Source organism: Trematomus bernacchii, unplaced genomic scaffold (assembly GCF_902827165.1).
Source record: "Trematomus bernacchii unplaced genomic scaffold, fTreBer1.1, whole genome shotgun sequence".
Lineage (NCBI taxonomy): Eukaryota > Metazoa > Chordata > Actinopteri > Perciformes > Nototheniidae > Trematomus > Trematomus bernacchii.
The window spans coordinates 79108-151007 of NW_022987888.1; the positions used below are offsets into that span (position 1 = coordinate 79108).

The following is a 71900-nucleotide window of genomic DNA, read 5'->3' on the forward strand; positions in this document are numbered from 1 at the left end:
CTAAAACAACTACGTTTCTCTAATATTTTGTGATTTGCATTTTATTTCGTCCAAGTAGATCCTGCCGGACAATACATGACTGGACGACCACACTGAGGCATCGTCTCAAAAAGCCCCGGCTGCTATAAGCAAGATGCCGACAACGGGGAGTAATTGACGATATACCGTGTATATATGTATATTTACGTTCATTTTGTACATTTCTAAAAATAAAGTTTAATGGAAATACTTAGTAGGCCTATCCTTTCTTCCCTGAATTATTTGCTCCTATAACATATCATTCATATATAGCAAACCATGATTTGATTTCTCATCAAACAGTAGTAGTTTATAACGGGTAAAAATAACTTACTCTTTGTTATGACCGGCTCGTAGGCCACAACGGAAAGACAAGGAGACATACACGAGTTTACAAAACCACGGCACATTTATTGTGGTAAATGCAGAGATACGTGGTCAGGGAAGAGGATCGCTGTGCTGCTTGGAGGGAGAGAGGGGCTGCAGTTTGACTCCGGGCAGCTGGCTAGCACCTCGGCTCCGGCCAGGTGTCCGTGATCGCGCTGATTAGCCTCTTCAGCTCCACCCCATCGTAAGACAAAGGCCCTGGGGCCGTCACACTCTTCTATAACAACAGTTAAAAATATATATGTGTATATAAAATATACGGCTGTACCGACGCCATGATAAGACTGATGTTCGGCTGAGAGCAGCCGTTTAGACATGGGCGCAGCCTCTCTGGTGGTTGACTAATCAGAACAGAGTGGCCGAGCTGACCAATCGGAGCACACTAGGCTCACAGGGAGGGGGGGGCAAGAGCTCCAACGAGTCGTTTAGTGGAGAGAGTGAATACTGCTGAATACACATGCTTGACAGAGATGCTGTATGCGAAACCAATGTGAGTTTGGAAAATTGCACAGTATAAATCTATTTTAGTATACCTCAACAATGTAATTATGATCAGTGGAAATGGCCATGACATGGGCCCTTTAAGTCCAGTTATCCAAGATCCATACATACCTATTCTCTATTAAATTATTACTAATATTAAACTCATCGCAGGTCCTTTAAATACACCCAGAAAGTGTGAACAGTCCTCAAGATTGTTCATGTTTTCTTGCGCAAAGTGTACAATTATTTGTGCACGCTTATTTTCAGAACATTTTAAACAAATTATCCTAATGCAAAGTGGTGGGGACAACATTTGTCCATTTCCAAAAGTTCCAAAAGAGCTGGGGTCCCAAGCGTCCCCAGTATAAATGCCGCAGATGGTTAGAATGTCTTCCCGTAGGAAACGTAGGTTGGAACGTCTTCCCGTAGGAAACGAAGGTTAGAACTTAGGAAACGAAGGCTAGAACTTAGGAAACGAAGGCTAGAACGTCATCCAGTACGAAACGTAGCTGCCTGTTGTTGGAGCAGAACACTTTTCTGGTGGCTAAATAGCCCCCCTCTCCGCGCCGTTCGTTGGATGAGGCTGGATCTCTATTAAATTAAGAAAGGAATTGAAAACACCGGAATCAAAAGTTATAACAATTATCTGAGTTTACTGGTAGGAAATAGAACAAGTATACAAGTTATACAGAGTACTCCGGACTTCAGATTTGTGATGCGATGCGGATAAATGTGTCGGGACCCGCCAACTCATCAAACGAGATGAAAGTGACTTCAGGCTTGTGATGCGATGCGGACACAGTTATCAGGACCTGCCACTCACCAAACCAAAAAAGCATTTTTACCCTCAAAAACATCAGTATTCGTATCTATTTTTGGGGCGGAGATGGGTCATCTCTTCCTTCCCATTTTTCTCCCAAGCGAATTAGAGAACCCCTGGGGAGGAGCTGTTTAAACTGCTCACCTCCCCCAAGTGTCCTGATTGGCTGGATTCCCTTCTGGTCCAGTTCAACCACAGTTCAAACCATAAAGTTCCATAAGGTCAAAAGTCAACCTCTATCTGCGATTAGAATCTTAACTTAATTTCTTCCCATGAGTTCTCCACCTATTTAACGATGTATTTTAACGACTTAAAAACAGCATCTGGCTTTTAGGGATGATAAGAAGCTATGTAATGTTGTCTTTAATGACCTTAATGACGACATCTGCTTTTAGGGGTAAAACAGGCAAGGTTGCTGGGTTGGAACACAGAATCTCTGGATCAGTGAGTTTGAAAGTAAGAATAACATTCCTATTCTATATATAATTACCCAAAACCGTTGTGATTACATAAAACAGTTCAAACAATACATGTTCACTAAAATACAATTCAAAATAATACATGTTTACTTCAATACAGTGTAGAATCATATCTTTTTACTTCACTGTAGAAAGGTTGGAACGTCTTTCCGTAGGTAACGAAGGTTGGAACGTCTTCCCGTACGAAACGTAGCTGCCTGTAGAAAGGTTGGAGCGTCTTTCCGTATAGGTAACGAAGGTTGGAACGTCTTCCCGTAGGTAATGAAGGTTGGAATGTCTTCCCGTAGGAAACGAAGGTTGGAACGTCTTCCCGTAGGAAACAATGTTTTTTTACAGAATAACCGGAATAAAATGTAGTTATAATGCTGGAAGAAACACCAGAGCACCTGGTGTAAACCCGGTTTGAAATGATTGACAGTTTAAGAGACAAAAATATAGTGAAGTTGAGTGCGAGGACTCGGAGTAAACGAAAGATATCAAGAGGTTTTTTGCAGAATAATCAAAGCAAGAGGTTGTAACGCGGGAAGAAAGCAGAGCACCTGGGGTAAACCCGCTTCAAAGATTTCTCTGATCACTCAAGTCCTTGTTCTGTGCATGCACGGCGTTTAATTCGTCCGACAACCTGGTTTCGGTTTCGGTTCTGGTTCTGATTCGATCGTAAATCTCGCCGATCCACTGTCTCAGATAGATGTTTTGCGACTCGATGGACTGGATCTGTTTCTCCACGGGTTGCATTTCGCTGTGAACCTTCTTCAAGCTTGTCAGGTCTCTCTCCATCGATTCAGCCAGGTTGAGCAGAGCTTTCTTTTCTTTCTGTATTGTTTTCACGTCGGCCTTTAAGTCACTCAGGGTTTCGGGTCTGTCTCTGAACGACTGGATTTCCTTTCTGAGTCCGTCGTGATGCAGCTCTATGGCGTCCGTTTGTGTTTTCAGCTGGTCGTGTTTGTCCTTCCACTGTTCCTCTTTCAGAACTCTTTCATGGACTTCTGCGTGTGTCTTAATCAGGACTTTGTATTCGGCACGAAGTTCGTCCTCGAAAGCTTCCAGTTCCGAGTAGCTGTCCTTGAACTCTCTTTGTAGCTCGAGCTCTTTGATACTCTCCTTCACCTTGTCGTTCTCTCTCTTCAGGTCCTGATGTTTCGTCTTCAGACACTCCAGTTTTTCCCGCAGAGCCTCAGTTTCACAGCTCTTGACTTCGACCGCCTGTTTTGTCGCGTTGTACTTTTCACGCAGGGCTTCTTCCTTCTCCAGCTCTGTCTCAATCTCCTGCATCTCGTGTTGCAAAGCTTCGTTTTCCCGACTCACCGTGTCTTCCTTTGCTTTCAGAGCTTCCTTCTCGCGGGTCTTGTCTTGTTGGAACACTTTTAGTGCGGTGTATTTTTCCTTCATGTATGTTTTACTCTTCAGCTCTATGGTTATATTGTCAATCTCACTCTGCAAATCCTTATTCCCTTTGATAAGATCTTCAGTGTCGACTTTTGCGATCTCGTGAGCTTCGTCTGGAATCCCGAGAAGCCGAAGCCTCTCTTTCAGACGATCTAATTCCTCCTTCATGGCCTCGTTATCTTGCATGATCCCTTTTTTCAGCTTTATATTATGTTTGAGCAGATAGTCTTTGTGATGATAGTTATTGTCTTTGAGCTCCGTTACTGATGATGATTCACCAGCAGCAACTTCCTCTGCCCTCAGAGACTCTGCCTCCAAATCTCCCATCTTGTCCCCATTGAGCTTTAGGAATTTCTTTCTTGCACTTTCCAATTGCTTGGTAGCACACACTAAGATTTCGTCCAGTACAGAAATGGGGTTTGATATTTCTTGATGTTTACCGCCTGAACTGAACTCTGACTCTCTCCTCAATCGTCTACTACACCTTAGAAACATTCTAGAGTAATGAAGTGATTGAAATACAGCCGTGGAAATAATGTTTACAGTATGATGTGAGCAGCGCCATATAGAGAGAGAGTTACGACAGCGGAAGTCCAAAATGCTTGATCGTCACGTGGTTCAGGGAGAGTCAATAGTTCCCCGGAAGTTCGTGGCGGGACATATGAATGCATGATTACCAGAGATAGAACTACGATTTTTGGTAATAAGTAGTGAATAAAGGTCTTGATTTGCAATATTTATACAACATACCGATATGTGTATGTATTTACATCAATATGTTTTAAAAATAAAATAGAATCTGCTAATATTTATGGATAATATTAGGAATAGTGTGAACAACTAGTTTACTTGTTAACATATATACATGTTAGGCTGTTGCCTTAGTTAAAGAGCCTGTTGCTGTTGTGTATTGCTTTGAATTATTTAAAACAAATATTATCTTCTTAAACAGGTATGGTAGTCAGGAGCATCACTTCCTAATGTTTATTGATATATTTAGAGGGAGGGGATGGCAAGGAATGCTTCAAAATTTAGATTAGATTAATTTCTACCATTTTTTTAATTCATGGTGGTTTCAGTAATCCCATGGTACTTGAGGACATAAGTAATCTAAATGACTAATGTCATCTTTATGACTTTCAGAAAGGACAGGAGACCAACAGGTGACTATCAATGGACTAGCAGCAACATGATTATGACGTTAAAAGTGTTGTTTTAGGAACATCCATTGTAAATACATGGAATTCAATAAACATTGAATAGCATGTCATGCAGTTTGTCTGTGCCTTTTCCTCCGTGTTGTCCTGGCATATCGTCTCCACCATGGATTGCTGTGCTGCCTGGGGATGCTCCAATCGCTCAGAGAAAGGAGTAAGAATCACAATGTACGGCTTCTCCACTGACACAGAGAGGAGGGGAAAATGGCTAGCTCAAGTCAGCAGGAGCAATTTAACAATCAAAACAGACAGCCGCAACAAAATATGTGAGGTAATCATATTCAAACACTGCATTTGCACTTTTTCCACAAAACGAAGACCACACCATTGGGAAGCTTAATGTTTGGTTTAATAGAAATAACAGGGAAAGGCTTGAAGAACTCTGAGAGTTGAGACTCAGGGTGCAGGGTGAGGGTCTCAGTGCAGGTATTCAGGCTCTATTGAATCCCCCTCTGGTTCTTGTGCTGAAAGAGGGAGAAACAGACAGGAGAAAGGGTTATACACACCTATATAGCACACCTATTGGATGGGAAATTGCCTTGGGGAGATAGGTGTGGTCTTTGTTTCCAACTGAAGTTATGGAACTTTATTATTTGTGAGTTTAACAAAGTATGACAAATGGCATCAGTAATGGATGTGATATGAATTTGTATAAAGTTGTCTCACATTCTTGGTCGTATTTTACGTACAGTATGTAATGAGTGTATACATGTCCAGTAAGTCCTCCACCTGTAACATCACTGCCCCTCCACCTGCCATACAGTAGGTTACTAATATACACTAACAAGATTACTTATATAATACAGTGATAGAATACATGTTTAGTATGCTTACTTATATACAACAGTAGTATTAAATGTACCTTGTGTTTTCACTCTCACTTTGCCATCATTTCTAAATCAGCTGAGCTGCAACATAATACAGACAGGTAATAATCAACAGAATACACTAAAAACACTCACCCATAAATTACGTTTTTGTTTACTGTTTGGAAGTCTCAAATATGCACTCTAAATTAATATCAAAAGCGATGTATCACACAAATAGCTCTCTTCCTTATTATTGTGTAACGTTAACTTTATTATACTAGCTTGTAGGTCTACTCCAAAATGGAGATCGTAATTTCTCCACTTCCACTCATTACAATCACACGTGCCCCAATGTTATATTTAACTAATATTATATTCCTCCACCCCACAAAAAAATCACGTTTAGAAGCCCTTTTTCTCTAATTCCACAACGTTGGATGAAATAACATTAGGAGAACGGATTAATAGCTGTTCATGGTTCACGTGTGTTGCTAACTTTATCCGGTATCCTAGCCTAATCTGTTATCTGTAAACGTTCCCTAAATCAGTAGATTATGGGATAATCCACTAACATCCTTTAATACACATGTTCATTTGACTCAGATGTGCTGATAATATCTGCAATATAAATCTTTAAACGTCTTCTTACCTTTAAAAGTCCATCACGAACGCTGCAACTCTACTGCGCTGCCAGCCACAGATCGTGGAGCCTCTCGAGTCAATAGTCCCCCGGAAGTCAGCGGCAAGCTAACTTCCGGGGAACTATTGACGGCTCCACCATCCGCCATTGCTGTAAAAAAAAAACTGGTCCATTGGAGTGAACGGAGATGTCGTAACTCTTCTATTATACGGCTCTGGATGTGAGTAAAGAAGAGGGTCAGGAATGGAGCAGTGAGGTGGCCAGGAGATTGAGAGCAGCTGGTGGAAGTGCGTCTTTGAGCCCTGGAGAGGAGGATATGGAAAGTGCATCTGAAGGAGAAGGAGGATGGAATGAAGTAAGGAAAAAGACTTCAAGAAAGAAGATAGACATGTCAAGTGACAGTCTTAGTGAATCTGATTCGCAGAATGAATTGAAGAAAGTAAAGAAAAGGATTGAGAATGAAGAGTGGAAAGTGATTGTGGAGTTTGGTGAGCAATCCGCAGCTAAGCTACATCCAGTGGCCCTGACTAAAGCCATTCACAAAGAAATTGGATCGATAAAACAAGCAAGATTTCTGAGCAAAGGACGGATGTTGGTTGAAATGAGGAATGCAAAACAACAGGAAAAGTTACTGAAAATGAAGACCCTGAATGAAGTTCGAATTAAATGCCATGTTCCTGGAGCAAATCGGAAAATACTTGCAGTTATCAGTGGAGTTCCGATAGAAATCGGCATAGAAGAACTCAAGAAAGAAATGAAAGGGGGAAAAGTGTCTGTAGTTAAGCGTCTTCCTACTAGGTATCAGGGTAAGATAGTGGATAGTTTGTCTGTTCTTCTTCAGTTTGAAGAAACAATTCAACAGAAGATAATGATCGGTTGCATGAGCTTTCCAGTAAGAGAATTCATCCCTAAACCTCTGCGGTGCTTTAAGTGCCAAAGGTTTGGGCATGTGGCAGACAAGTGCAAAGCAACTAAGCCCAGGTGTCCAACATGTGCGGGGGAACATGAATATGGTAGTTGTGCTGCAGGTGCTAAGGTGAAATGTTGTAACTGTGGTGGGGAACATAGTGCTGCGTATCAGGGCTGCGAAGTGCAGAAAAAGGCCAAGGGGGTGCAGAGATACAAAGTGCAGAGAGAGGCCAAGGAGGTGCAGAGATACAAAGTGCAGAGAAAGGCCAAGGAGGTGCAGAGATACAAAGTACAGAGAAAGGCCAAGGAGGTGCAGAGATACAAAGTGCAGAGAAAGGCCAAGGAGGTGCAGAGATACAAAGTGCAAAATAAAGTCTCATATTCTGAAGCAACAGAAAAGGTATCACTAAACATAGCTAGGAAATCCCAAGGAGCAGCAAGTATATTCTCTTCAAAAGATTTTCCCAAACTCCCACAGGCAAAGGAAAGCTCCACAAAGTGTTCACATAAGTGTGTGATAGGAGAGGATGCATTGATTGTTAATAAGTACACATTTGTGGCCTTTATTGGAAAGTGGTGAATGTTGCTTTGCAACAAACAAAAAAGAGGTCAAGACTGAAAACAATAGTAGAAGCAGCAGGTGAATCTTTGATAAAGGATATAACGGTTGAAATGATACATGATATGCTAGCCCCCAATAATGATGATTCACAGATTAGTGAGTAGATTGATGGTTTTTCTCATTCTGTAGTGGAATGCTAGAAGCCTTATTGCAAATGGACAAGAATTCAAGACCTATATATATCAGTTAAAAGAAAAACCAGACGTTATTTGTATTCAAGAAACATGGCTGAAGAATCATTTGGACTTCATTATTGGGGGATATAGTGCTATAAGACAAGATAGAAATGATGGTCAGGGAGGGGGATGTGCAATCTTTATCAGAGAAGTCATGTCTTATAGTAGGCTAACATTTAAGAGCAGTCATGATTTAGAAATAGTGGGTGTAGAAGTTTGGATTAATAAAAGGAAAATTAGTGTCCTGAATTTTTATAATCCATGTAATAAACTCAAAATAGAGGAATTAGACAGTCTTTGTCAAGGAAATGAAATAATATGGTGTGGTGATTTTAATGCACATAATACAATGTGGGGAGGGAGATCAACAGATTACAACGGACAGGTGGTGGAGGACTTAATGGAGGACAAAGGAATTAGTTTGTTTAAATAATGGGCAAGGTACAAGACTCAATTTTAGAGATGGAACAGAGTCTGCGATCGATCTAACTCTGGTAACAAGTGAATTAGCTTCTGGTAGCAGTTGGGAAGTATTGGCAAATAACAGTATTGGGAGTGATCATCTTCCGATTATAATCAAGTTTGATATAAGTAATGTGGTTGAGCTAGACGGTTTCATGAGATGGACTTTTCTCTAAAGCAAACTGGGAGATGTTTGCTAAATTGTGTGATAATGAATTTGATCAGATTGATATGGCAGGAAGTATTGATGATATAAATGAGCAATTTACTTCAAATATAATTAAAAGCGCTAATCAATCTATTGGGAATACAACTGGTAAACTTAGTAAATGTGTTAAGATGGTACCGTGGTGGAACAAAGAATGTAATGATGCAATCCGAAACAAAAACAGGCTGTTTGGAAAGCTAAGAAAGACACATTCATTACACAATTTATTAGAATATAAGAAGGCACAGGCTCAGGTAAGGAACATTGTTAAAAGAGCAAAAAGGGAGTGTTGGAGAGGATTCTGTTCAAGTATTGGGAGAACTACGCCATTAGATAAAGTATGGGGAATGATTAAGAAGATGAGGGGAATTAGACAGCAGAGTAACCTGCCAGTGTTAGAGACTGGAGGGAAGTTGGTGCTATGGAGAAGGCACACATTCTAGCTAAAAATTTTGTTAAAGTTCATTCTTCGGAACATTTGACAGAAGAAGGTAAGATCAGGAGGCAGGAAGTGTTAGATGAGCATCCTAATGTATATGAAGAAAGACATTCGTCGCAGAGTGTTGTAAATGTACCTTTTTCTATTCAAGAGTTGAGAAGAGCATTAAGTAAGTGTAAAATGACTGCTCCTGGGAAAGATAATGTATGTTATATAATGTTGACCAAATTAAGTGAGTTTGCATTAGGAAAGCTGCTGGAGATGTATAATAAGATTTGGGAGAAAGGGAAGCTGCCAATAATATGGAAAGAGTCTGTCATTATTCCTATTAGAAAACCTGGGAAAGATCCAACTAGTCCAGGCAGTTATAGACCTATAGCTCTGACATCGCACTTGTGTAAAGTTATGGAAAGAATGATAACAGAAAGGCTGACATACTACGTTGAGAAAAATGAACTAATGACTGAGTGGGTTTAGAAGAGGGCGGAGGACTTTAGATCCACTGCTGTGCCTGGAATCTGAAGTTAGGAAAGCCCAAGCGAATAAGGAGTGTGTTGTAGCTGTATTCTTTGATGTGGAAAAAGCTTACGATATGATGTGGAAGGAAGGATTATTAATAAAACTGGACATTATGGGTCTGGGAGGTAATGTATATAATTGGATTATGGATTTTTTGTTTGGCCGTGCCATCAGAGTCCGAGTTGGCAATTCTTATTCTCGAAGGCATGAAGTTGAAAATGGAACCCCACAGGGGAGTGTAATTAGTCCTCTTTTGTTTTCTATCATGATAAATGATATATATACACAAGTAGGATCTGATATCGGTAAGTCACTTTTTGCAGATGATGGAGCTATTTGGAAAAGGGGCAGAAATGTAAATGATATTGTCGGTAAGATTCAGGAAGCCATTACGGAAATTGAAAGCTGGTCTCTGACACGGGGGTTTAGATTGTCGGTGGAAAAAACTGAAACTTTATTTTTTACGAGGAAAAGGATAGGTGAGGAGGTTAGGTTAAAACTTTATGGACAAGAACTAAAGAAAGTGAAGACATTTAAATTTCTGGGAATATGGTTGGACGAGAGAGTCACATGGAGTACTCACATTGATAAAGTAGTAGATAAATGTAAAAGGGTTTTAAATGTTATGAGGTGCTTGGCAGGCACTAAGTGGGGGGCTGATAAAGCTGCTTTGAGGAACGTATACACAGCCTTTATTAGATCAGCCATAGAATACGGACTAATAGTGTATGGTTCAGCTGCATACTCTTCTCTTCAACAATTAGATAGAGTCCAGGCACAAGCACTAAGGATATGCTGTGGGGCAGTCAGATCTACACCAGTGTCGGCACTTCAGGTAGAGGTCGGAGAAATACCAATTTTTTGAGGAGAAAACAGTTAATTGTTAATTACTGGGCAAATCTACAGGGCCATAAAGATACTCACCCTACTAAACAAACTGTAAAAACAAGTTGGGAAAGTAACAAAATGAAAAAAGAAAGTTTTTGTGTTTGTGTTTCGGAATTATGTAAGGAATTCAAAGTTAAAGAATGGAATATTAGTCCGACGGTGTTGTTATCAGCTGTTCCACCATGGTTGCTACCTCAACCTATAGTAGATTTATCTTTATTGAAAAGGTTACATTCAATGAAAAACAAAATTAATGTACAGGCTTATGTGAATACTGTTCAACATGAACAATATGGGCACTTTATACAAATATTTACTGATGGATCCAAAAATCCAGAAAATGGTCAAACTAGTTGTGCATTTGATGTTCCTGAATTAAAAGTAAAAGTGGGAAAGCGGACGAGTGATCACATCGCAGTATATACAGTAGAGATGATGGCTATCTCACTAGCACTTCAGTGGGTAGAGGAAATACAGCCAATGCGAGTGGTCATTTGCTCTGACTCCAGTGCAGCTCTGGAGAGTATAAACAACTTCTCTTCAGAATGTCGACAGGATATTTTACATGACATTTTACACATTATGTTTAGGTTAGTTCATCTGGGAATTGTTGTTCAATTTATGTGGGTTCCAGTGCATGTGGGTATTAGAGGGAATGAGGTAGTGGATCAACTGGCAAAATGTGGTTTGAAAGCAAACCAGATTGATATTATGGTACCCATCAGTAGAGCAGAAGTCAAATCTGTTACAAAAGTTGTTATCAAGCAACAATGGCAAAAGCTATGGGACAGTAACACCAAAGGAAGACATTTATACCAGATACAAAGGGAAGTAGGAATGGGAAGCACTTGGGGAGTAGTAGAAGAGAACAGAGCATTAACAGCAGGATAAAAGTGGGTCACTCTGGATTAAACTCATCACTGCATCTGATTGGAAAACATCCAAATGGCAATTGTGATGGTTGCCAACAACCAGAGACAATACATCATGTATTTTTTAGCTGCCCGGATTATAACAGACAAAGACTCATTCTGAAAACTGCACTGGAACAACTCAACATCAAGGACATGGATTTCAAGTCAATATATGAAAGTAAATCAAGAAATGAAGCAAACAAGCTGACCTTCAAATTCCTCAAAAGCACTGGTCTGAGGACAAGGATTTAATATAAACATTTAATAAATCAACAGTAGGTGGCGATATATGCTCCAAGTGGAAGCGACTCGCCATTAAAGAGAAGAAGAAGAAGAAGAAGAAGGAGATTCGAAGCTGCATAAAAAAACAAAGCGGATATTTTCACACTTTTCTTGCGACTAAAGCTGTTTTCTGATGCACTCAGAGGACACGTTGAACACTTGGAATAACAACTCTTGTAAGTTTTAATCATATTTCTGTCTTAACGTTAATGTAACTGGCTTTTAGTGGAGAAATATTAGCTGCTAACAGCTAGCCACAGAGACGTTTGGTTTGTTATGTTTTACTGATGGTGACCATGCTGTCAGGGAATACTATACTGACAGATCAGAGTAGAAGTACTCAGGTCTGCACTTCAGTACAAGTAGAAGTACTCAGGTCTGCACTTCAGTACAAGTAGAGGAGTAGAAGTACAAAGTAGCATAACATGGAATACTCAAGTAAAGTACAAGTACCTGTAAATGTACTTAGTTAGACTGTTTTATTACTCATATTTGGAGAGAAAATACTTAAATACTGCCGTCTTATTGACACAGTGTTGATGGTGTGTTTCTTTATAAGCTGATTTTTTGGCAGAAGAATCTGTTAACTCTCAAAAGATCTGTGCTATCTTTTAATAGCTAAGGGTTACTTTGTTGACTCCAATCTGGGACTTGTTGTCATCACAGCAGCGTGTCAACAAGGCATTGCACACAATGAAAAAGAGTAGAAAAACAAACATAACATTTAGATATCTCAATTAGAAAATGAAACGAAGCTATAAAGTAAAATATAAATACGTGTTGACAGTGAAGGATTCAAGATGCAAGGCTTTTATTGTCATGTGTACATAGCTACAGTGTAGACATATCAATGAACATCTGAGGAAGCAGGCTCCTCCCACAGAGCAACACAGACACAATAAGAGTCTACATACAAGTAATTGGAATATGATACATTAGATACATTAGATAAACACTGTCTGTGGTGTTGATCTGGTGTTTTTCTTCTTCTGTGGTGGCAGGATGGCGACTCCCAGTAAGACCCCCCCCGGAGTCGACCCGAAGCAGCTGGAGAGAACCGGGATGGTCCGAGAGATCGGATCCCAGGCGGTGTGGTCGCTGTCCTCCTGTAAACCTGGTGAGAGTGTGTGTGTATACAACATGTAGATATGTAGTGTCTCTACTTTAAAGAGTCCTGCTGATGTTCAGCTGTATATCAGTATGTAATGTATCTACTTTAAAGAGTCCTGCTGATGTTCAGGTGTATATCAGTATGTAATGTATCTACTTTAAAGAGTCCTGCTGATGTGCAGCTGTATATCAGTATGTAATGTATCTACTTTAAAGAGTCCTGCTGATGTTCAGGTGTATATCAGTATGTAATGTATCTACTTTAAAGAGTCCTGCTGATGTTCAGGTGTATATCAGTGTGTAGTGTCTCTACTTTAAAGAGTCCTGCTGATGTGCAGCTGTATATCAGTATGTAGTGTCTCTACTTTAAAGAGTCCTCTCCTGCTGATGTGCAGCTGTATATCAGTATGTAGTGTCTCTACTTTAAAGAGTCCTGCTGATGTGCAGCTGTATATCAGTATGTAATGTATCTACTTTAAAGAGTCCTGCTGATGTTCAGGTGTATATCAGTATGTAATGTATCTACTTTAAAGAGTCCTGCTGATGTTCAGGTGTATATCAGTGTGTAGTGTCTCTACTTTAAAGAGTCCTGCTGATGTGCAGCTGTATATCAGTATGTAGTGTCTCTACTTTAAAGAGTCCTCTCCTGCTGATGTGCAGCTGTATATCAGTATGTAGTGTCTCTACTTTAAAGAGTCCTGCTGATGTGCAGCTGTATATCAGTATGTAATGTCTCCACCTTAAAAAGTCCTATCCTGCTGATGTTCAGCTGTATATCAGTATGTAATGTCTCTACTTTAAAGAGTCCTCTCCTGCTGATGTTCAGGTGTATATCAGTATGTAGTGTCTCTTTAAAGAGTCCTCTCCTGCTGATGTTCAGCTGTATATCAGTATGTAATGTCTCTACTTTAAAGAGTCCTCTCCTGCTGATGTTCAGGTGTATATCAGTATGTAGTGTCTCTACTTTAAAGAGTCCTCTCCTGCTGATGTTCAGGTGTACATCAGTATGTAGTGTCTCTACTTTAAAGAGTCCTCTCCTGCTGATGTTCAGGTGTATATCAGTATGTAGTGTCTCTACTTTAAAGAGTCCTCTCCTGCTGATGTTCAGGTGTATATCAGTATGTAGTGTCTCTACTTTAAAGAGTCCTCTCCTGCTGATGTTCAGGTGTATATCAGTATGTAGTGTCTCTACTTTAAAGAGTCCTCTCCTGCTGATGTTCAGGTGTACATCAGTATGTAGTGTCTCTACTTTAAAGAGTCCTCTCCTGCTGATGTTCAGGTGTATATCAGTATGTAGTGTCTCTACTTTAAAGAGTCCTCTCCTGCTGATGTTCAGGTGTATATCAGTATGAGATGTGGTTCTCTGAGTGTTTGTTTACAGATGTTGTTCTCTGAGTGTTTGTTTACAGATGTTGTTTGTTTACTCTCCTCTGCAGGGTTCGGAGTGGATCAGCTGAGAGACGATAACCTGGAGACGTACTGGCAGTCTGACGGCTCTCAGCCTCACCTCGTCAACATCCAGTTCAGGTACTCTTTAAATTGTACTCAAATAAATACAAAAATTTCCTAGAATATTTCTAACTTCATAAATATCTAAAGTATCTTCTGAGACTGGAGTCACACATTTATGAAAATGACTAGAAATAAGCTCCAAAATGGTGTTTCATAACTCCAGACACACTTTATTGATTATTCTTACATTTGTGACTTTAATCCCAGAATGTATTTATTTTTATCCGAAAAGATATCAGATTCTTCCTACAGTATAAATCCCCCCAATTGAGTAGGAGTGTCCTTCTCTGAATATTACCCCCCTCATGTCTCTAATCCTCCGTGTTGTGACCCGCTCAGGAGGAGGACCACGGTGAAGCTGCTGTGCATCTACGCAGATTACAAATCAGACGAGAGCTACACGCCCAGCAAGATCTCAGTCAGAGTCGGGAACAACTTCCACAACCTGCAAGAGATCAGGGTAACAACTCCTCATAACAACATTAGTATCAAATCATCAGTGATTATTTCAATGATTCATATAGTCCCCTCCTCTCTGCAGCAGTTGGAGATGGTGGAGCCCAGCGGCTGGATCCACATCACTCTGATGAACCAGGCGAGGAACTCGTATTATTAATAATAATACTATATGTCAAAATACTCAGTTTATTCAATATTTCTACCCACCGACCGACTGACCTTCTTTCCTACCTACCAACCAACCAAACAACCTTTCTTCCTTCCTTCCTTCCTACCAACTAACCAACCAACCACTAACCAACCACTAACCAACCACCCTAACAACTAACCAACCACCCTACCTACCAACCCTCCTACCTACCTTCCATCTTTCCTACTTACCTTCCTACCAACCAACCAACCACCCTAACAACCAACCAACCAACCTTCCTCCCTTCCATCTTTCCTACTTACCTACCAACCAACTAACCAACCTACTGACCAACTAACCGACCAACCAACCAACCGACCAACTAACCGACCAACTGACCAACTAACCTTCTTACCTACCAACCAACCAACCTTCCTTCCTTCCATCTTTCCTACTTACCTACCAACCTACCAACCAACTAACCAACCTACTGACCAACTAACCAACCAACTGACCGACCAACCAACCAACCTACCAACCGACCAACTAACCGACCAACTGACCGACCAACCAACCTACCAACCTACCAACCGACCAACTAACCAACCAACTGACCAACCAACCGACCAACCAACCAACCTACCAACCGACCAACTGACCAACTAACCGACCAACTGACCAACTAACCGACCAACCTACCAACCGACCAACTAACCAACCTACTGACCAACTAACCGACCAACTGACCAACTAACCAACCAACTGACCAACTAACCGACCAACCAACCAACCGACCAACTAACCGACCAACTGACCAACTAACCGACCAACCAACCAACCGACCAACTAACCGACCAACTGACCAACTAACCGACCAACCAACCAACCGACCAACTGACCAACTAACCAACCAACTGACCAACTAACCTACCAACCGACCAACTGACCACCTAACCGACCAACCGACCAACTGACCGACCAACCAACCAACCTACCAACCGACCAACTGACTAACCGACCAACCAACCGACCAACCGACCAACTAACCAACCAACCAACCAACCAACCTACCAACCTACCAACTGACCAACTAACCGACCAACCAACCTACCAACCAACCAACCAACTAACCTACCAACCATCCTACTTACCTTCCTACCTTCCTTCCTTCCTACCTACCAACCTCCCTCCCCACCTACCAACCTATAGCCAGATGACAGGACGTTGTAACGAACATATTTGTTCTTGTTTTGTCTCAGCGTACGAACGATCCGATCAGCACCTTCATGATCCAGATCGCGGTGCTGGCGAACCATCAGAACGGCCGAGACACACACATGAGACAGATCAAAGTCTACACACCTGTCGAGGAGAGCTCCATCGGGAAATTCCCACGATGCACCACGGTCGACTTCATGATGTACCGCACCATCCGATGACTGAAACACCTGCAGACAAAAGCCTGAAATCTGGAGGTGTTCTTGCACTGTGTCATTAAAGGCTGCTTAAATGTGGATTTGTTTTAAATGCAGAAGGGTATCTCGCAGATTTTCAGAAAAAATGAAATCATTTTATATAATTTTCTGAAGGTTTTGCCACCTTTTCTCCCAGAAAAGACTCAATCTGTCTGCATCAGTTACGCTTTGAGTCCTTTTCATGAAGAAATGTCAGAGAAATGCCGTTTCAGACTCAAAATATTGACTTTTTTCAAATGTTCTCGGTTTTATATTACGTTAAAGTGACATAAGACATTCACACTGCCTGTAGACTTAGTTCATCGTTAAGTCAAGATGTTTTTATTTGACTCAAAACCCAAACGCCCGTGCCTACAAACCGTCTCCTGATTTGTTTTTGTTTGTGAACGTTGAATCAAATGTGTTTTATAGCAACATGACTGCGACAATGTGAATGTGTATAATTAATAAAGAGGGAAAGTTACAAGAATATTAAGAAATCTGTCAAATTCTTACCAAAGGTGGTATGTTAGTATAATGAATTGCTGTAAACTTAAATGATCAAAAAAATCAACTAATTGTTTGAAATAATACATTTAATTTTGACTTAAAGACTCTTTATATAAATGTATTAAAAAAACCTATTTTAAAATATCATTAAAATATATATTATTTAAAAAGAATATTTTACAAACTGCACATTTTTTCTACAAAATCTTTATTTTTAAATCAACTAAAGTTGTCAAATTAAGTGTAGTAGAGGTATAAGGTAGCATAAAAAGACAATGTTCAATTCAGGTACAAGTACCTGAAATGTGTACTTTAGTACTTTCACTGCAATGAGAGAGCAATGCAGTTCTGAAGTTTCACCACTAGAGGGAGTCAGACACACAGACGCAACGTCCTGCATTCAAATGGTTACTTGAGTAAAAGTAGGTTTTATACAAAATGAAAAAGGAAGCTACTTAAAGTGTTAAGCATTAAAGTACCCAATTCAGAAATATCTAAAGAAATTATTAGTTTAAGTCTTAAAATGATTAAAAATAAATACAAAAATGTAGTTAAATTATTTAACAGAAAATAACCCAATGCAGAAGATTCCTTCCTTCCCTCTTTCCTAACTACCAACCTTCCTCCCTCCCTCCCTCCCTCCCTACCTTCCTACCTTCCTACCTACCTTCTTTCCTACCAACCAACCAACCTCCCTCCCTCACTACTTCCCTTCCTACCTTCCTACCCACTAACCAACCAACCTTCCTACCCAGAAAATAACCCAATGCAGAAAATACATTCAAAAAATCTCAAAATAAATAGGACACATTGTTCAATGCTTAATGCTCTTATTTAATATCTTTAATGGATGAAAATTGAAAACAAACAAGTAATCTTTTTTAATAAAATCATCTTTATTGATCCACATTCATCCCGCCTTCCTCTCTCCACAATATGTTCTGTTCTTCTTATAAAAAGCTGGATATTTACATCTTTTATTTACAGTAATGTACAGGATGAGCCTCACTTCTCAAAGAAAATCACCACCTGTTGCCGGGGGGAACAACCACCCGCTCTGCTCTCATTGGCTTAGAGGTGTTGCCTGGCAGATTTAATGTCTGGTTATCAGGGGAGAAATATTTTATTTAATATTTAAATATGTTATAAACCGAGGAAAAGAGAGTGTGAAATAAGCCTTTAAAGATTTGGGTTTAAAAATATATATATTGTATTTAATACTGTGAAATATAACCTTAAAGAAATGCAAAAAAATATACGTTTTTTCCTGCATTTTTAATGGTTGTAGAGTTTCATTTTTAACTGATTATATATATTTGTTCAGAGTTTTTGGGGGGGATTTCGAGCCACTTTTTGACCAAATACGTCCCAAAAAATTGCTTATTTTTTGGGATCCTTTGAGAATTAAGTGGGAAAAATACCCTTAAACAAATCCATCTAAAATCCTATGGGAGCACAGAAAGGACAACGTAATATATATTCAATAAAAACCCCAACTTTCTTTTGTTTTCATTGCTTAATTGGATCACCCAACATTTAAAAATGCATAAATTCAGTGTTTTTTTCTCCAAATAAAGTAAATAATGAAACACATTTGGGATTAAACGGCTTCTCCTTGCCTCCCTTTCACCTCAAAGTGAATCAAATACATTTCATAATGAAGTGAACAGGTAAATCACCTTTCTCTGCTTCCACAGGCTTTCTCTAGATGTATAATTATGGTCAAAATCGGTCAAATATTGTCAAATAAAGCAGTTTTTTAAGATCTGTTTGAACCAATAACGTTCAAATATAGTTCATTTTCTGCATTTCCCTTTTGTTTTTGGCAGGAAACTACAGCGTGAATCTGTGAGGTTTCTCAGCTCCGAGTGTTTCTAAATAATCTCTTTTACTCTGAACTCAGGCGTCTGTCGAGCTTCAATCAAAGGTTTGTTTTGCAGATGTAAGGCTCTGATTATCAATTTAACAAACATATATTACAGGACTCAGGGAACTTCGAGGCAACGGAGACGAGATGAAACTAACGCTGTGTTTCCACTCGGCTTTTCATGTGCATTTTCTTGACATCATGCCTGACAAAAAGGAGAGGAAACGCCTTCAAAAAGAACCTGAAATATGGCAATAAAGTTATTTTAAGCTCGGCTGAAGTGGAGAAGTTGTTTTACGCATTAAAGCAAAATGTGACGGTGCTTCGGAAACAGAAAATCTGATGTAACGTTTCCATCACAGTTTAGAGCGTTTCACTTCAACTCCAGCTCCCCTTGAAGCTGGACTTGCACCCTCTGTTCCCGCATTATTCAAATGGACGTAAACGAGCAATCAGATGTTCCTTGATCTTCAGCGGTTCCCCGTCTGCCTCTGGAAGTTGCTCCGTCTCCAGGATTTGGTTCATGTTGTCTTTCATCTCCGTCGTTGAGTTTGTCGTTGGTTCAGCAGCAAAAACGATAAAAGTCAACGTTCCATCTGTCCGTCGTTTACATTCAGTAAAAATCCATTTCCGTAAAGCGTCAAAAACATTCATCTGTCGCCTCGTTTAGGATACATCCACGGCGTTGAAATCCCTTCCAGGTGACATTCATACCTGTCCGTGGGACTTTTGGTTCACAACAAATATTCCTCCTCACTCCTCTTCCGTCGTGCGGTCGTCCAGATCGAAGTCGAGGACGAGCAGCTTGGTTTCTTCGGTGCCGTTCCGGCTGCCGGCGGCACAAACCAGACGAGTGTCGGATGCTCGGATCCTCCACACCACGCCTCCTGTGGGGGAATAAAAAGAGTTTAGACCCAAAGAGAGGCGGAAATAACACTTGTCTTAAGAAATTACACAAATATATTTTTTAAAGTGGTTGGAAAATGCCCTAAAACTACCAAATGACTACGGGAGATTCTCCTGCACATAAATACTTAAAGTATATTAATACTGCATGTTTTCTGACCTGCTCCTCGGCTCTGCAGCGTCACCACGTCTCGGACCCAGGAGCCCGTCTTCAGGTCCCAAAGTTTCACCGTACCGTCGTCAGAACTGGACAGAACCAGTCCTCTGCAGAACTGGAGACACGTCACCGCCGACTGGTGCTTATTGGGACCTGAACGCAACACCAGAACGTTTAGATCACAGAAGTTAGGAAATGATACTTTAATATAGGTTAAACTCCGTGTGTCTCTACTTTAAAGAGTCCTCTCCTGCTGATGTTCAGGTGTATATCAGTATGTAGTGTCTCTACTTTAAAGAGTTCTCTCCTGCTGATGTTCAGGTGTATATCAGTATGTAGTGTCTCTACTTTAAAGAGTTCTCTCCTGCTGATGTTCAGGTGTATATCAGTATGTAGTGTCTCTACTTTAAAGAGTTCTCTCCTGCTGATGTTCAGGTGTATATCAGTATGTAGTGTCTCTACTTTAAAGAGTTCTCTCCTGCTGATGTTCAGGTGTATATCAGTATGTAGTGTCTCTACTTTAAAGAGTCCTCTCCTGCTGATGTTCAGGTGTATATCAGTATGTAGTGTCTCTACTTTAAAGAGTCCTCTCCTGCTGATGTTCAGGTGTATATCAGTATGTAGTGTCTCTACTTTAAAGAGTCCTCTCCTGCTGATGTTCAGGTGTCAGGTGTATATCAGTATGTCGTGTCTCCTCTTTAAAGAGTCCTCACCTTGCAGGGTGTGCAGACACTTTCCGCTCTGGATGTCCCACACTCGGACCGTGGAGTCGGCGTTCCCAGAAACCAGGATGTTTTCCCGGAGCTCCATCCCACTGGTGAGGGACTGGTGACCAGTGAGGGTGTGCACACAGCCACCTGTAACCATGGAGACGCCGTTATTAATACACTTTAAATATTATGAATACACTTTAAATAATACACTTTAATCATAACAAATACACTTTGATATATTATTAATACACTTGAATTATTATTAAAACACTTAATAATTTAACTTAATAATGATGTATATACTTTAATTATATTATAATAAATACACTTTAATTATAATTATTACATTTTGATTAATTATAATAAATAAACTAATAAATATAATAAATACACTTATATTAATTATAATGATAAATACGATATAATTATAATAAATACAGTTAAATAATAAAAAATACACATTAAATAAATACAGGTAAATTATTGTATTTTCTGTTACGCAAACATTTCCCAAATTGGGATCAATAAAGTACTTCTTATCTTACCGGTCTCTGCGTCCCAGACTCTGATGGAGGTGTCCAACGAGCCGCTGACCACGAACGCACCGTCAAACTGCACAGAGGAGAGTAAATACAATAATCAGCGCGCACACGACACACACACACACACACACACACACACACACACACACACACACACACACACACACACACACACACACACACACACACACACACACACACACACACACACACACACACACACACACACACACACACACACACACACACACACACACACACACACACACACACACACACACACACACACACACACACACACCACACACACACACACACACACACACACACACACACACACACACACACACACACACACACACACACACACACACACACACACACACACACACACACACACACACACACACACAGTGTGTTCTCACAAGCGATTCTCTTTAAATATGTGCCAAAGCAAAACGCTACCAGAGAGAGTGAGGAGGAGGAGGGGACTCTTTAAAGTAGAGACACTACATACTGATATACACCTGAACATCAGCAGGAGAGGACTCTTTAAAGTAGAGACACTACATACTGATATACACCTGAACATCAACAGGAGAGGACTCTTTAAAGTAGAGACACTACATACTGAATACACCTGAACATCAGCAGGAGAGGACTCTTTAAAGTAGAGACACTACATACTGATATACACCTGAACATCAGCAGGAGAGGACTCTTTAAAGTAGAGCCACTACATACTGATATACACCTGAACATCAGCAGGAGAGGACTCTTTAAAGTAGAGACACTACATACTGATATACACCTGAACATCAGCAGGAGAGGACTCTTTAAAGTAGAGACACTACATACTGATATACACCTGAACATCAGCAGGAGAGGACTCTTTAAAGTAGAGACACTACATACTGATATACACCTGAACATCAGCAGGAGAGGACTCTTTAAAGTAGAGACACTACATACTGATATACACCTGAACATCAGCAGGAGAGGACTCTTTAAAGTAGAGACACTACATACTGATATACACCTGAACATCAGCAGGAGAGGACTCTTTAAAGTAGAGACACTACATACTGATATACACCTGAACATCAGCAGGAGAGGACTCTTTAAAGTAGAGACACTACATACTGATATACACCTGAACATCAGCAGGAGAGGACTCTTTAAAGTAGAGACACTACATACTGATATACACCTGAACATCAGCAGGAGAGGACTCTTTAAAGTAGAGACTCTACATACTGATATACACCTGAACATCAGCAGGAGAGGACTCTTTAAAGTAGAGACACTACATACTGATATACACCTGAACATCAGCAGGAGAGGACTCTTTAAAGTAGAGACACTATACACTGATATACACCTGAACATCATCAGGACTCTTTAAAGTACCTTCTTCTCTGCACTTCTCTCTCCACAGCAGATTATCTTCAGCTAGGATCCTCCAGTATCTGCAGGTCTGAGCCGCCTGCAGCAGGTCTTTAGGAGCCAGGAAGGTGAGCACGTACAGCGCCAACTGCAACACACACACACACACACACACACACACACACATTTAATACAGCAATAAATACATATCATACCTTTTTTCACTTATTTTTGGGGGAATTTTCACATAAATTCAGGCATTTTTATTTAATTATTCCAATTATTTTACATTTGTTTTTAATGAATTTTTCAGATATATTTCCACATATTTTCAGCAATATTCGGGATAGATTTTCAAATTTTCCAGACTGTATTCCCATATTTAACACCATACCTGCATATTCTACACATTATGTAGAAATGCAAGAAGTGGTATTTAAATTGACCCAATTTTTGTATTGATTTTACACTAAAACTCACTTTTGTTGCAGAAAAATCACTCATCAAAAAGCAAAGAAACTATTGACTCCTAACAGATAGTAGCAGAAACAAATGTGTATACTCTACTTCAGTCTATGGGTCTATTTAAATACCTTTCTACATATTTGCTGGTATGAAAAACATTGTGAAAAATATTCTTAAATATGTGAATAAATTCTGGAAAATATGGAAAAATATCCCGAAATTTGTGGAAAAATATCTGAAGAAAATAATTAAAAACTAAATGGAAAATTATCAAATAAAATGTCAGAAAAAAACATTTGTTTGTGAATAAAATATCCCAAAAATCTCAGAAGATATGTGGAGAGTATCTGAAAAAAAAATCAGTATTTGTGTTTTCACCTCTTTGGGCAGAAGGGAGATGAAGTCTCTCTGGAACTGAGGCTCGATCACCTGCATCATGTGCTTCACCTGGCCTGTTTCACACCTGTCAATCAACTCATCCAGAGCCAAGAGACGCTCAGGACCACTCCACGCCTGAGGAAGAGGAGGAGGAGGAAGAGGAGGAGGAGGAAGAGGTTGGACGTCTGTATTTCAAAGTGTGTGAATGAATGTTTTTTTCATCAGTTACATAAGAAGAGCTCGGGGGCAGCTCTACTCTAATCTGTGTTTACGTGCAGCCAGCGGAAGATATTCACACACACACACACACACACAGCTAATGAACATAGTGTGTGTGTGTGTGTGTGTGTGTGTGTGTGTGTGTGTGTGTGTGTGTGTGTGTGTGTGTGTGTGTGTGTAGCTTCTTCCCACACAACTACACTAGTAGAACAAGTATGTGGTGTTTCCCGCCACAGTTAAAAATGTATTATTTATTCATATTTTTGCATGTGATTTATTTTCAGGGCTTAATAACTACGTCCAAAATGTAAATCACGATCACAACGTCTTTTTATTCAGAATTGTATGTATTAATTCGTTTTAGTCAAGAAATCCTACAATCCTGCTAATGTTAAAAAATAATGGCTGCACAATGTTGGAAAACATTTGATGTAAAGTAGAGACACTACATACTGATATGAATGTATCGCCTATTCTTAGCCGGTTTGACAAAAGTTAGGAAGCTAGTTAGCATGTTGGGAAGTAACAGCACTACTGGTTGGATTAACTGGTTTCGTAGGATGGGTTTAGCTATCTTAATATACCAAATAAAATGAGCACTAACCTGGAAGATGTGGAGCCAGTCCTGCAGGCCGGAGGGTGGAGGTCCCGAGGTGACGCGCCGCCGCTGAGCTGAAAGCCCATTGGCCAGCCTCAGGTCCCCAAATGTGGTGGGAGTGGTGGCCTGGACCAGAGAGGCCGGACTGGGAAGAGAGGGGCGAAGACGTTAGCATCAGTTAGCATCAGTTAAGCATCAGTTAAGCATCAGTTAAGCATCAGTTAAGAGAGGGACGAAGAGGTTAGCATCAGTCAGCATCAGTCAGCATCAGTTAAGATTAGTTAGCATCAGTTAAGCATCAGTTAGCGTCAGCTAGAAGCAGTTAGCGTCAGTTAGAAGCAGTTAGCATCAGTTAGAAGCAGTTAGAAGCAGTTAGAAGAAGTTAGCATCAGTTAGAAGCAGTTAGAAGCAGTTAGAAGCAGTTAGCATCAGTTAGCATCAGTTAGAAGCAGTTAGCATCAGTTAGCATCAGTTAGCATCAGTTAGAAGCAGTTAGAAGCAGTTAGAAGCAGTTAGAAGCAGTTAGCAACAGTAAGCATCAGTTAGAAGCAGTTAGAAGCAGTTAGAAGCAGTTAGAAGCAGTTAGCATCAGTTAGAAGCAGTTAGCATCAGTTAGAAGCAGTTAGCAGCAGTTAGCAGCAGTTAGCATCAGTTAGAAGCAGTTAGCATCAGTTAGCATCAGTTAGAAGCAGTTAGCATCAGTTAGAAGCAGTTAGCATCAGTTAGAAGCAGTTAGAAGCAGTTAGCATCAGTTAGAAGCAGTTAGCATCAGTTAGAAGCAGTTAGCATCAGTTAGCAACAGTAAACAGTCTGTAGTTCAAACTAGGGCTATATAAATTCCAATATCTCAACAATTTAGGCCAAATAATTAGATATTGGGAAAATATCGTAGGCAATTAGGAAAGCTACGAGCCTGCTAAATTAAAAATGTTTTTAACTTTACTGTAATGCAGCCTTCAAAACACACGATAACGATATATCAGAATATTGAACTCCTTATGACGAAATGTCTTCGAGAAATTGTTTTTTTTTAAGCTTTCTAACCTTCAGTTATTTTCTATATCAAAATAACTGATATGTTTTGCTAACATAAAGCTGAATACTGTTACGTAGAGACTACACAACACTGGCATTTCACTAAGCAATATTCCTCATTTAAACACTATATTAAAGCAGAAATGTTGTAAGGAAGCACGCAGATGATGTTTTGTAAGAGGAAAGTATCTCACTACGTTTCTAAAATGCATCCATTATTTTAATTCATTTACTGTGAAAATTGGTGTAAGGAAATGACAAAATGAAGTTGTTTCTCACTACGTTTCTTCTGCCCGAAATGCATCAATAATACCAGGGGAAATACATTATATATCTGACCAAAACAAATGCATTTCACATGCTCTTTTATGGGGGCTTTCAAACCATAATGAGGCCTAACATGCGAATGAATAACGTTTGAGACCTATGGGTTATAGTCGTGAAGATGGACAAGCAACAGATACTTCAGTTTGATTTGACTCTTTTCATCGTGTCCTGCTGTTTCATACACCACATGTATGCAATGTACACACGGCATATATATATATATATATGTATAAAGGCAACAAAAGTCAAGTGTTAGTATGACAAAAAGATGAGCGTCTGACTTTGTTATTAAAGCCCCAAAAAAACACTCGTGCATGGTACAGTACAGTGTGTGTGTGGATGCATCATAACTCTGCATTATCAGCCTCTTCTCAGAGTAAAATACCAGCGATAAACAGTGAATATTTGGGAGTCTGAGGGCAGATGTAACCTCATAATCTGCTTTTCATTTCTGACTTTTAACCCCCACATGTCGCTGTTTTGTTTTTTCATAACAGATGTCCAAGTGGATTTCATTAAGCTTGAAAAAGAAAAACTTCACTTCAGGCTAAAACAGAAATCTGCTTACTGTTAAAATCAAAAGCGCTTTGATGTACGACATGTGTGTTTTAAAGTGAAACCTCTGTGAGACTCCTATAGTGAACTACAGCGGTCACTATAGGGGGACTCTAGTCTGTTCAAAGGTAAATAATGGTGACATTTGTGTACATTTTGAGCATCTGCACACCATTACTGTAATGACTGGGATAACACGTGACCTCATTGCGACCTATGTGTCATTGTTACAGGATTTACTGAGAGATATCCATCTATAATCTGTCATTTCACGGCGGGGGGGGGGGAAAGCGAGGAATCCCAATTTCTAAGGATTTAATCTTGTCGTTTGTAGCTTTAAAAATGAACAACTATTAGATACTTAAATAATGTCTGATTTCAAGTCTGTAACAGAGATTTTATGCTATATTTGACCAAAAAAAGACAATTTACAGGAGGTGTACAGTGTGTTATATCGCTTTTACTTGTGTTTTCATAATTTATTGAGACATAAATGGAGATTAATAAGGTTTTAGTCCAATGGCTTCTAGCAGTGAACACGAACAAGCATTAGTTACTCAAATATTGTCAGGTTTTTAAAGAAATCTCAAGATTTACACCAATATTTGACCCAAAAATGTTTTTTGTAATGATCTGAACAGTGAATTATACCTCTTTTACTTGTGTTTTTATAGTATAATGAGACAGGAAATGCTAATTATTATGGTTTAAATCTTGTATTTTGTAGCGATGAAGATCTACAAGTGATTGATAATAAAGTTTGGCCGGATTTTACAATTATTTCAGACATTTCTTACTGTTTTAGGCCCAAAAAAATGAAATGTACACTAATATTATTCATTTTATGCACTATATTAAAGCAGCAATGGTGTCTGATTATCTGATTTCAAGATGTTATACTATATTTCTTTCTGTTTTCCTGTTCACAGCAGCTGTACAATATGTTACCTCTTTATTAGGGTGGTAACAATGTTGATTTCAAAGGATTAATAAGCATTAGATCCTCATGTGTTCCTTATATGTACATATTACCTTTTAACCACATGTATTTGCTGCTTTAATACACTAGATTTTACCTCAATAATGCGATTCACAGCCGTTTTGTCAGACTACACACTATGCCATTTACACACTAAAGCAAAAACGGTTAAAGGACACTGAGCAGAAATGAATAAATGCACAAGATAAGCATTCAAGCTTCATTCTGAGACGCGTTAAAGGACGTGTTGAGGGTTAATGAAGACATGCAGATAACGTGTGTTTCTGCCGGTTCCGCAGTGGTCCACACACACACGTACACACGTACACACACACCGACACACACAGAAACGCCTCGTCATCCCGGTGCTGCACAAGCCGCCTGACAACCTTCATTTCCCGCATGAAGCCCTCCGGTAAAAACACCGATATACTCACTTTGTAGAAGATGAGCTTCAGGGTGCCGTAGAAACCCATGGTGATCTACAACCTCCGAGGGAAAACACCCGTTAAAATATATACTAAAAATATATATATATATATATTTATAGAGAGAGATTAAATCCGCGGGATCCAGACAGGAGGAGAATTAAAAACTGCGTGACGTCAAAAATCCATGATCTGAGAGGGATCGATCAGAGAGAAAGAGTCCGAGCTGCGGCTGCTTCAGGACCGACAGGAACACGCAGAGACATGCCTAGTGAGGGGGGGGGAGGAGCCGGGGGGAGTGTGTGTGTGTGTGTGTGTGTGTGTGTGTGGGTGTGTGTGTGTGTGTGTGTGTGTGTGTGTGTGTGTGTGTGTGTGTGTGTGTGTGTGTGTGTATATATAATAATATATCAGAATCAGCAGGTTACGAGGAATTTGACTTGGTGTTGTGGCGCTTGTGTGAATCCTGTTTTTCACTCCGACCGTCGCTGCTAAAAACGCCTGATTCCCCACGGGGATAAATACAAGTTCTTATGTTACCAGCGGAGGCTCAGACACACTGAGATCAATAATCAATAATCCAATCTTACAGAGAGGGAGGGACGTTAACGAGTCTTTCTGAAAATGTATTTAATTTACGAACGTTCCGATATCTAGAGCGTCATTACCCGCCAAAAAGCAGCTGATACCTGAACATATAAAAAATTAAAATATCAAATAATTTAAACTGTATGTTAACATTAATTTCTAAACATTGTTATTATTATTATTTAAAGGGGACCTATCATGCAAAATGCACTTTTGTACATCTTTTCTACATGAATATGTGTCCCCGGTGTTCCAGGGAACTCACCAAGTGTCAGAAAACACAACCCTCTCTATTTTCCTCCATACCCAAATCTCTAAAAAAGGGGCTGCAACGGATCTGATAAAAACTGATCCAGATTTGAACACTGTCCTGACGTCAGGACGGTGGCGCTACGGCTATTGGGCCAACTCCACCAATCAGGAGGAGACAACCACGGCATTGCCGTTCGAAAGCGCTGGAGACGCTGTAGTACATATGCCAGGCCTGTAGGTGGTGCTGTTCTCACAGAATCTGCCCTTGCAAAAACAGAGCTAAAAAATGTCAAATTGAGCAAAATGAGGCATGGCTAAAATGCATGATCTGTTTGGTATTTTGAAAAGAAAAAAGTCTAAATATGCCTTATATTGGTATGGTCCTACACTATATTATTCAAATATAGCATGATAGGTCCACTTTAAATGAACAAGGACCGTGCAAATATATCAAATACTCTCACAAAGAGAACATTTATGCCAGATTGAGCTATAAACATTACGTAGTCTCTGTCACGCTAACAATAGTAAAACAAATCTTTAATGATTTAATTTATTTTTTATTTGAAACGGACTTGGTCCCGAACCAGAGTCGAGGTATTTGTTTGAGATATCGAACACGTTTAAACGATTCATCTTTACCACGTTCACCATTTTAGCTTAGCTTATGTTAGCATGCTAATATAAGCTAACTAGCGCCAGACTGATCTCACATCCATCCCATGCTGAGATATCTCTGTGTGAAGAAAGTGGAGGACCTGAGATTCCAGACGGACGCTTAGCTTCATTGAAACGTTTCCCAGCAGGAGGTGAGAGCAGGTCGCTGCTTTCTCACAGCTGATTGACCTGGAGGTCGTCACACACACACACACACACACACACACACACACACACACACACACACACACACACACACACACACACACACACACACACACACACACACACACACACACACACACACACACAACACACACACACACACACACACACACACACACACACACACACACACACACACACACACACACACACACACACACCACACACACACACACACACACACACACACACACACACACACACCACACACACACACACACACACACACACACACACACACACACACACACCACACACCACACACCACACACACACAATTACAAACTGAATATTAAGACTTTATTTGATTTGAAATGTATTATTATGCACTATGGCTCATTTCAAAGAGAGAAATGTAATATTAAAGTATACAAATGTCCCAGAACGTGACTGTTATATATATATTATAGTATTAAATGCTTAATATAACATACAATATATTGTATTATATATTACTACTATAAAAAATGTGTACAAACAAGGTTATACGGTGTGTACATACCATTAAATAAAAAGTGTGTGTGCCCACATACCAGTCATTGCAGCGTGCCTCTATTCGCACCAGTGTGTGTGTGTGTGTGTGTGTGTGTGTGTATATATAATCTCATATATGTGTAGTAATCTAGCAATAAAATGCTCTTAGATCACAGAGCAAAACCAGATTAGTGCCCTAGTTTTTATAATCACGTGCGCGCAAACACACACACACACACACACTCGCACTCTAGTGGTCGCAGAGAGAACTCCACAGTCATAATGTTTCCCATCATGTGTCGTACTGGTTCTGTACAAGTATGACTCACGGTGTGTGTATATGTGTGTGTATAGATATATATATATATATATAAGTAAGTGTGTGTGTGTGTGTTTTAAGCTAACATTTCCCATGGGAGGAGACTTCATATCCCATGATCCCGATGGGGGAATCTGAGGAATGCTCACTGTGCACATTCCTGCACACACACCTTACCACAGAATATACAGCAGGATATTATATATACTTCAGTATGTGAGGAATGGAATATTAGATATTAGATTGAATATCAATATACAGTTTGAGTTTAAGTCCATTTGTCCAAGAGAAGCTCTGGAGCCAAAGGAGATCTATTATATAGAGTTATGTTGCCTACTTCAGTCACTTAATACAACTTTAACCATATATACAAATGTGTGTGTGTGTGTGTGTGTGTGTGTGTGTGTGTGTGTGTGTGTGTGTGTGTGTGTGTGTGTGTGTGTGTGAGTGAGTGTGTCTGTGTGTCTCTGTGTGTATATATATATGTGTGTGTGTGTGTGTGTGTGTGTGTGTGTGTGTGTGTGTCTGTGTGTCTCTGTGTGTATATATATATGTGTGTGTGTGTGTGTGTGTGTGTGTGTGTGTGTGTGTGTGTGTGTCTGTGTGTGCATGTGTCTGTGTGTGTGTGTGTGTGTGTGTGTGTGTGTCTGTGTCTGTGCATGTGTGTGTGTGTGTGTGTGTGTGTCTGTCTCTGTGTGTGTGTGTGTGTCTGTGTGTCTCTGTGTGTGTCTGTGTGTCTCTGTGTGTGTGTGTGTGTGTCTGTGTGTCTCTGTGTGTGTGTTACACACGCCCAGTTTTTAAGAATTCTCTAAAACATTTGATGATAAAAACATGGTAAATATATAAAATATGAATAATTTGAGGTTTATTTGAAGTATTAAGTATTTTAATATATTGGCAGGACAGGATATTAAATAATGAATACTACCTTATTATGAACGAATATCGAAGTACTTATCACATTTTAGTAGTTATACATCTAGTATAAAGTACACAACTTTACTACAAAGTACTTTCTTATCTTTTTAGAAGAATATTAACTGCAAATACGATAAAAATATAACAATTAATTAAATAAAAAGAGGGTAAATGTTATTTAATGTACAAAATACAAGTAAATTAAACTTTTTCTGAGTAGTGTATTTATAGCACGTCTGTGAAACGACGAGTAAGAAAATATATATTTTAAATGTATCTTATTTGAAAATGTGTATTTGCTTGAATGAAAATCATTAAAGCAAGAAAATATATTAAAACTCAGTTAAAAATAATTATAAGGAATTTCCATTATTAAGAGTAAAAGGAGCACACACACACTTTCTCTCACACACACAGCTGGTGTTTACACAGACGACAATACAGGAGACACAATGGCACCTGAATGACCCACACACACACGTCATCAGCTGGTACCTGAATGTCACACACACAAATGGGTCACACAATGCAACACTGACGCAAGAGAGAGAGAGAGAGAGAGAGAGAGAGAGAGAGAGAGAGAGAGAGAGAGAGAGAGAGAGAGAGAGAGAGAGAGAGTGAGAGTGAGAGAGAGAGTGAGTGTGTGTGTGTGTGTGTGTGTGTGTTTGTGTGTGTTTGTGTGTCATTCACAGTAAGGAGATCATTTGTGCAATGTCGCCCCCTGCTGGCTGTTAGGAGTCTTCTACTCGAGTTCAATATATTTGAACATTCAATAATATAATGATGTATTTAATATATATATATATAATAATAATAATAATATAATATACAAATATAATTAGTTAAATACAAATACCCACTCTCCCCCTGCCTGAAACACCTCCTTTGTTCACTCCCTGAACATAGTGACATCACTATTGAACACTCGCGCTCCTATTGGCTAGCGCTCCAACACATTGTACATCTCTTAGCGGTGGACCAATCAGAGCAGACCATCAGTAGTTGGTAAACATGTACAAAGGTATGTTATTAAATACATGTAGTGGAGTAAAAGTACACCATTCACCTCTGAACTGTAGTGGGGTAGAAGTAGAAGTACACAGTAGCATACAATGGAAATACTCAAGTAAAGTACAAGTACCTCAAAATTGTACTTGAGTCCAGTATAAGCAGAATTTGTTGTAGAAGGATCTGTCAACTCTCAAACTCTCTTCACTTGGTAACTCGAGTCAATGTACTTAGTTACTTCACTGTCAACACTTACCAGGTGAGGAGATGGTGACGTCATTTCCTCTTCCTCGCTGTTTCTCTCCTCCTCTTCCTCTTCCTCCTTATCTCCCCCTCCCTCAATCCGTGCGATCTGATTGGCCGTCTCCAGGAGGGCGGGTCCAAACGGCTCTGACGGACAGGACTCGTCGTCGATGGTGACGATGGCGACGCTCACCTCCTCTTCGTCTTCCTCTCTTCCTCGGCACAGAGAGGAGGAGGAGAGGAAAGGGAAGGAGGTGAGGGAGGAGGAGGCGAAGATGGGAGTGTGTCCATTTATTACTTTGCCTGCCTTCATCATCTCCTCCTCTTCCTCTTCTCTCCTCTCTTGATGCTCGTTGTCCATTTGTTCGTCACAGCTGATCAGAGAAGCATCCCTAAAAACAAAAGGATCAATATCAAAACATGAATACTTTTACTGTATTTTGATGATAATACTTTTCTACTTTCACTTGAGGAACATTTTGAATGCAGGACTTTTACTGTAACAGAGTATTCCTACACTCTGGTACTTCTACTTTTACTCAAGTACAAGATCTGAGTACTTCTACTTTTACTCAAGTACAAGACCTGAGTACTTCTACTTTTACTCAAGTACAAGACCTGAGTACTTCTACTTTTACTCAAGTACAAGATCTGAGTACTTCTACTTTTACTCAAGTACAAGACCTGAGTACTTCTACTTTTACTCAAGTACAAGATCTGAGTACATCTACTTCTACTCAAGTACAAGATCTGAGTACTTCTACTTTTACTCAAGTACAAGATCTGAGTACTTCTACTTTTACTCAAGTACAAGATCTGAGTACTTCTACTTTTACTCAAGTACAAGACCTGAGTACTTCTACTTTTACTCAAGTACAAGATCTGAGTACTTCTACTTTTACTCAAGTACAAGACCTGAGTACTTCTACTTTTACTCAAGTACAAGATCTGAGTACTTCTACTTTTACTCAAGTACAATATCTGAGTACTTCTACTTCTACTCAAGTACAATATCTGACTACTTCTACTTTTACTCAAGTACAAGATCTGAGTACTTCTACTTTTACTCAAGTACAAGATCTGAGTACTTCTACTTTTACTCAAGTACAAGATCTGAGTACTTCTACTTTTACTCAAGTACAAGATCTGAGTACTTCTACTTCTACTCAAGTACAAGATCTGAGTACTTCTACTTTTACTCAAGTACAAGATCTGAGTACTTCTACTTTTACTCAAGTACAATATCTGAGTACTTCTACTTCTACTCAAGTACAATATCTGACTACTTCTACTTTTACTCAAGTACAAGATCTGAGTACTTCTACTTTTACTCAAGTACAAGATCTGAGTACTTCTACTTTTACTCAAGTACAAGATCTGAGTACTTCTACTTTTACTCAAGTACAAGATCTGAGTACTTCTACTTTTACTCAAGTACAAGATCTGAGTACTTCTACTTTTACTCAAGTACAAGATCTGAGTACTTCTACTTTTACTCAAGTACAAGATCTGAGTACTTCTACTTTTACTCAAGTACAATATCTGAGTACTTCTACTTCTACTCAAGTACAATATCTGACTACTTCTACTTTTACTCAAGTACAATATCTGAGTACTTCTACTTTTACTCAAGTACTTCTCCCACCTCTGTTAAAATGGACTTAAAAGTAACTAAAACTGACAGAAAGTTCATGTAGTAAAAAGCAAAACGCTAATAGTTCAGTAAATTACTTTAAACAGGATTTGTACTGGCAGTGGAATATTTTCACAGTACTTGTATTCAAGTAAATGATCGAAATACTTAATTTCCCTCTGTGTATAGTACTCTGCAGTATCTCCGTGTTATTTACAATATGTCTGTTCAAAGTGTCCCGTTATTCAGCGGTTGACCCCTAACCTTTCAGAAATTCCCCAAACAGAGGAACATATTCTTAATTAAGACATCAAAGTTGTCCAACAGACCAAACTCACCTTTTCAAAACACTGTTTATCTCCAGTTTCCTCGGACTTTAAACTTTAAAACTCCTGAATACTCGTGTCTTTGTAATGCATGTCTTCCCGCTAGCTTCTATATTTCAGTTTCACATCCAACTGAGTGACTTTATGTTGAATTTCACTTCTCTATGTTTGTGTTTTTGAACTTTTTTCATCACAAACTCAAACTCAACTAATCGCCTCTTCGCTGTTGCACATGGAGCTTTGTTTGGCGCGCGCAGATGACGTCATACCGCCCGCCCCCCCCCCCCCACCCTCACCTTGGTGATTTATATACGTTTTCTTTTTGTAGTCCATGTTTTATTTCATTCTACAAAATGTTGTTATGAAGAATCAAACACGTTAATTATTTTGAGTTCATTTGTATTTCGGAAATGTAAATACTCGCAGGATGATGAATGAAATTATTAATATCATGTCATTTTTATTAACTAATGCCCAAAATAATACACATCAATTATCCTAATTGTATTTGTAATGAAGTAATTTGAATACTGGCACGATAAGATATTAAAAATTAATATTTTATTATTAGTTTTAAGAACTCAATCCAAAATAATAATCACAGTTAGTAGTCCTACATGTAAATGATTTATAGAAACATAATAAAATACCAATGTGTGTGTGTGTGTGTGTGTGTGTGTGTGTGTGTGTGTGTGTGTGTGTGTGTGTATGCATGTGTGTGTGTACGTGTGTTTATGTGTGTGTACGTGTGTGTGTGTGTGTGTGTGTGTGTGTATGTATGTCTGTGTTTACGTGTGTTTGTGTGTGTGTATGTGTGTGTGTGTGTGTGTGTATGTGTGTGTGTGTGTGTCATTCACAGCAAGGAGATAATTTGCGCAATGTCGCCCCCTGCTGGTTGCTAGGCGTCTTCTACTCCAGTTCAATATATTTGAACATTAGCAGTCAAAGGATTTATAGAAAAATAATCAAATACCAACAATACTTGTACTTGAGTATTTTTTACTACTTTTCTATATATACATATGATTTGTTTTAACGTTGTGATATCTTTACATGAAGAAAAAAGGCTTTATTATGCAGTGTTAATAATCGAATTATATGTAAACAAAAACAAAATCAGAATTTTTTTAAACGATCTCTGGTGAACAGAAACAAAGAGCATGTTTAAGGAATAACACTTTATTAATTAGTACATAGATGATATATTTATATATATTTCAGCTTCATACGTACATAAATAGGAACATAAACATACAAATATCATCATATAAACAAACTTGGCACTTATCCCAGACACTGTCGGAGGAACATTAAATATCCCCTTCATGATTTTCAGTGATTTAACATTTTAATTTAATTAAAATACGCTTACTATTTAAATCAGGCCACATTTACAAAGATTTCTGATCTGGGTTAGTGAAGTTAAAAGTGCATAATCCAAGTTTAAGACGTTAAAGTAAGGGGTTTTAATCAGGACGAAACACAGCTGGGATTCAGTCACCAGAAACGTTTTAAATCTCATTATATATTTATGGATGCAGACATTTATTTCCATTCCTTAATATTCCCCTGGAGAAATGAGTGGTTATGTGGCTGGTTGTTTTTTAATAATTGTTGTATAAAAAGGATAATTTATGCAGCATTATTGGTGTTTGTGTTTGTAACCAAGGACAGAAGAAGTGGCTTTGTTGACATACACAAAATACTCCAGACTTGGACTTTTTTTCTTGAATTATATTGAATTTCTTTATCTGAAACGTTCGACTTGCCTTTGAATCTTCCCGCTGAATTATTAGGACCAAATATTTCAACTTTTTCTATGAAATTAATACAAATGTGAGAAAAAAACGTGTCTAAATATTTTAAGTTTAGTCCGATTTTTAAGACTTTTTCTCTCTCAGACTTTGCTCACATTTCTTTACCTCCAATTTCCTTTCTCCAAAAGAGATGTTCTCCTCTCTGTTTTCTGATTTTTTTTTAAAGAGGCCATCGTTTACACACCATTCACACACACTTTATCACTAAAAACATGCAGAAAATGCACTTTTACTGCAGGGTTTTCAAATTGTTTAGTGATACAAAGAGACTCCCTCGGTTAAATCCATTGACTCTAATATGTCGACAAAATGAAACAGGAAATTTGAACCCCACTTTATCCGATGCTCACATTTCTGTTCTGGGAATGTATGAAATAAGCCCATATTTTACGAGTGAATGCCTCATTTGCATATTCAAATATCAAATTTCAGAAAACTTGTAATACAAAAAATGATATCCTTAATGTAAGTAACCAACCAGGGAAGTTTCATGCTGATATCTAAAAGTTACATTTTTACCCTATTCACCTTCATCGTATCCAATTCTGAATATTGTCGTTTTTTGAATTTTGAAATATTATTGTGCATGTGAACGTAGCCACTTCTGACTCCTATTATTAGCATATGTTATCTCCAGGTCGGTTTGCTGGATTTTCCCGAGTCTCTTGAGTACGTCGACTTCTCGGAGAAAGTGCCGCTGTCATTCCTCCGATGGCCTTTAGGGGGCGATACCGAGTCGCGAATTGGCGCTCTGATGCTCTGAAACCTCTTTAAAGGGGACGAAGAGGAGGACGGTTTGAGGGAATCTGAGGATCCAGAAGTGACGGAAACTCTTAAAGATCCAGTTCTAGAGAAAGGCGATGGAGACGGTGTTTGTCTGAAGGAAGAGGAGGCGGTGTTTCGAGTAAATCCTGGAAACGGCGACGAAGAAGTAGAAGAAGAAGTAGCGGGTTTGTGCAAAGGAGTAACCGGAGCACTGATGCTACCACTTGCTTGAGAAAGCGCTCGAAGAGTTGAGCGACACATCTTTTCTTCTGGAGGTGCTTTGGGTTTAGCCAATGGTTTTCGGATGGACGGTTGCTTTATTTGCAAGTTCTGGTTCTGGGGGTCTCTGGAAACTTTGTGGTCTTTGTGGTCAACGCTCGTTCGGCGGGATGAAGGCGCGGTCGATGGTTTCCGGAAAGAAGAGCTTTTTATGTTGGTCAAATTGGACGGTTTCCTTTGCAAGTCCTGGTTCTGAAGATCTCGAGAAACCTTCTGGTCTTTCTGGTCTTTTTGATCAACGCTCGTCCGACGGGAAGAAGGCGCGGTCAATGGTTTCCAGAAAGAAGAGCTTTTGAGATTGGTCAAACTGGACGGTTTCTCTTGGCGCTTGGTCCTTGAGATCGGCACAACTCGTCTCATGCTGAAGTTCTCGGAGTTCGTGAGGGTTCGAACCGGATTAGATTTGTTGGAGTTTGTGGTTTGTTTGATCCCAATTGGTCGAGTTTTAGAGGTAGGGAGGTTCTTATTGGATGAATAATTTCCCGATTCTGCCTTTCCTGACTTTGCCTTTGACTCCACTTTTCTCTTCTCGTTGGCTACTTCTTCGATAGCAGGCACTTTATTGGTGGCGCTATCTGTTGGGCGCCACCTAGGGGAAGAGGCCGGATGTGAGGCAGGCACCGGTTGGCTGCTGATGGGTTCAGGCACTGGCTTCTCATTGGCCGACTGAGCTTCAGAAGGCGTTCGATTGGCTGGGTAAGAAGAAGGTTGTTTGTCGCTTCTAGATTGATCCGTTTGTGCGTTTTCAGCGTTGGTTGGTTCATCGGCCGCCTCACAAACACCCGTCACGCACCAAACCACCACCGTATCCTCTCGACCCTCCTCTTCCTCTCTTTGTAACGAAGAATTTTCCAGTTTCTGGGAGTTCTTCTGGTCTGGGAACACATCATCCTGGACGCCACTCGTGGTGTTTTGGGTACCCGTGTCAAACACTCTCAGTTCAGGCACCAATTTGCATTTCTCTAAAACAACAGACATGTTTGCCAAAGACTGTTCAAACTTCTCGTCACTGCGATCAGGAAAATCCAGTTCGTTCTTTGCAAGTTCCCCTTCAAAACCACCACGAAAGTCCGAATGCGCCCCAAGTTCTTGTCGATGTTTGCCGTTGTTGTTGTTGTGGTCGGATTGCTGGTTCGGATCGGAGGTAGATTCGACTTTGTTTACCCGAGTCTGGGTAGCATTAAAGCTGAGGTAATTGGCGGTTGTATGGTTGGCGTTTTGTGCACTTTTCGGAGGCGAGGAGGCGGTTTGCGGTTTCCCCGCTTGAGGCTGCTGGTTTTGGGGGAAGGGTCCTGGACTTCTAATTTCGGGGAAAACTGATGGAAAAGCTGCCTCTTTGCGTTCATTGTTCATCCCGAGTAACGTGCTAAGCTCGCGGTCTGCAGTGAGAAAAGGCGAACTGGACGGAGAGTTTCTGGAGCGTCGTAAGCTTCCCGAACGCCCCAAAGCATTGTGGGAGTTGTTGAGGGGCGAGCGGGGGCGGGACCTCAGGGTCAGGAGGTCCAATAGCAGCCCGGCGTCGTCGTGGCGCGACACGGCGGAGGACATGTCCGTCTCGCTGCTGCAGCGCAACCCGAACGCTCTGAAACAGAAACACAAGCATTAGTGAAGCAGTGTGTATCAGCAGTGTGTATCAACAGTGTGTATCAGCAGTGTGTATCAGCAGCAGAGGTCGCGTCAACCGAATATTTTCCGTCTATGACGGAATTTTTCCAAGAATGACGGAAAAATCTGAAAGCAGTCCGTCATTTTGACAGATTAGAACACAACTCGGAACAGCGCCAAAATGTCCACCAGCGGCCCACATTATATTACATCCTTAGTGGCCAGGTCGACTGAGGGAGAATGTCTATAAATATATATAGATACATTTTCATAACAAAACAATGGGGTTGCTAAGCCGTTGCTAGGCGCCGCCCCTGCCTCGTTGTTTAACCGGCTTTAGCAATCACAAAATGTCACGGCAGCTGAGTGCTCGAAGCTTTTTTAATAAGCACAGTAATTGTGATGGTGTGGATAAACGAGGTGAAAAAAGAGGGATTGATGCAGTGGAGGATGAAGGACAAGCCAGTAAGACTAAAACTGACAACGTTCAGCCAGCAGCAGAGGGACAAGCAAGTGGCAAGGAGTTGAAGCAGGAGTACCGGGTTCAGTGGGAGCAAGAGTTTAAGTGGCTGAGGAGGGAAGATGGCAAAATGTTCTGCGACATCTGTAGAAAAGCTAAGATGAGTAACGGATTTGTCCGAGGGTGTACGATGATGCAGAAATCAGTGCTGAATGATCACAAAAGTAGCCATAGCCACATCGAAGCTTCAAAGGTGGTCAACCAGAGCGTGGCAATCGTAAAGCATGTGGAGAAATCGCAGGTTGCCTGTAACGAGGCATTCAAAACACAATTGAAGGTTGTGTTGCATATGGCAAACACAAACACCCCGAGCCACCTCCCAACCTAATACAGCTATTACAATCTGCTGGATGTCCAGACCTCAACAGTGCGCACACGTGCGCACACGTACACCCCACCATGGGACAGTCAATCAACCTGAAGCTGCGATACTCTGGTGGCTACAATTAGCAGCTAATATTATTAAATGAATAAATAAAAAAATAAAAATGACGGGTAATAATGGATTATGACGGAAATGTTACGATCCTGTCAAAATGACGGACAACGAAAAAGTCTAACGCAACCACTGATCAGCAGTGTGTATCGTACAAAGAAGTGGAGCTGTAATGATCAGTTGTTGGATAGAAAGATAAGAAAATTGTGTTTCAAGTCTCTGAAATATGAACATTTGAATTGGTAAACATAACAAAAACTACCAAAAAGGTCTTAAAATAAGAAAATAGGACAATTTCCAATGATTTATAGTATATTTAGTTGATAAAAAAGTGCTCTCCCACCTCCTCCCCCCCGGCCCAGGAGTGTCTCTTCTGCTCTTCCAGATCCTGAAGACGCCGACCTTTACAGACAAAGAGGGAGATTCACTTTATGAACCACCATCTCTCTGTTTGACCTCCAGGAGGCAGCAGAGGGCCGAGAAGTGTATTACATTCAGGATAAGGTTTATTATCTTAGAAATGTGTAACTTGGCAGCCTGAGTGAAGCGGCAGCAGAAGGAGTTGAAGATGTTGAAGCAGTCGTCCAATCGGAACGTTTCTCTGTCTTCACAGAAGAAATCCAGCAAATCAGAGCCTTCCTGTTTCAGCTGCTGACGAGTGATCTGAAGAGAGGAGAGAGAGGAGGAGGAGGACTACACACACACACACACACACACACACACATACACACACACACACACACACACACACACACACACACACACACACATACATACATACATACATACATACATACATACATACATACATACACACACACACACACACACACACACACTGAAGTCTTTATGTGCACACACGCAGAGGTAAAACATGTTTACTTTCAGAAAAAGAGAAAAGTAGAAAACATCATCTCACACACTCCTGAATCCCTGAGAGTGTGTGAGTGTCAGTGTGAGCAGGTTCACACACACACTGCTAAAAATACTCAAGGTGTTAGTGTGTGTGTGTGTGTGTGTGTGTGTGTGTGTGTGTGTGTGTGTGTGTGTGTGTGTGTGTGTGTGTGTGTGTGTGTGTGTGTGTGTGTGTGTGTGTGTGTGTGTGTGTGTGTGTGTGTGTGTGTGTGTGTGTGTGAGGTTGTTTAATTAAGCACTGAGCAGCAGGGTTCGCCTTCATCATTTGAAAATATGGAGATCAAATTACCAAAACATTTCTCTGAATTAGGAATTTCAAAAAACAACATTGTGTCATTCTGTATTTTTCTGACCCTTTTATGCCATATTTTAATTATAAAACGTGTCTTTTTTAAAGAATAATTATCAGTAATCTGCACAATTATAATATTCATTTATTTTTATCCTTAATTGACAATTTTTGGGGAATTTTAAGACGTAACCCTCTGAGTTTATTTAGCTTTTACGCCTCAAAAGCAGTCCAGTGGTGTTTCAATCTAACAGAGTATCAATAATGTCTCTATGAAATGTCAGATTTGTAAAATATCTATCACGCTTTAATACCCAGAAAACCTTCACTGTTCATTTATGTTAATGAGAAGATACATATATATAATGTTGCAGATGTATCTTGTGATTGCAGGTGAACAACAGTTTTGAAGATGGAGGCGTTTCAATCTAACAGAATATCAATATTTCTCTTTGAAGTGTCAGATATATACAGACATGGCACAAGTACACACATCCTTTACTCAAGTAGAAGTACAGATACTCGTGTTTAAAAATACTCTGGTCAAAGTAGAAGTACTGACTAAACTTCTTTACTCAAGTAAAAGCAAAGAGGCTTTGAAATGTACTTCAGTAAAAAGTACCCATAACTAGCAGCTGTTTTAAAGAGTACCTGACCTCCCTTTATATTAATAGAACAATAATGTCATTGTTAGCTAATGAATGTTTCCATGCTGAACAACGGCAACATGACAACGTTTTCATTGGTCCCTCTTCTTTAGAGAAGACCAGGAAGTGATGGATACACGGATCGTGTTCAAATCAATAGGCACGCAATGACTCTAAATAATAATGATCACGCCACCAAACACACATTCAAACTAAAGGAACCAGCCTGTTTGGAAAATGTGAGAAGTAGAAAGTACAGGTATTTGCGTTCAACATGTAAGAAGTAGAAAGTTCAGGTATTTGTGTTCAACATGTAAGAAGTAGAAAGTTCAGGTATTTGTGTTCAACATGTAAGAAGTAGAAAGTTCAGGTATTTGTGTTCAACATGTAAGAAGTAGAAAGTACAGGTATTTGTGTTCAACATGTAAGAAGTAGAAAGTACAGGTATTTGTGTTCAAAATGTGAGAAGTAGAAAGTACAGGTATTTGGGTTCAACATGTAAGAAGTAGAAAGTTCAGGTATTTGTGTTCAACATGTAAGAAGTAGAAAGTACAGGTATTTGAGTTCAACATGTAAGAAGTAGAAAGTTCAGGTATTTGTGTTCAACATGTAAGAAGTAGAAAGTACAGGTATTTGAGTTCAACATGTAAGAAGTAGAAAGTTCAGGTATTTGTGTTCAACATGTAAGAAGTAGAAAGTACAGGTATTTGGGTTCAACATGTAAGAAGTAGAAAGTACAGGTATTTGAGTTCAACATGTAAGAAGTCAAAGTAAAAAGTCGTCAGAAAAATAAGTAGTGGAGTAAAGTACTGATGCCAGAAACATGTACTTAAGTAGAGTAACAAAGTATTTGTACTCCACTACTTCCCACCTCTGCTCTTACTTACATGTACTCTACATTTTGGAAATGATGGATACACGGAGCTCAGATCTTCAGTGACATATCTACACTGTAGCGTTGTTCAGATGACAATAAAAGCCTTGGCTCCTTGAAGTGATTGGTAGAAACTCACCTGAGCTTTCTGCAGCAGAGCCACGTCTCCCAGCTCACAGGAAACTTCGTAACCCTGCAGGAAGAACTCAGAGGCTCTGCTGTACTCACGCTACAACCAGAGACACGAGAAGAAGGAGAAAATACAACTCTATTCATCCTGAGGGAAATCAATGCAGCAGTTAATATACTGAGTTAGAGAGCTTCAGGTTGTTCCATTTGCAGTTATAGCTACCTGTAGAGAATGCCCAAATCAATGAAACTCCGTACCATGTTTTCACTGCTACTTTGTACCAAGGCAGATTCTCACATAGCGCGCGCATGTTCAAGGAGTGTTGTCATAGTTGGACAGCTCAGATCTGTTGTATGAAGCGATGCCGGTAGCGGAGGTAAGGCACACACACCAAATGTTCAGGAAATGGTTAATACAGCGAAAATCAAAGCTGACGATCTCTTGGTTTGATATGTTTTCTCCCCCAGACAACATGGACATAAGAACATTTTTTTCAAAGAAGAGGAAAATAAGTCATCAGCTGGTGGCAGTTAATCAGTTAACAGTGTTGTGTTGTATTGTGGTTAGGGAGCGGTTTGGAATAGTGATGGGAATTCCGGCTCTTCTTGGTGAGCCGGATCATTTGGCTCGGCTCACCAAGAAGAGCCGGCTCTTTCGGCTCCCAAACGGCTCTTCAGTTTACCACATATTATACCTTTTATAATTCAATCAAATGTAGCCCTGTTTTGACTAATGATTTATATGTGTACACATATCACTTAAATTATTCAATACATCCTTTGTACTGAAGTATTCAAAAGTAAAAATTACATGTTTAATATCAATTATTTGCTGTGGCCAATTGTTTTCATTGCATTTACAGACCCTTGTATCTCTCTGATACCACCCAATGAATGCACAGACTTGCTTGTAGAACCACGCTACACAAAGCAGATAGCAACACCTATAAAAACTTAAGCATAGACATTTAAAAAAAGGGGCTACTGTATCGACATTTTAAAATTATATTTAAAGAAAAGGCCCTGACAAAACAGCAGGGCTCTATTTCAGTATTAACTATAGAAAAAAAGACAGCAACAGCTGACATCAAATCTTTGCTGAGCCCAAGGATAATCATAAATAAATAACATAGTGAAAATAAATATATTGCAATGCTCAGTACAGCAGCATCCAACCGTCTCTAATCATAAAAAAACATAATACAAATAAATGTATTGCAATGCTCAAAACAGCAGCATCCAACAGTCTCTAATCCTTGGATATTACATGCCACTGCATGCATGCACGGAGCAGCTGTAGCGCGGAGATCATCATATCATTCTGTCTTGTATTACTTAACAAAAAATAACAAAAACAAAAAAACATCTAGGCACTTGAGAGTGAGTCAGAGGCAGAATACAGGGACAGTGGAGAGAGGTCCATTGCTGAGGTGAGTGATGAAAGGGAAATGACAGTTGAGAGTAAATTGTGATGTGGACTCTCATCCCAGGATTTGAAGGAAATCAGTGGGGATATTGAACAGGAAACATTTCAGTCAAGGGGCATCATATGACCAATATAGACAGAAGAGCAACATTTATTTGAACATTTAAGTCAATGATACCATTCCTAGGTGAACTTAACATCCGTATGGAGTCAGATCAGTCTCAATATTAATAAATGCTCACAGAAGGATTCACAAATGTATTTTGCGATTTATATATAAATGACTCTCCACAACAATATCTCTCAATGCACTCACAAATATTTATTGTTGTATATAAATGTACAAAAAATGGGCATTTAAACTGCTTTTAATTAATTCAAAGACGGCTCTGAATTAATAATCAAATATGTTTCCTTTCTTTACTACTGGATGAAATTACAAAATGTACCCATCATTTTCCTCATGCTAGTATAGCCACATAAAAGTATCAAACCACCTGTTAAAATGCACCAGAATACAGGAAATCTATATTTTTTTTCGCCCCCACACCCCCCGTTAAAAATGTCCCCCCCACATTCAGGATGCTTCCTACGCCCATGTCTACAAGGCTCAATGTGGAAAAAGCTTGTTTGCCATTAGTGTTATGGCGTAAGCGCGTTGACACGAGTAGAGTAGTCTGTCCAAACAGCCGGCCAAAAGGCGTCATATTCAATCGGAGAAATGCACAATTTTCGACTTCCTTAACTCGTAGCTCTGTTGCGCCAATTACGAGTAACGTTATCACATCAGGTGCGCAGAGGTGGGAGAAGTACTCAGATCTTGTAGTTAAGTAAAAATACCATAGTGTATGAATACTCTGTTACAGTAAAAGTCCTGCATTCAAAATGTTCCTCAAGTAAAAGTATAAAAGTAGCGACAGTAAAAGTAGTCATTGTGCAGATTGGTCCATTCCAGAATAATATATATATGTGTTATAATGATTGATCATGAAAGTGTTCTCAAAGCTGGTAAAGGAGCAGCTAGTTTGAATGGCTTTGTATACTGCAGGGTAGCTTGTGGATTTACTCCAGGTGGAACTAAAGTCTGATTTAACACTTGATTATATTTCACATCATTCATCCACATCTGTGAAGTAACTAAAGGTATTAAATACATGTAGTGGAGTAAAAGTACACCATGTACCTCTGAACTGTAGTGGAGAAGAAGTACACAGTAGCAAAACATTTAAATGTAAAGTACAAGTACCTCAACCTATACATATTTTATTTATTTATTTCACATGTAAATAAAGCAATGTTAATTTGGTTAACAATTTGTTTAGTTTTTCCCTTTAAAAAATAACAAAAAGTACCTACAAGAATACCGTTAAAGTACCGGATCGATAAGCAGTTTCGATAAGAGTAGTAGTACCGTTAAAAACCTTAGCGATACCCATCCCTATATATTACACAAGTAAAGTGTTAAGAGAATAAAATGTTGCTTTACGAATTTCAACACTTGATGCTGCCACCTTGATTACAATTTCAGATACCTGTATTTGCCTAACTGAATTAGTTTAAAGAGAGAAACATTTTGACTAAAAGTTGACTATAATGTAATTTTTCATCGACTAAAAGTAGACTAAAACGTTTTGAGTTTTCGTCGATTAAAACTAGACTAAAACTACGAAGGATAGGAATGACTAAAATGTGACTAAAACTAATAACCATTTTCGTCTAAAGACTAAATCAAAAACAGCTGCCAAAATGAACACTGATGTAATAATACCTGCTTTTTAGTACTGATACCAAAAGAAAAGCAAAGAAAAATGTGTTTTATTTAACAAAGAATATGTAAGTTTTCTAAATACACAAAGAGATGTTGGTGTAAATCAGGATCGATCTGATCAGAGTGAATAAATTACAAGTCTGACAGGGAATTTATAAAAGCTTTTAACAGTCCAACACTTCATATTTTAGTGTGTGATCATGTGTTCTTATATCAGTTCATCAACAGTCAGTTCGTCCAGTTTTTTAATCACTTCCACTATCTCTATCTTCTTCTTCTTCTTCTTCCTCCTCCTCCTCCTCCTCCTTCCTCCACGAGTCCGGCGAAGAAGTCGTTTTCTCCGTGATCAGCTGATCGTGGGCGCTGCTCACCAGGAAACGGGAGTCCCAGGATTTTGTTGATTTCCTCGACGGGTTCTCCGACATGTTGCCCGATGCACCCGATGACCCGGTTGGGAAAGAGGTTCACGGCTCTGATGGAGGAAGGAGAGACATTTATATATAAGCATTCAATAAGGGTGAGGAATCAGGCTTATTGGTACAAGAGTGGTGGCCAACCAGGACAACACATTCATTTCATTTAATTGTTATTGGTTCCGTTCAACAAATATTTACAAATCATGTCTCTATAAACACACTGACCCGAAAAGGAGCAGGGAGAAGGAAATGATCTGATAGTACCATGCCCCTTTCTCTAAATAAAGAAATACATTGAAACAGATGGTCTGTCCTTCATATTTAAAATCCAAAGCAACTTGGATTGTCTCAGAACTAAAGGGTTGTTGGACTATACATTCATGAAGAAACCCATTCAGGCCACAATAACATCATATTGGACCATTTAAAGAGCATTTTGGTCCAAGTTATAGCATCAAGAAACCAGTTCATGATCCAAGAGTCATTCAGTTCTACCATTAAAAAAGTAGTTTGGACTACTTGAAGATGCGTAACCATCTCAAGCCATGATGACATCAGCTCAGACCATTACAAGCTGATTATTTGTATCATTTTAGAAAAGAAAGAAACCAGTATATGGAACCAAGATCATGTCTGACCATTACAACCAATTCTTCAGATTACAGCAGCATTGTTAAAAGAATACCTTGTACAACAAAAACGCCCATTGGACTACTAAAAGACCACCATGGATCTGGAACACTGGAAAAAGTGTAACGACTGTGTCATTTAATCAAAATACTTTTTTTAAGTGGTCTAATTAAAGGTGGGGTAGGTAATTTTGGAGACACCAGCTCGAGTGCGCTAGAATGTGAAAAGCCACAGCCGGAAAAACTCTGCCACTTCCTTACAGAGCCCCTCCTCCAACACACACGAACGCGCACATGACCAATGAGGGCACGAGATAAGTTTGTGCACAGATGGAAGGCTGACAGGCAAGTGGCGATTCTTTGTGGTGTCGGTTTGACTAGTGAAAAGTTTAAATAGTTGCAAATGTTATATTGGTTTCACATGAGGTATTTGTATGTGGCTATGGGTTAGCAAGTTTAGCCACGTGTTAGCTAGTTTTTAAGCAGTTTAACCAGGTCATCTTCATAAATGTATCATGCATGGGGCGCACTGACTAGTGAAAAGGTTGAGTTGTTGCGAACGTCATTTATTTATGTATATATATATATATACCTGTTGACGAGCAAACCGTGCCAGTCTGCTCTGTGCCTGAGTGTGGTCTGATCAAGGCCCGGGCTGGTGTGCTCCGACACACACACACACACACACACACACACACACACACACACACACACACACACACACACACACACACACACACACACACACACACATACACACACACACACACATTGGTGACTGAAATGCATATAACTGAGTGGCATGGGCCTTTGGAGTAAAACGAGAGAGTGTTTAAAGCTCCCATGTCATGCTTTTCCGGTTATTACCCGTCCCCTTGTGTGTTATGAAGGTTTTTATGCATGTAAACGGTGTGCAGAGTCAAAACCCTCAAAGTACACCCTGTAGCGAGTAAAACTCTAACACAGAAAATACCTCCCCAAAACGCCTCGTTGGAGATACGTCACTGCCCATTTGATTCTTCCGGGTACCGCCTGATGTCATGCGGTACCCGGAACGAAATGGACCAATCCCGAAGAGCTATGGCCACACCAGCAGCGGCGTGTTCCTCCTCCAGAGGTTCGAAGAACCGGCATTTCACAGACGAAAGCTTCCAAAACATTGCCCAGTTTGAGGCCGGATATGCACAGCTTGTTTGGACCGTTTGGAGCAGGGGAAGATCTGGGTATACAACCTGTAAGTTTGCATTGTTATTTGTGTATTTATCAAACAAGACTGTTTAAATGTGTAAACTGTGTTGGACTGCTAAGCCATTGACACAGTGCTAACTGTGCTAACTAAGTTGCTAGAGTTTCCATATATCAACTCTAATATCAGCAGATGGCCTTGCATACATGTATCTCATAGCAGGAGAATGTCTGCATTCACACACACGGAATACTCATACAGTATACTGTACTGTGATTTACCGTACATTGTGACCGTACATATACTGCATGTAGCTAACGAGGCTAGCTGTATGCTAGCGCAAAACAATGTATTCATGCAAGTTACATTGTATGGTAGCAGAATACCCGTATACGATTGCAATTATAAACACGTTATTGCTAGCCTAATATGAACCAATAGCTTTTGTTCATAGTAGTTTTATTACACTGCATTATAGTTGCCTTTCCTCCAAGCTAACGTTCATATCGTGTTAGCTACCAAGGTAAACAAAGCTAGGTTAGCATATTAGCAGGCAAGCTGTTCATTACACAACTACTACTAACGAATCTAAAACAACTAAGTTTCTCTAATATTTTGTGATTTGCATTTGATTTCGTCCAGCCAGATCCTGGCGGACAATCCATGACGTGCTAAAAGGCACTTCTACTACTACTGAGGCGTCGTGCTAAAAGGCACCGCACCGACTGTGCGCAGGCAAGATGCAAGGAGGAGGAATGGATGATATACCGTGTATATATGTATATTTATGTTCATTTTGTACATTTCTAAAAATAAAGTTTAATGGAAATACTTAGTAGGCCTATCCTTTCTTCCCTGAATTCATATATAGCAAACCATGATTTGATTTCTCATCAAACAGTAGTAGTTTATAACGGGTAAAAATAACTTACTCTTTGTTATGAGCGGCTCGTAGGCCACAACGGAAAGACAAGGAGACATACACGAGTTTACAAAACCACGGCACATTTATTGTGGTAAATGCAGAGATAGGTGGTTGAGAGGATCGCAGAGTTAGTCTTCCTGCAGCCGCTTTGGAGAGAGACTGGGGCCGTAGTGTCCGGAGGTGTCCGTGATCGTGCTGATTAGCCTCTTCAGCTCCACCCCATCGTAAGACAAAGGCCCTGGGGCCGTCACACTCTTCTATAACAACAGTTAAAAATATATATGTATATAAAATATACGGCTGTGCCGACGCCATGATAAGACTGATGTTATGCTGAGAGCAGCCGGGAAAAGCACTGTTAGACATGGGCGCAGCCTCTCTGGTGGTTGACTAATCAGAACGAGTGGCCGAGCTGACCAATCGGAGCACACTAGGCTCACAGGGAGGGGGGGGCAAGAGCTCCAACGAGTCGTTTAGTGGAGAAAGTGAATACTGCTGAATACACATGCTTGACAGAGATGCTGTATGCGAAACCAATGTGAGTTTGGAAAATTGCACAGTATAAATCTATTTTAGTATACCTCAACAATGTAATTATGATCAGTGGAAATGGCCATGACATGGGCCCTTTAATTCAAGCTCGTTTATGAACAGGGGCTGGGGCCGTCGGGGGCTAAACAGAGCACATGGTACAACGCTAACTTCATCAGCATCGCATGTCTTCATTAAAAAAAATGCATTTAAAATACGTGTTCCGCTCATAAAAAACACTGCAGCATATTAAATACACTAACAGCCAGACCCCAGCCAGCGTTAGAGCAACACACTCTCACTCCATAAACGTCCAGGAGCGACGCTTGGTCAGGGTCCATTGATAGGTTTTAGTGTACAATGCTTTTGTCACGTTCTCCCCTTCAATTCTGAGAAACAAGTCGTTCTCTATGAGTTTTGGATGGCCGAAGACACTACATTACCCACAATCCTTGTTTCTCAGAATCGAAGGGGAAAACGTGACAAAAGCATTGCACACTAAAACCTATCAATGTCGTTTAATTAACAAGATAATCTGGTGTTTCTGAGTTGTTGAGTAGTGGAGATATCTCTGTCAAATCAATCGACAGTAAGGGGAATACTTACTTCCGGGTGTACAATTCTCCGTTATCCAATGGGAATGGACGCTCACATTGCCTTTAACAGCCTCCGACACAAACGAATGCCGTGCTTCCCTGAGCGTAAAATCCCGCCTCCGATGGGAATACATTGCAATCAGTTGAAAGCTCTTTGCGTCCCTTTATGAAGCTGAAGGAGCCTCGGAGCGTCCCAACTGCACGCCTCGGGACCCTGACCAAGCGTCGCTCCTGGACGCTCAGGACCCTGACCAAGCGTCACTCCTGCACGCCACGGGACCCTGACCAAGCGTCGCTCCTGCACGCTTAGGACCCTGACCAAGCGTCGCTCCTGGACGCTCAGGACCCTGACCAAGCGTCGCTCCTGGACGCTTAGGGACCCTGACCAAGCGTCGCTCCTGGACGCTTAGGGAGTGAGAGTGTGTTGGTTAGAGATGTTTATACTTTTGGCGAGCCGTTATTAAAGCTCCGGGACCGCTATAGTTATGTGGCTGAAGGTGTATCTCTGCTCTGCAGAAACCCGCACTCGGACCACGCCGCTCCGGAGAGTGGGCTGTAAACAGTGGGGACGGGGGGAAACAAACAACCCGCTGCCCGTCTTGTTAACCATGCTTTGAGGGTGTGTGCTTTATGCTGGGTTAACATCGTTTAAATACACCTTATTTATGTATTTCCTTTGTGTTTACTGGTTTGCTGTTTCCGCTGAAGGTCACAATTTATGCTGATTTGGTAAGTTCCAAAATGAACTGTATGTAGTTTTCATGTACGTTTAAAAAGGAATGACAAACCCAAAATGGAGACTTACTCTACTCTAATCTCAAGTGATAATATATCTAGGCAATCATTTGCTCTGTCATTCCAGGCATGTCACTATTGTAAGAGAGACGTTTGCTTTCAGTGTATCATTGCACTATTACTAATAGTTGTTTATGTTCTTGTTTGTTCTAGTTCCTTTGGGGCTGCCTGACATGACCGTGAAAACGCCAGCCAAGTTGAGAATTATTGTGAATCCCGATGACTCCAGGAAGCTAGTTCTGCCTAATGGCATCCCAGAGACAATCGAGCAGCTTACTGATGAAGTCAGGAAAGTGTGTGGAGGTTTTAGAATGCAATATCAAGACAGAGACGTTGGAGATGCACTAGTCAACCTGACATCCACTGCTGACCTTGAAGATTTGACAACTATCAAGGTCATCCCAATGCCTGATGATGGTGTCCAAGAATACATCTTTACCGTCGTTGAAGAAGCAGTGTCTGCTCAATCAGACGATACTGACATCTTGTCCACACCCTCCAGCTCAGGCTCTACAAGAACTCGTATCTGGTTGAAATGATTGAACTGACACAAAAGGCCAACCTTGTTCAAAGATTGCAATGCTAGTGATTGAACTGCATTTTTCGTTGCTTAATTGTTGTGGCCTCTGTATGTTTCATTTGAAGATAAAAAAGAATGTGACTTCACAGATTCTGGCAATGCTACTTGAACCCTTCTTAATGTCCAAAGATATCTTGTTTTTTAACCAACTGCTTTTTGACCAACTGCAGCAAATAGATTTATTTTGTTAGCGCTTTTACAGGTGCTCAAAGTCGCTTTACAGAGATAGTGAAAAGAAAAGTCATTTATTGCTTTTATTTAAATGTTGGTAATTTGACTGTTTATAAGGTCAATATAGCTAGAACGATAGTTACGGCTGTAACTACGGTTCTATGAGTCCCGGATGACTGCCAGAGGCGGTGCTTTTAGCACTGGATATGTCCATCGTGCGCATGCGCAGCTCGAGTACCAATAACAACAAAGTCACCTGTGACCCACGTGACACCGGCTATACCAGCCGGTGTCCTCAGAGGATCTGTTCCCAGAATCTTCTCGCGAGCACACAAGAGTTCTGAGTGACAGGAAACTCTGGCGGTCATCCGGGACTCATAGAACGATAGTTACAGCCGTAACTATCGTTCTATTTCGTCCCTACTGACCGCCAGAGGTGGTGCTTTTAGCACTGGATGACTTATACCAACCATGTCATGAAGAATCCAAGCCCTGGCTCACTACTGGAAGCAGCGGAGCTCGGCAAAAGGACCACGCCCAAAGAATGGGGAGTGGCGACATTAACCCTATAACTGGAGAATGTGCCAGAAGACGCCCGCGACGCCGCCGCGCAGATGGTCTCCAGGGGCGCCCCTCTCAGGGCAGCCCAAGATGTTTGAGATGCTCCTTGCAGAGTGGCATCTCAGGCCAGATGGCAGGGTGCGGCCACTGGCCCCATAGGCATGTGAGATGGTATCGACAACCCAGTGGGGCAGCCACTGGTAGAGGGCACACCTCCTTTAGTGCCGCTATGGCAAAAACAAGAGTTGCTCCGACTGCCGTATACAGGCAGTAGCCTCGATATTCGCCCTTTGGGCACCCACAGGGCACAGCCACTTCGACGTGCCTGCTGGGCAGGCTGATTGAAGTGGGTTTGTGGAAGCACCCTGGGCAGGAATGCCAAGGGCAACACCTGAGAGTCCAACCTCGGGCATGTATCGTTTATGGAGAGGACATGTAACTCCCCAACTTGCCTCCCTGAGGCCATGGCAAGCAGAAATGCTGCCTTCGTGGGCAGCCACCAAAGCCCCACCTGGGCCAGGGGCTCGAAGGGAGGAGATGATAGGGCATCCGGCAGCAGGGGCAGGTCCCAAGCCGGAGCCCTCGGGGTGCTAGGGGGACGCTGCCGTAAAGCCCCTCTTCAGGAAGAGGGACACCGACCTGAGGCACCCCGCCGTGGCGCCGTCGACCCGAACATGTCGGGCAGAAATAGCAGCCACATAAATTCAGAGTGGAGTGAGAACGTCCACTATCTAGAAGGGACTGCCGTCTGGGCAACAGTGTACCTGCTGTCCCAAGGAACATGCATATTCTTGCCCCTCAGTTGGGGTAGAAAGTACGTGAGTGCAAGCTGCACAGCACGAAGCTCTAGCACGCTGACATGGCGTGCACCCTCCTGGGCAGACCACTGACCCTGAGCGGTCCTGCCCTGCCGCACTGCACCCCACCCTAAGAGACATGCACCTATGGTGACGGTCTCCTGGCGGGATGGGATGGCGCCCATGGGCATGCCCATCAGGAGATAGACCCTGCCCCTCCGGCGTGACAGAGAGTGGAGACAACGCTGCAAAGCTCTGACTTTCCTGTGCCTGTGCCACTTGGCATCCAAGAGAAGGCTGATCAGCCACATCTGCATGGGGCACAACGACAGCGGGCCTAAGGGCCCAACGGCTGAGGCAGCCGTCAGTCTGCCCAAGGGCCGGAGGAACTGAATATAAGGCACCATCTTGCCCGGCCCACGAGGAAGTAGGCATCCCTAAAGTCCACGGTTGCGAACCACTCCCACTGTGCATGTGCTGTGGTCAGCATATGGAATGGTAGCACCTCCAGGAATCTGTCGATTCCTCTGAGGTCCAAGAGCAGGTGAAATCCGCCGACTTTCTTGGCCACAAGAAAGTACGCAGAGTAGAACCCCTTGGGCTAAGCAGAGGGTCTACTGGCTCGATTGCCTCCTTGGGCAGAAGGACGGACAACTCTTGGGCTAGAGCTAGGGCATCTGCCGGATCGCTGACGACTGTCATTTTGGCCCGGCCGAAGGCTAGGGGCCAGAACTGCGGTTCGTACCCCTGGGTTAAGGTGAAAACCACCCAAGGGCCGGAAGTACAGACAGCCCAGTAGCTGAGCTGCTGCTGGGGGGAGGCCGGTAAGGCTCTGAGGCACGAGGCCGCCTAGAAGGCCGGCAGCCGGGGGCACAACGGATGAGTGGGCCGCTGGGAACTGCGCAGACCACCACTGTAAGCTGGTGGCTGAGTGCGGCTGCTAGAGGGGCCCCTGGGCCTGCTGGGAGTGGGCACAGGCCTATAAAGACCCGAGAGCTGCTGCCTGGTCTGCCTAGCTTGGGCAGCACGCTCCAATGCCTACAGGGCAGCTGCCCCAAACAGCTCCCCTGACTCGACTGGCACACTACGGAGGACATGTCTCCGACAGTGGTGACTAAGCAGGCCAAACCTGGCGACGAATCTGCACCAAAAGGACATGACTCGTCCCAATTCCCTAGCATTAGGGCAAAGGCTTGCAGTGATGCATCACTGAGGCCCAGCAAAGAAGGCTCAGCCGGAGCCTGCTGCAGAGAGGTAGAGACAGCCAGTATCAGATGGGAGAGGGAGTTCCCGTGCCGCTGTGTCGTAGGCCTTACAGAGCAGCTCGTTTGTGACCTTGCACTGAGGCCGAGGGCACCTGGCATCCGGGGCCAGAATCGGGGAGGCGATGGCAGGCTCAATGGATGGCAAGCGACCCAGCCCCACCCTCGCCGGATCCTGCATGGCAGCAGAGTGGGAGAGGGCCCTGGTGTGTCTCTAGCATGCATGGAGCTCCCTCAGGTACTCCTCTAAAGGAGGAACAGTGGGAATGAAAGGGGGCAGGGTTATGCCTGAAGAAGGCGCTAGCCTGGGTCGGCCTGCGGAACCTGAAGCTGCAAGCGTACCAGGGCCGCACGAATAATGGCCGCCATGGAGCCGTCCTCCGTGCACTGCAAAGAGCTCTGAGCAGAGGAGTGGGGAGCCTCTTCGGGGGTGAGCGGGGCCCCGCCCCCCGCCTTTCAAGAAGAGGTTCAGCCGGAGCCGCTAGCGACATGGCATCCTCAAGCAGAGGTGTGGCAACCGAAGGCGGGCCAGGCGGCAAGCTAGTAGCCCCCACACCGGCCCCTGGCTGAAGGGCCAACAGGAGCGGCTTTGTCTGCTCCATGATGGCAGCTAACCGATCCACCTTAGGGGACAGCCCACATGAATGAGCCATTCTGTGGGTAGCCAGATGCAGCGTAGCCGGGAGCGGGAACACAGCCTGCACCAGCTACCTGTTTAACGGAAAGAGTAGAGCGGTGCTGCTACTCGCCAAACAGAAAGAGGGATGTAATTACACCCACGTTACCGGCAGAGGGAGCGGGAGCGAGAGCGCTGCCTTCGCCTAGCTGGATTAATAAACAAGGCAGTCTAGCGTCTACCAGGAGCGGGGGCGAGAACACTGCCTTCACTGGTTAAGTTCGAGACGAATGCCAGATGCAGTATGCAGCCACGGTACTCTCGCGCAGCGAGAGTACCGTGGCTGCATACTGCATAATGCATCGCTGCATCGCTGCATACTGCATCGCGCAGCGAGAAGATGAAAGGAACAGATCCTCTGACGACACCGGCTGATATAGCCGGTGTCACGTGGGTCACAGGTGACTTTGTTGTTATTGGTACTCGAGCTGCGCATGCGCACGATGGACATATCCAGTGCTAAAAGCACCGCCTCTGGCGGTCAGTAGGGACGAAATAGAACTCCTGGCAGTCTAATCTTAAAGGTCCCATGAAAATTCAGTCTCTGCCGGGTCCATGTTATCTGGCACTGGAGTGTGAACATGACCAGGGTTTTATGGAGGAGTTGATTAGATGGTGCTCCTCATTGTGAACCAGCTGCGCCTTCTAACGATCACCACACTGCACAGGAGAGAGAGGAGAAAGCAAAACACCTAAACCATAACACTGTCCAGGAAATATGCCCAAATCAACAAAAACTGCGAGCCGGCAGGCAAGACGCTCCGCTTCTGAAATGCTTCTGAAACGCGCCTGGTAGGGTATGACGCCGGAGGAGGCCGGACCAAAACCGCGGCGCAGCCGTAACGCGGCGCAGACGGACCCGGTGGAATCTAGGGGTTAGAGTTTTACTCGCTACAGGGTGTACTTTGAGGGTTTGTGACTCTGCACACCGTTCACATGCAGAAACACCTTCATAACACACAAGGGGACGGGTCATAACCGGAAAAGCATGACATGGGACCTTTAATGTTAGCTAATAGCAAAGGTAGCTAACGTTAACTAAAACCACCATGCCATTCATGTTATAAGAGCTTTTCTGAAATGAATTGAAAATGTTTAAATGCTTATTAAAAACATGTTAACAATGTCACAAATGATAAATAACTGTCACGAAATGCATATGTACTGTTTCTGGTTTTGAACGTTTCTGAACATACAGCCATCATGTGGTGTCCTTTTTCTCAACCAAGGCTTATTTGAACTGGTCAAATATGCAGTCTTGATCAAACACAAATCAAGATTCTGTTACTGTACTGTTTATTTCTGCCCTCAAAAGTTTTCTGAAACGTATTTTAGTGCACTATTTAGCTGTAATTTGAGATCGTTTTTATAACAGACGGACGCCATTTTCAAATCAAATCAAATCAAGTTTTATTTATATAGCACATTTTTAAACGATTTTTCATCGAGCCAAAGTGCTGTACATATAATAAAAAAATACCCTACAGTAAAGACACTTTACAGCAAATACAACAGCACAGTTTGTTCAGAATATCAGTATGAGAAAACGACACCCTCTGTCCTTAGACCCTCTGTCCTTAGACCCTCTGTCCTTAGACCCTCTGTCCTTAGACCCTCACATCGTACAAGGAAACACTTCCAGAGAAACCCCACAGTTTAAAGGGAACATGGGAGAAACCTCAGGGAGAGCAACAGAGGAGGGATCCCTCTCCCAGGACGGACAGACGTGCAATAGATGCCGTGTGTAAATCCAAGAGATAATACATTTTACAGCTTTTCATTTGAATTTTAATACATTTTGTGATTAACTTCAAGCGGAATCTTTCCAAACTCGGATAAAACTGTAAAAATATGCAGTGCTGATCAAACATGAATAACAGTTAGTTGTATAGATAGATAGTTATATAGTTAGGTAGATTGTTTTCACATTTGTGTACATATATCCGGATGCGCCAAAATGTCCAATGCCCCTACCAGGATTGTCATTTTGAAACCAGTGACATTTAATTCCCACAAAAGCAGGAACCATGATGGCAGACAGAGGCAGAGCCAGTTGCAGTTTAAGCCAGGAATTTTGATGAATACAGAAACATTTGATCAAACTGACCGGACTGAAAATGAAAGGGACATTCAAGACACAACAGATGTTGAAGAAGATGATTTGGTGGTAGATAATATCGATGACTTGTGTCGGAGTCGGGAGGGCTGATCATTTATTCCGGCAAATGACTCAGACCTACTAATTGACCTAACAGAAGTTATTGAGTCTACGTAAGTTTACTGCTTGGCTCAGATCCACCAACGTCAGCAAGATCTCACCTCTATTAACTCCTGAAGAACCAGGTTCAATGAACTGCTGTTTCAATTCAGACGACCCCCTAAATCTGTTTAAGCGATCCCGAAGGATTCTGATATCAGTAATGAGGTGTGGCCCTACCTAAGTCTGAGTGTAGCAGTGTGCAATCTCACCTTTGAAGCAGGAGAGGAGAGCGCAGATGTCTTTCAAGTTGTCCCAATCCAAAAGGTGGGATCAGTTTATTTGAAGAAAAATAGGTCCACACTTGAACAGGGTTTTTACCTTCTCTCGTTACAACATTATAATCATACTAAACATATCATGCTGTGATCATGTTCTAATGTGAAACTTTGATTCACAGTTTTACATTTATTACACTAAATTGTAACTTCAACTGCCCAATTCAGTTGTGACATTTAAAATCTCCCGACAGAATTTAGAGGCATTTCCTCATAAATGACCGGTGATAATAAAAAGCACATTCAAACTTTCATTCACCAAATCAGTTCATTTTCTCATTTCCACATTCGTATACTTCAACTAGTCCCGCATGAATTCAGAGGACCTTTCCTCACAGGTGGCAGGGTACTAACTTTCAACAAACATCAATTCATTCCACTCATTTCACAAAGAAATTCACTCAGCATTCAACAAAGAAATTCGAGAGATATTTACCAAGTTTGAGAGAACCTTACCGAGACCAAAACCCCAGCTCTCAGGGAGAAAGCTACCAGGGGAACCCCCCCCCCCCCCTCTCTCGAGTCTGCTCCCTCTCCACCAGTGTCTTTATGCTCAAAAACAGGACAGAGAAACCTAAAGACCCCTCCTCCATACCCATATCTGTGGAAACTGGGCATCTGATGCACAGGACTGGACATGACCAGACATATTCTATGGCTCTGGCATAAGACACACCTTCCCATGTTTGTGTAAAAAGGTCATGACCCCTACTCTGCAGGACTTGCAAAATATTATTCTCGGCTATGACACAAAACCTTTTTGGGGCCTCAGTGTATTTCTCCTTAAGTCAGGAGCCCCCCCCCCCCCTGTGTACTGCTGTGAGGGGAGAGAGAAGAAACTGCCTCACCTCTTATCAGTGACACCCATACACCATTATAGGCCTTACACTCTCAACTTAACAAACATAGAATTCCAGAGAAATATTGTACTTTAACACAAAACTTGAATTTTCCAATATATTTTATTTTTTCAAAAGAAATTGACTGTGAACACAGAAAAGAAACGGCTGTCACAATGAAGTCAAATGATGAACATGAGAGAAATCAGATTATATCAGAGTTTAAATAAAGGGTCTCTCTTCTCAAACCCAACATGTACTAGGAAAGCAGAAAGCAGACATTTAGAAATGTAAATGTGCAGTAGTTGCTCAGAGACGACTCCTCTCAGACTTGATGTGAAACCTCCAGGAACAAAAGGATGGAGGAGTGAACACATTACCCTTCATCCCTCCCCCTAAATCCCACCCTTGATACCCCCTCCTCTCTAAAGATGACCCCAGTCTAGTCTCCTTCAAGTACTTTAGCTTCAAATGGGCCATTTCAATTCTGCATTCAGAAAGGAGATTATTCAAGATTAAAAGTAGCGATGCAGCACAAGATGTAAATATTTATTTAACGACCCTCCTTCACCGCAATTCAACGGAAGATGATGGACTTTCATATTTCAAACATTTAACACCTTTCTCCAGAAATAGTGACTCTCAGTGAGTTTCAGTTCTAACCTGGATAACTGCGACTGAGTCTCACATTACAAGTATCTCTAGTGTCTCTCTTCTCATACCCAACGTGTCTTAGTGTTTTAAAGATCACTTCAAAAAGGACAAAAACTCAAACATTTCAATTGAACATAAATGTGTAATAAAAATATTCAGTGAATGTTGGGCAACTAAACATAGCAAGAACCTTTCTGAACTCGATGCTCACTAAAATTGCAACTACACACAACGGGTAATTGATTAGGAAGTATTATACATAAAGACTATATTAAGAAATGTACGGAAAAGATCAAGAGATGCTTCTATTTACAGATGTTCCCTAAACGTCTCATTCACAGGCTGCTGGTAGACAGATCATTGTTACGTTCAGCAACGCAGCAACAGTATAAGGCTGCTTTATCCAAATCAAAAAACATTTTCATTAACCAGAGCACTCTCATATAGAGCTAAGTGTGTGAGGACAGCAGGGTTTTGGGAGGTCTGAATGTAGTCCATAAAAAACATGTTTATTAGAACGTAAAGTCACTGTTGGTCAGCTTTACATTTGGAGAAAAGCAGGAGGAATGCTAGCTTGACTCAGAAAAGGATCAGATGGAGGCAGAGTGAGTGTGCTGGTGGGCTTTAAGACTACTACCATGAGAAAAGGTTTTTCCACACTCTTCACAGCTGTATGGTTTCTCTCCCGTGTGAATACGATGATGGCTCTGAAGATGACTTGATGAAATGAACGTTTTTCCACACTCTTCACACCAGTATGGTTTCTCTCCTGTGTGAATACGATGATGGACTGAGAGACTACTTGATGAAGTGAACGTTTTTCCACACTCTTCACAGCTGTATGGTTTCTCTCCAGTGTGAATACGATGATGGACTGAGAGACCACTTGATGAAATGAACGTTTTTCCACACTCTTCACAGCTGTGTGGTTTCTCTCCTGTGTGAATACGATGATGGACTGAGAGATCACTTGATGAAATGAACGTTTTTCCACACTCTTCACAGCTGTGTGGTTTCTCTCCAGTGTGAATGAGCTGATGAGTTGAAAGGGTGCTTTTCTGAGCAAAAGTTTTCCCACACTGGTCACAGCTGTGTGGTTTCTCTCCAGTGTGAATGAGCTGATGAGTTGAAAGGCTGCTTTTCTGAGCAAAGGTTTTCCCACACTGGTCACAGCTGTGTGGTTTCTCTCCAGTGTGAATGAGCTGATGAGTTGAAAGGCTGCTTTTCTGAGCAAAGGTTTTCCCACACTGGTCACAGCTGTACGGTTTCTCTCCAGTATGAATGCGCTGATGAGTTGAAAGGCTGCTTTTCTGAGCAAAAGTTTTCCCACACATTTCACAGCTGTGTGGTTTCTCTCCAGTGTGAATGCGCTGATGAGTTGAAAGGTTGCTTTTCCTAGCAAAGGTTTTCCCACACTGGTCACAGCTGTGTGGTTTCTCTCCAGTGTGAATGCGCTGATGAGTTGAAAGGCTGCTTTTCTGAGCAAAGGTTTTCCCACACTGGTCACAGCTGTACGGTTTCTCTCCAGTATGAATGCGCTGATGATTCTTTAAAGAATTAGATGTTGTGAGGGATTTGTTACACTGGTCACATATGTGAGATCCGGTTCGCTTTCTTCTTCTCCGTTCCTAAAATATACAGTGAGAGACAAAGAGTCAGTGAGAGGCCGTCGTGCAGAGATCTACAAAAATACAAGCCCATTTGATTTCATATGACCAAATCATACTTAATCAAAATGTAGGTTTTCTTTTATTTAAAAAACTTTAGTTAAAATACTTCACCTTATTTTTTTTTTTTAAAGATTTCTGAATTTCTTTCTGAATTTTATTTAAAGGGGACCTATCATGCAAAATGCACTTTTGTACGTCTTTTATACATGAATATGTGTCCCCGGTGTTCCAGGGAACTCACCAAGTGTCAGAAAACACAACCCTCTCTATTTTCCTCCATACCCAAATCTCTAAAAAAGGGGCTGCAACGGATCTGATAAAAACTGATCCAGATTTGAACACTGTCCTGACGTCAGGACGGTGGCGCTACGGCTATTGGGCCAACTCCACCAATCAGGAGGAGACAGCCACGGCCATTGCCGTTCGAAAGCGCTGGAGACGCTGTAGTACATATGCCAGGCCTGTAAGGTCTTCTTTGTTATTTATTGAGCTTTAAAACAAATGAATAACGACTCTATATAATAAAACATGGAGGACGGCGATCTCTTTTTCTCCCCCTCTTCTGACAGCCCAGCAGCTGATCAGAGCACGTCTCCCCTCTCCTGCAGGGGGGCGTGGTCAGCAGAATCAGACCCGTAGACAGCAAACAGCACATAGAGCGAAATGAGGCATGGCTAAAATCATGATCTGTTTGGTATTTTGAAAACAGAAACGTATAAATATACCTTATATAGGTATGGCCCTACAATATATCATTTAAATATAGCATGATAGGTGTCCTTTAAATGTATCATTTATTTAATTTATTTTTGTATTGGTTTTTCAGTTGAATTATACGTTCAGGGTAATCTACAGTTAATATACTGTTCAAATTATTATTTGTTTTAAAGTTCAATAAATGGATGTTCTCAAAGTCAATTAATAATCATATTTAATAATCATGATATCAATTATTGACCAAAAATAATCGTGATTATGATTTTTTCCATAATCGAGTAGCCCTAGTGTGTGTGTGTGTGTGTGTGTGTGTGTGTGTGTGTGTGTGTGTGTGTGTGTGTGTGTGTGTGTGTGTGTGTGTGTGTGTGTGTGTGTCAAGAGCTCTGCTGCCTTGGCTACAATCTTTCATCGTTGCTGTTGTATGATTGGTGTTTAACTACGGTATTTAGCGTCTACAGCACCTCCGCTTTTAGGGTTGACATAGACCCAAACGTCGCCCGGAGGTCCCCCGGTGTTGTTGCGGGAGCTGCTGCACTAGCTAACGCTGCACTAGCTAACGCTACATTAGCAAAACAAACGCTAATTTCTTTTGCAAAAGGTGCAGCGGGCTTCAAACACGTTCCCTCCACTGGTTTCAACCAAGCACTAAATTTGAGGTTTTCCAACCAAATACGGTTGAACTTACACTTCCCCATATTTATTTGTAAGTAGATTTGAAGAGACATGAGTTTCTGACTGCCGCTAGCTGAAGCCTGGTTGCTCGGTTACTAGCTGGGTGTTCTCCGATAAGGGGCCGGGGGAAACAAAGTTATTGATTACTGGTTCCAAGTTGATTTATTTCAATACAAATTGTTGGGTGGAACTGAACGGCTCTTACCGTACTGGTTACTTTGCAGCCCGGACATTTCCCCTAAAACACATTTAGACGCTATCGCAACACAGAAGTACCTTTCAAATCCGATACTTTATAAGACCTTCTAAATCATATTTAAGACCTTTCTTATTTTTTTGGTCATATTTAAGACCTTTTTAAGGCCTTCAATTCTGATTATCAAATGTAAGACTTTTTAAGAGCCCGCGGGAACCGTGTAAAGGCTTAATTAAATTCATAATTGTATCAACATAAATATTGTCCCTTCAACAACAACAAGGTCTGCTTAATACGGATAGTTTTTAACCTAATTGACACTCGTAAAATCACACATTTCCTGACCAATCATGTGCAAGACCCCGCCTACTCATACGGCACATATAAGGAGTACTTTGGAGCTCCCCCTTTGAGCCCTGGCACAAGATGGCTTCCAGGTCTGAACAAAGGAACTGAAGATTACTTTGTGATTGTGTGTTTTAAAGACTGTTAAATTAAACTAGAGACGCTACATACTGATATACACGTGAACATCAGCAGGAGAGGACTCTTTAAAGTAGAGACACTACATACTGATATACACGTGAACATCAGCAGGAGAGGACTCTTTAAAGTAGAGACACTACATACTGATATACACCTGAACATCAACAGGAGAGGACTCTTTAAAGTAGAGACACAACATACTGATATACACCTGAACATCAACAGGAGAGGACTCTTTAAAGTAGAGACACTACATACTGATATAGACCTGAACATCAGCAGGAGAGGACTCTTTAAAGTAGAGACACTACATACTGATATACACGTGAACATCAGCAGGAGAGGACTCTTTAAAGTAGAGACACTACATACTGATATACACCTGAACATCAACAGGAGAGGACTCTTTAAAGTAGAGACACAACATACTGATATACACCTGAACATCAACAGGAGAGGACTCTTTAAAGTAGAGACACTACATACTGATATACACCTGAACATCAGCAGGAGGGGACTCTTTAAAGTAGAGACACTACATACTGATATACACCTGAACATCAGCAGGAGAGGACTCTTTAAAGTAGAGACACTACATACTGATATACACCTGAAGATCAGCAGGAGAGGACTCAATTACAATTACGTAACAATATCAAGCCACACTTATTGTTTTTCCTTCGGCTGTGAGTGTTTGTGTGTGCTCAGGATGAGTTTCGCTTGTTCTAGCTTTATCGCCAAACCTGTCTGCTCCTCCAGCAGTGTGTGTGTCTGTGTGTGTGCGAGCAATGCTAACTGGGCTAACTAAGTTGCTCGCATTTCCATCTCCAAGGTTAGCAGATGGCCTTACATGTATCTCATAGCTGGAGAATGTCTGCAATCAAACACGAAATACTCAGACAGTATACTCCGGGTGATTTACCGTACGGTCACTACATTATAGTTGGCGTTCCTGGCGTGTATGCTACCGAGCTACCGTTCATAGCGTGTATGCTACATAGCTAAACAACAAGGCTACCTACAGCTAGACATGCTAGGGAAAACATTGTTTTCATGCCAGCTACAATGATTGACCGAACGTAGCAGACTACCCGTATAAGATTGCAATTGTAAACATGTTCTTGCTAGCCTAGACTAGCTGTATAGTAGATTGGCATATTACACTGAACAACTAGCAAACGTAGATTAGCATATTAGCTGGCAAGCTAACTGTGTTGATTAGATAGATAGATTAGATAGATACACACTCCTACCACAACTACTACTAACGAATCTAAAACAACTAAGTTTCTCTAATATTTTGTGATTTGCATTTGATTTCGTCCAGCCAGATCAGGAAACTCCTGGCGTATCTGGCGGACAACACACACACGGGACGACCACTCTGATGCCTCGTCCTAAAAAGCCCCGGCAGCCGCTTACAAAGCTTTATATTTACACATGTTCATTTTGTACATTTCTAAAAATAAAGTTTGATGGAAATACTTAGTAGCCTTTCTTCTCTGAATGATTTGCTCCTATAACATATCAGTCATATATAGCAAACCATGATTTGATTTCTCATCAAACAGTAGTAGTTTATTACAGGTAAAAATAACGTACTCTTCTATAACAACAGTTGTAGGTACAGTTCGGTTAGTTAGCGTATAAAATATACGGCTGTACCGAGGCCATTATAAGACTGATGTTCCGCTGAGAGCGAGCCGAAAAAAGCACTGTTAGACATGGGCGGAGCCTCTCTGGTGGTTGACTAATCAGAACACACTGGGCTCACAGGGAGGGGGGGGCAAGAGCTGCAACGAGCCGTTTAGTGGAGAGAGTGAATACCGGTGAATACACACACTTTACAGAGATGCTGTATGAGAAACCAATGTGAGTTTGGAAAAATGCACAGTATAAATCTATTTTAGTATACCTCAACAATGGAATTATGATCAGTGGAAATGGCCATGACATGGGCCCTTTAAATAAAAGTACAGGTTTAAAGTCCTTAAATAACCCAAATGTGCCCCAGTGTAAGGGATAACAGTGTTAGGAATATATTGTGATGAAGTGAACACTGACCTGAGGTCTGGGGGTCTCTTTGTTCTCCTCCATGCTGCTCTCAGTGCTCCTTCTCCTGCTGGGTCTCTGAAATAAGTATTAACACTACAGTCAACACAAAACCAATCTACAGCTAAGAAGTAGCTTAGCAGCAGAGGTGGGAAGTACATTTACTCAAGTACTGTACTTAAGTACAACCATCGAGGTACTTGTACTTTACTTGAGTATTTACATTGTATGCTACTTCTACTCCTCTACAGTTCAGAGGTACATGGTGTACTTTTACTCCACTACATGTATTTAATACCTTTAGTTACTTTACAGATGTGGATGAATGATGTGAAATATAATCAAGAGAGAGAGAGAGAGAGAGAGAGAGAGAGAGTGTGTGTGTCAGAGAGAGAGAGAGTGTGTGAGTATGAAATGAACAGTTACGGCCCGTCCACACAGCGGCTTTGGAAAAAGCTTGCCGGCGGGCGTGTCTGAAGCTCGACCAACAACAAATCACATGAATCTCCCGCCCCTGAGACACAAGCAGCGGTTTGATTGGCTAGAGCTTGTACTGGCATATGATTTGATTGGCTGACGCTTCCACCGAAAGCTTCAGAAGCTTCAAAAGTTGAACATTGCTCAACTTTTGAAGCCTGAGATGCTTGGAAAGCTCCGCTCTGCTTCCCACAATGCAGTTTGGCGAAAAGTGAGGCAAAGTGACGTCACCCCATTCAAAGTGAATGGGCAGAAGCGTTGGAAGATTTTTTTAACGCTGCTGTGTGGACGTACCGTTAGAACTGACTGCTGTCAGTTGGAGTGATGACATCATCGTGTTCCATTACACAGGTGTTTATAGTTGAGCTAACGAGCTCTGAAGAGATCAAAGGTTTGCATTGTTCTGAATGAGAGATAAACCTCTTACATGTGAACGTTTTGTGGAAGAACGATAACAGATATCTGTGAAATTTCAAAACGTGAAGCATGTCAAGGAAGTTGAGTATCTGAAGTGTAATGTTTGTGTATTTTTGGGTTAATAATGTGGCCTTTTTGGCAGTTTAAGAAAGGTGTGCGGCTGCTGCTGTGAGGAAATATCTGCCTGAAATATCTCTAAAAGTAAGAATCAGATTTAAAAGTTGTCTTACACGAATAATGTGAGAAAGATGTGTAACATTTTAAAGTTGGAATGAGGTTTCTGAGTGAAAGTATGAATGAACAGTTAGCAGTTGAAGTCGCATGAAGATTTGTTGAAGTCTGAAGAATATCTCCATTGACTTCAATGGTTAAAAATGTGATGTATTATGGGATGTATCTCTGGAATTATGAAAGTTATGAATGAGAAAAGTAATAGCGCCCGATTCCCGACCGAGCTGAACGTTTTGATGTTGGAACGGAGTTTCTGCGATGTTGAATGTGGGAGGAGAAGAGGGACAAAATAAGTCGGCGGAATAATAATAATAAACGTTTTGTCCGTAGCATAACATATAGTTGGAATGCTGTATCAGCATTCCAACTATATGAAGGCAAGGCTACACAGACTACTATAATGCTGTTTGAGTTTAAGCTTCAGTTGAAAGGAAACACAGTGTTTTTGTTTCATAAGTCAGGTGTCCATGTTCTGCATTAAACAACTCAAAGAATGCAAGTAGCCAAAATAAAAAGCAGAACGGAAATGAAGGCTGGTGGCAGCGCGTCTGAGGGTGGAGCATGCTACACACTGATCCACCATCTGCAGAGGGTTCTGGATGTGTGGGGCAGGTTCTGGGCTCACTGGGGGAGCATGCTACACACTGATCCACCATCTGCAGAGGGTTCTGGATGTGTGGGGCAGGTTCTGGGCTCACTGGGGGAGCATGCTACACACTGATCCACCATCTGCAGAGGGTTCTGGATGTGTGGGGCAGGTTCTGGGCTCACTGGGGGAGCATGCTACACACTGAAGGACTCTCTCATACTGACGTTTGAAAAGATAGGTGTAGTCTTTGTGTTGAAAGTGTGTAAAGGAGGATGATATTTCATTGTAGTCAATCTGCTTATTTATGAATTGAAATGTATTGGTTTTTTCTATCCTCACCTCCTTGTTTCCTTCACTTGTTCCCTGATTGGTTTCCTCCTCCTCTTCCTCGTCCCCTTTCCTCTTGACTCCTTTACTCTCTGATGAAGATTTCTCCTCCTCTTCCTCAGACTTTGGTTCTGGGCTCTTCAGTTTCTTGTTGACTGTTGGAGAAAAAATCATCCTTACAAAGTGTGTGTGTGTGTGTGTGTGTGAGTGTGTGTGTGTGTGTGTGTGTGTGTGTGTGTGTGTGTGTGAGTGTGAGTGTGAGAGTGAGAGTGTGTGTGTGTGTGTGTGTGTGTGTGTGTGTGTGTGCGTGTGTGTGTGTGTGCGTGCGTGTGTGTGTGTGTGAGTGAGTGTGAAAGTGTGTGAGTGTGTGTGTGTGAGTGAGTGAGTGTGTGCGTGTGTGTGTGTGTGTGTGTGTGTGTGTGTGTGTGTGTGTGTGTGTGTGCGTGTGTGTGTGTGTGTGTGTGTGTGTGTGTGTGTGTATGTGTGTGTGTGTGTGTGAGTGTGAGTGTGTGTGTGTGAGTGTGTGTGTGTGAGTGAGTGTGTGTGTGTGTTTCACCTGGAGGGGTGACAGCAGGAGCGTTGCTCTTTTCTCGCTCTGATTCAATCTGACAGATAAAGTTCAAAAGAGAAGAAAACACTGAGATGAGTCGCTAATGGGACGATAAGGAGCACGGCTTCATCAAATACAAATAATCAATAATCAATTACATTTGAAAGTGGATCAATACAAAAGGTAAGAAGAATTAATAATAATAAAAAACAGGAAAATAAATAAATAAGATACCTTGTTTATCCACAGTATCAAAGCAAATACAAGAAATACAAATAATGAATAATAATAATGAAAGGAGGAAATGATTGAGTAGAAGTTGCAGGACAGGAAGTCAAAGCAGAAAAAGGGAAAGAGGGCACAAATATAGAGTTTAAATAGACTACAAAATGGATGTAAAGCTACTTTTTCTACGTTTGTATAAATACTTTTCATTATATTTTATTGAAAAAATGGACAAGCAGTCCCAAACTCCACGTTCCTCTCCCCAGATTGTTACGTGTGCGTTAGCTTTAAGGTGAGAGCAGCTGGTTGTAAACTGGAGTCTAATGAAGAGAGGGGATTGAACAGAATATCAGTTTGAACTAGAGAATGCAATTCCTGAAGAAATTGCTAATGGGAATGCTTTATGCTGAAAAGCTGACGCTAAACTGCTATGCTGAAATGTAATGTGTAAGAAAGTGAAGAATTTAGATTGAAATGATACATGAACACTGGGGGCTTGAATGTGTGATGAGAGAAAAGAAAGTAAAAAGGCTTGGAAAAGCAGCAGAATATTTGAACTGCAAACTTTTGAACTAACTTGATGGCGAATGATCTGTCGCCATGCCAACGGCATTTGATGACATCCCATAATACGCTTAGATGCGTTGATGGCTGCATCGTTACCAAACCTGTGAAGTTTTGGGCCATTTGGAGCATTTTCACTGAAGTTATGAGAAAACCGTGTTTCATGGCGGGCATTGTGTTGCCATGGCAACGGCATGTCCCGTAGATGTCTTCACGGCTGGACTTTTAGCACACATGTGAAGTTTGAGCACTTTTTGAACATTTTCATAGGAGTTATAGCGACATCGTCTTTTATGGCGAGGGATCCATGGAAACGGCATATGGTGAGATTTCAGATTTGGGTTAGAGCTGTTGAGGCATGGACCGGAGAGAGAGAGAGAGAGAGAGAGAGAGAGAGAGAGAGAGAGAGAGAGAGAGAGAGAGAGAGAGAGAGAGAGAGAGAGAGAGAGAGAGAGAATGAAATGAACAGTTAGAACTGACTGCTGTCAGTTGGAGTGATGACATCATCGTGTTCCATTACACAGGTGTTTATAGTTGAGCTAACGAGCTCTGAAGAGATCAAAGGCTTCATTGTTCTGAATGAGAGATGAACCTCTTACATGTGAACGTTTTGTGGAAGAACGATAACAGATATCTGTGAAATTTCAAAACGTGAAGCATGTCAAGGAAGTTGAGTATCTGAAGTGTACTTTCGGGTTAATAATGTGGCCTTTTTGGCAGTTTAACTAAAGGTGTGCGGCTGCTGCTGTGAGGAAATATCTGCCTGAAATTACAATGGGTTTTAATGGAGACATGGTGAACGTTTTTGTCACTTCATGCCCTCAAGAGGTATTTTGTTTAATTATTTTGCTTAATTATTTGTCATTTTTCAAGCTACGAGATGTTTTCCTACGTTTATCATGAACAATTATGTCTCAGGAATGTAGGGTTTGGGAATTATGGCAGTTTTTAAAAAAAAATATGAAGGGAAATTTCAAGATTTGCTCCACTCTAGCTGTGACATCACGCACTCTAGTTCATGTTAAAATCTGAAGAAAGCCTCTTTACCAAGGTCTGAACAATGTTTAATATCTCTAAAAGTAAGAATCAGATTTAAAAGTTGTGTTACACGAATAATGTCAGAAAGATGTGTAACATTTTAAAGTTGGAATGAGGTTTCTGAGTGAAAGTATGAATGAACAGTTAGCAGTTGAAGTCGCATGAAGATTGTTCAAGTCTGAAGATTTTCTCCATTGACTTCAATGTTAAAAATGTGATGTATTATGGGATGTATCTCTGGAATTATGAAAGTTATGAATGAGAAAAGTAATAGCGTCCGATTCCCGACCGAGCTGAACGTTTTGATGTTTGAACGGAGTTTCTGCGATGTTGAATGTGGGAGGAGAAGACGGACAAAATAATTGGACGGAATAATAATAAACTTTTCGTTCGTAGCATAACATATAGTGGGAATGCTGTATCAGCATTCCAACTCAATAAGTACAGGGTGCGTACGGGTGCTGGAAATCCTTGAAAATGCTTGAAATTGTACGAGGTGCTTTCAAGGTTTGAAAAGTGCTTGAATTTTGGGAATGGTGCTTGCATTTTGGATAAAGGGCTTGAAATTGTAAATGCTTTACTTCGCTTTTTAGATTAAAAGAAAATAAAGAAGTCAGAGCGAGCTTAATTGTTTCGCTTTTAAATAAAACATCTCCGCTCCGGCCTTCCCTGCGGCAGCAGAGCCTTTCCCTAGACCTTTGATTTATTACCACCATTTTATTTGATTTGTATTGTTTGTTTGTTTGTTATTGCTTTTTATTCATTCTACCGTGTTGTGTAATGTTTTTATACTGTTCATGCTCACTGCTTGTAGCACTTTGGGATTTGAAGTCAAATATGAAGTGCTTTATAAATGAAACCCATTATTATTATTATTCTATAATAGAGTCCCTATGTTATGTCAGTCTCCATCCTGTGGTGTTCAGAGGATGAAGCGGATCAAGCACTCACGGCATTTCGTGTTATAGTCACGAAATATAATCTATTGATTCGACACAGAGCGATTTTAAAATCAATGTATTTCAACTGGTAGTATGTTTCGTGCCTAAACCAAATGTGACTTGCTCTCACCCCCCATCATGCTGTCTTTTTACCGAGGCGCCACCGAGAGCATCCTCAGCAGCTGCATCACGCTGTGGTTCGGAAGCTGCACCGCCTCCAACCGCAAGAGCCTGCAGCGCATTGTGAACTCTGCCCAGAGGATCATCGGTGCCTCACTCCCCTCACTACAGGACATATACAACACCCGCCTCACCCGCAAAGCACTCAGCATTGAGGGTGACTCCACCCACCCCTCCAACAGCCTCTCCAGCCTCCTGCCTTCAGGGAGAAGGTTCCTCAGCCTCAGCTCACGCACCTCCAGGCTGAGGAACAGCTTCCTCCCTCCCTCTGACATCTCTCCCCTGAACTCTCCACCCTGCCCCAAATGGACACACACACACACACACACACACACACACACACACACACACACACACACACACACACACACACACACACACACACACACACACACACACACACACACACACACACACACACACACACACACACACACACACACACACACACACACACACACACACACACACACACACACACACACACACACACACACACACACACACACACACACACACACACACACACACACACATGAATTGTTGACAATAAAGCTGACTTTGATTTCGACTCTATCAAAGTCAGTCACATTGACCCGAAGACACATTTTCGTTTGTATTGCTGGTCTGTTACCATTGGGAGTCTATTTGTATGCAGCTCTGCGTGATTTAGTGGCTACAATTCAGGCTAATACGCTACCAGAGGTGGAGAAGTACTCAGATCACTAATTGAGTAAAAGTAGAAGTACTCAGATCACTACTTGAGTAAAAGTAGAAGTACTCAGATCACTACTTGAGTAAAAGTAGAAGTACTCAGATCACTACTTGAGTAAAAGTAGAAGTACTCAGGTCACTACTTGAGTAAAAGTAGAAGTACTCAGATCACTACTTGAGTAAAAGTAGAAAGTACTCAGATCACTACTTGAGTAAAAGTAGAAAGTACTCAGGTCACTACTTGAGTAAAAGTAGAAAGTACCTCAGGTCACTACTTGAGTAAAGTAGAGTACTCAGGTCACTACTTGAGTAAAAGTAGAAGTACGCAGGTCACTACTGGAGTCAAAGTTAGATAAGTACTCAGATCACTTGTACTTGAGTAAAAGTAGAAGTACTCAGATCCATTGTACTTGAGTAAAAGTAGAAGTACTCAGATCTTGGTCCTACGTGAGTAAAAGTAGAAGTACTCAGGATCTTGTACTTGAGTAAAAGTAGAAGTACTCAGGTCTTGTACTTGAGTAAAGTAGAAAGTACTCAGGATCTTGTACTTGAGTAAAAGTAGAAGTACTCAGGTCTTGTACTTGAGTAAAAGTAGAAGTACTCAAGGTCTTGTACTTGAGTAAAAAGTAGAAGTACTCAGGTCTTGTACTTGAGTAAAAGTAGAAGTACTCAGAGTCACTACTTGAGTAAAAGTAGAAGTACTCAGATCACTACTTGAGTAAAGTAGAAGGTACCTCAGTCACTACTTGAGTAAAAGTAGAAGTACTCAGGTCACTACTTGAGTAAAAGTAGAAGTACTCAGATCACTACTTGAGTAAAAGTAGAAGTACTCAGATCACTACTTGAGTAAAAGTAGAAGTACTCAGATCACTACTTGAGTATCTTGTACTCATGATGTACTAAAGTAGAAGTACTCAGGTCACTACTTGAGTAAAAGTAGAAGTACTCAGGTCACTACTTGAGTAAAAGTAGAAGTACTCAGATCACTACTTGAGTAAAAGTAGAAGTACTCAGATCACTACTTGAGTAAAAGTAGAAGTACTCAGGTCTTGTACTTGAGTAAAGTAGAAGTACTTCAGGTCTTGTACTTGAGTAAAAGTAGAAGTACTCAGATCTTGTACTTGAGTAAAAGTAGAAGTACTCAGGTCTTGTACTTGAGTAAAAGTAGAAGTACTCAGATCACTACTTGAGTAAAAGTAGAAG

At 41.2% G+C, this 71900-nt stretch overlaps 5 protein-coding genes across 8 annotated transcripts in view; 1 reads left to right on the forward strand and 4 right to left on the reverse strand.

Moving 5' to 3' along the window:
* The first annotated feature begins 11703 nt into the window (after positions 1-11703).
* LOC117469797 (anaphase-promoting complex subunit 10) lies at positions 11704-16813 on the forward strand. 4 transcript variants are annotated; one of them, XM_034114233.1, is made up of 7 exons: positions 11720-11834; positions 12490-12528; positions 12706-12775; positions 14205-14295; positions 14620-14740; positions 14822-14875; positions 16129-16813. In XM_034114233.1, the coding sequence occupies exons 3-7, from the start codon at positions 12721-12723 to the stop codon at positions 16306-16308; spliced, it is 501 nt and encodes a 166-aa protein (XP_033970124.1). In that variant the 5' UTR covers positions 11720-11834; positions 12490-12528; positions 12706-12720; the 3' UTR covers positions 16309-16813. The 4 variants fall into 4 exon arrangements, with proteins under 4 accessions (XP_033970125.1, XP_033970122.1, XP_033970123.1 ...); XM_034114231.1 differs by lacking the exon at positions 12490-12528 and having other exon boundaries at positions 11706-11834; positions 12660-12775; XM_034114232.1 differs by lacking the exon at positions 12490-12528 and having other exon boundaries at positions 11706-11834; positions 12660-12775; positions 14825-14875.
* Positions 16814-17708: 895 nt separating this feature from the next.
* On the reverse strand, positions 17709-34239 carry LOC117469846 (F-box/WD repeat-containing protein 7-like). The gene is made up of 9 exons (XM_034114302.1): positions 34041-34239; positions 32083-32461; positions 24071-24220; positions 23248-23382; positions 22406-22552; positions 21022-21088; positions 20477-20620; positions 19767-19916; positions 17709-19587 (listed from the first exon to the last, which is right to left on the reverse strand). Exons 2-9 carry the CDS (start codon positions 32428-32430, stop codon positions 19454-19456), a joined length of 1275 nt encoding a protein of 424 aa, XP_033970193.1. The 5' UTR covers positions 32431-32461; positions 34041-34239; the 3' UTR covers positions 17709-19453.
* A 1666-nt stretch (positions 34240-35905) lies between these two features.
* On the reverse strand, positions 35906-45923 carry LOC117469847 (FH2 domain-containing protein 1-like). The gene is made up of 5 exons (XM_034114303.1): positions 45870-45923; positions 42315-42404; positions 39943-40113; positions 39794-39852; positions 35906-38471 (listed from the first exon to the last, which is right to left on the reverse strand). The coding sequence occupies exons 1-5, from the start codon at positions 45921-45923 to the stop codon at positions 36473-36475; spliced, it is 2373 nt and encodes a 790-aa protein (XP_033970194.1). The 3' UTR covers positions 35906-36472.
* A 13142-nt stretch (positions 45924-59065) lies between these two features.
* LOC117469824 (zinc finger protein 502-like) overlaps positions 59066-71900 on the reverse strand; it is a 19916-nt gene continuing 7081 nt past the window's right edge. The window contains exons 2-3 of the mRNA XM_034114270.1: positions 64457-64522; positions 59066-60279 (exon numbers count right to left, since the gene is read on the reverse strand). Coding sequence (XP_033970161.1) covers positions 59242-60279; positions 64457-64489 — 1071 coding nt within the window. The 5' untranslated portion in view covers positions 64490-64522 and the 3' untranslated portion in view covers positions 59066-59241. The remainder of the gene's footprint in view (positions 60280-64456; positions 64523-71900) is intronic.
* Positions 66191-71900, reverse strand: part of LOC117469848 (hepatoma-derived growth factor-related protein 3-like) — an 11855-nt gene continuing 6145 nt past the window's right edge. The window contains exons 4-6 of the mRNA XM_034114305.1: positions 67042-67090; positions 66498-66640; positions 66191-66310 (exon numbers count right to left, since the gene is read on the reverse strand). Coding sequence (XP_033970196.1) covers positions 66191-66310; positions 66498-66640; positions 67042-67090 — 312 coding nt within the window. The remainder of the gene's footprint in view (positions 66311-66497; positions 66641-67041; positions 67091-71900) is intronic.

Coding starts and splice junctions, on each gene's coding strand:
- LOC117469846 (XM_034114302.1), bottom strand. CDS start 32,430: ATGGACAACGAGCATCAAGAGAGGAGAGAAGAGGAAGAGGAGGAGATG. Junction 23,383..24,070: donor ACTGGCTCCACATCTTCCAG/GTTAGTGCTCAT, acceptor CCTCTTCCTCAG/GCGTGGAGTGGTCCTGAGCG. Junction 19,588..19,766: donor GCTGCAGAGCCGAGGAGCAG/GTCAGAAAACAT, acceptor ATTCCCCCACAG/GAGGCGTGGTGTGGAGGATC.
- LOC117469847 (XM_034114303.1), bottom strand. CDS start 45,923: ATGTCGGAGAACCCGTCGAGGAAATCAACAAAATCCTGGGACTCCCGT. Junction 42,405..45,869: donor CCTGGGACTCCCGTTTCCTG/GTGAGCAGCGCC, acceptor CTCTGGTTGTAG/CGTGAGTACAGCAGAGCCTC. Junction 40,114..42,314: donor CTCTGCTGCAGAAAGCTCAG/GTGAGTTTCTAC, acceptor TCCTCTCTTCAG/ATCACTCGTCAGCAGCTGAA.
- LOC117469797 (XM_034114231.1), top strand. CDS start 12,661: ATGGCGACTCCCAGTAAGACCCCCCCCGGAGTCGACCCGAAGCAGCTG. Junction 12,776..14,204: donor GCTGTCCTCCTGTAAACCTG/GTGAGAGTGTGT, acceptor TCTCCTCTGCAG/GGTTCGGAGTGGATCAGCTG. Junction 14,296..14,619: donor CTCGTCAACATCCAGTTCAG/GTACTCTTTAAA, acceptor TGACCCGCTCAG/GAGGAGGACCACGGTGAAGC.